Source organism: Nicotiana sylvestris, chromosome 8 (assembly GCF_000393655.2).
Source record: "Nicotiana sylvestris chromosome 8, ASM39365v2, whole genome shotgun sequence".
NCBI classification, from domain to species: Eukaryota; Viridiplantae; Streptophyta; class Magnoliopsida; order Solanales; family Solanaceae; genus Nicotiana; species Nicotiana sylvestris.
In genome coordinates this window covers 123369630-123441718 of record NC_091064.1, presented here as the reverse complement: position 1 = coordinate 123441718, position 72089 = coordinate 123369630, and positions in this window count along the sequence as shown.

The window sequence follows — 72089 nt, the reverse complement described above, 5'->3', positions numbered from 1 at the left end:
AATATTGACAATTTATCCAATTGGCTGTGATGACCTGATAGGTCTTTTTGAGTACTAGCCTTAATTTTCATGTTCCGAGAACTCCTACAACTTCATTTGATGCTTCTAGATTTGCGTGCATTATCCGTGTCACTTTTCGGAAAGCTTTTATGTGAAATTTTGAAGAAAACAAAATTTTTGATTAAAAACGAGGCTAGAGTTGACCACAGTCAATTTTTTGGGTAAACGATCCCGAGTCGATGTTTTGACGATTTCGATAGGTTTGTATGATATTTTTTGACTTTTACACATGTTTAGTTGGGGTCCGGGTTGACCCAAACACGTTTCGGCACATTACGTGTGAAATTGTAAAAATTGAGTTTAAGTTGAAAATCATGTGTTTTGATGATCGATTCTTGTTATTTGATGTTATTTTGATGATTTGAGGTAGCGAGCAAGTCTGTATAATTTAATTACACTTGTGTGCATGCTAAATTTGGAGCCCGAGGGGCTCAGGTGAGTTTCAAATGTTTTACGGAAGAGTTTGGTTGATTTTTGAACTGCTGGTGCATTCTAGTTCTGGTGTTCAATCGGGAGATCTAGCATTTGCGAGGTCTGACTCATTTCGCGAAAACGCTTGGTTATATTGAGACTATAAATAAAGGAATGATTTAATATCTTCTATTACTACAATTTGTAGTGGGATAATATATATGTGAAAAGCTACCCACTTTATTCTCCAATTTATACTACATAAATAAAAGAATGGCACATAAAGTAACAATTTATTGTTATTAAAACCCATATCATAATAAACTTGGAGATTATTGATAATTACACACCTCATAGTGTAAACCTGAAGTTTATCAATATTGACAATTTATCCAATTGGCTGTGATGACCTGATAGGTCGTTTTGATTACTAGCCTTAATTTTCATGTTCCGAGAACTCCTACAACTTCATCTGATGTTTCTTGATTTGTATGCGTAGTCTGTATCACTTTTCGGAAAATTTTTATGTGAAATTTTGAAAAAATAAAATTTTTGATTAAAAACGAGGCTAGGGTTGACCACGATCAATAATTTGGGTAAACGATCCCGGGTCGATGTTTTGACGATTTCAATAGGTTTGTATGATACTTTTTGACTTTTACGCACGTTTAGTTGGGGTCCGGGTTGACCCAAACATGTTTCAGAGCATTACGTGTGAAATTGTAAAAATTGAGTTTAAGTTGAAAATCTTGTGTTTTGATTATCGATTCTAGTTATTTGATCTTATTTCGATGAATTGAGGTAGCGAGCAAGTTTGTATAATGTTATTACACTTGTAGACATGTTCGATTTGGAGCCCGAGGGGCTCAGGTGAGTTTCGGATGTTTTACGGAAGAGTTTGGTTGATTTTTGAACTACTGGTGCATTCTAGTTCTGGTGTTCAATCGAAGATCTCACATTTGCGAGGTGTGGCTCATTTCGCGAAAACGCTTGGTTATATTAAGACTATAAATAAAGAAAAGATTTAATATCTTCTATTACTACAACTTGTAGCGGGATAATATATACTTGAAAAGCTACCCACTTTATTCTCCAATTTGTACTACATAAATAAAAGAATGGCACAATAAAATGGTAATAGTAATTAATTTTGATTATGAGACTCTAAAAATACGTGATCTATTTTTATGCTAGTTATTAAGCAGATGATGCTATGTGTAAGACTTAGAAACGAGATAAGAGTTAAGAATAAGGTGATAACCAAACCGATAGGTTAACAATCGGGGCCTCGAGCTTGTCGATTCGGGGCCTCGAGGTCGATTCCGAAGCTCGGCTTGGAGCTATCGAAGGTTGTCGGAGTATGGCTAACAGATATAGTAAAATCAACGAAGGCTCTTTATGGTCAATGATAAGCAATAAATGATGAACAATAATGAAGATAATAAATGGAAGCAATAATATCAAGAGAATATGTTAGACAACAGAGAGAATGTTCTTGTATATTTTGTATGGAGCAACTGAAGCAACTGGGCTTATAAAATGACAAGGATCTCCTTTATATAGGAGGGGAATCCCAACATAGTACAAAATACATTAATAACAAAGATATGGGGATGGGATAGCTAGATGACACCCTGATTCAGGGTTAGGGTAGTCCGCTAGGCTCTGTCAGTCCTAGCCGTGTACCTTGGGAACCCCCAATTTCTACCATAGCCGTGGTCAACATTGTCCCAAGGTCGGGTGTCGACGAACCTCAAGGGAGGAAACTCAACCATAGCCTTGTAGCCTCGAGGCTTCGAGATGATCTTTTGAGGTGCCTCGATGACGAGGAATTGGACCCTCCAATTTCACCGTACACAATTACTTTGTGGCTAAGTCACTTTTCCTTTATAAATAGTGAGGTTCTATTCTATTGTAATTCATCCTAAAGGAATAAGAATTCTCTTTCTACTTTTCTCTTTATAATACGTTATCAGCACGAGATTAAGCAATTGAGTAGAGGGCGGTCATTTTAATTTGTGGATATACTATTAATTAGTTGTCTAATGTGTTAGAAATTAAACCACTCGTGAAGAGAAGATATAAGAATTTGCGTAAGGCTCTTGCGTGAATGCATTGATATTCCTATTTAGGCATCTGCTTTGGTCACCAAGCTTTGAGATACGTGTATGATGCTCAATTTGTACATAATATTGAACATAATGATTGTCAATTGTTCCATAAACTTTCTTCAGGAATGGATTCTGAATTTAAGGGAAATATTTTACCTTATTTTTTTTTTAAATTCTTGAAATGTTATAATTTGATTTTAAATACAAGCAAAGACAATATATTTTGATTATAACTCTAATAGAGTCTGTAAGAAATTATAACCACCTGAAGTGGTAAAATTTCTATGTCTTGCCATGATCAAATTCATGTTTGATTGTGAGCACAAGAAGTGAAAACTCGTCCCGTTGAATTTACTTCATTCTCGTTCTCTTAAGAGAATGTGGTAGCAGTATGTGGACAATGAATTTACTTCATTCTCGTTCTCATAAGTCTGAAAGAAGACAATATTATTACCGTGAAGATATTAAAAGATGTGGACGTGGCAATAGACGAATTATAATCGTTATCATTGTGGTATTGAGAATAATAAGGATGCTCAAAATAATAATTCACTCTGTGAAAGTAATGTTTGTTATCGATTTGATATGAGATTTTTTGAAGCACATATAGATGATTATGATATATTCATGATGTGAATGTGACAATATCATGAATGGAAAATATGGTAGTGAATATACCACTCACCTCTAGAAGGAGGTTTGAGATGAAATAAAAAATAAACTTCATTATTATGGCATGAATGGTCATTGATCACGTATCTATTGTGATTATGTCAAAATTTTATGGCAATGTGATTATTACTGGGCAAAAGTAATATAAGCAACATATCTTGCCTATAATAATTTTGAGCATGACCATAATGATATAACTTTCTCCTTGAAAGAGATTTTCACCATATGGATATTGATGAATATGTGGTAATACAAAATTAATTGAGAGCCCTGGAAGAGCCAATTATACTATTTTGGAGAAATAAAACTGATTATCAATAAGGTATTGTGTCATAGTAAGTCTCAAAGAAGCTTATCGAGTTTCTAAAGTATTCGCGAAAACACTTGGTTATATTAAGACTATAAATAAAGAAAAGATTTAATATCTTCTATTACTACAACTTGTAGCGGGATAATATATACGTGAAAAGCTACCCACTTTATTCTCCAATTTGTACTACATAAATAAAAGAATGGCATAATAAAGTAAAAATTTGTTGATATAAAAACCCATATCATAATAAACTTGGAGTTTATTGATAATTACACACGTTATAGTGTAAACCTGACGTTTATCAATATTGACAATTTATCCAATTGGCTATGATGACCTGATAGGTCGTTTTGAGTACTAGCCTTAATTTTCATGTTCCGAGAACTCCTACAACTTCATTTGATGTTTTGTTGATTTGCGTGCGTGGTCCGTGTCACTTTTCGGAAAGCTTTTATGTGAAATTTTGAAGAAAATAAAATTTTTCATTAAAAACGATGCTAGAGTTGACCACAGTCAATATTTTGGGTAAACGATCCCGAGTCGATGTTTTGACGATTTCGATAGGTTTGTATGATATTTTTTGACTTTTACGCATGTTTAGTTGGGGTCCGGGTTGACCCAAACACGTTTTGGCACATTACGTGTGAAATTGTAAAAATTGAGATTAAGTTGAAAATTTTGTGTTTTGATGATCGATTCTAGGTATTTGATGTTATTTTGATAATTTGAGATAGCGAGCAAGTTTGTATAATGTTTTTACATTTGTGTGCATGTTCGCTTTAGAGCCTGAGGGGCTCAGGTGACTTTCAAATGTTTTACTGAAGAGTTTGGTAGATTTTTGAACTGCTGGTGCATTCTAGTTCTGGTGTTCAATCGGAGATCTCGCATTTGCGAGGTTTGACTCATTTACGAGCCTCTCTTTTGTGAGCATGGGCCTCAGATGGCTGACCTCGCATTTGAGAGAAAAATGTTTGCTTTTGGGGGGGGGGGGTGAGGCACTTTTGCCAACATCTTAGCCGCATTTGCGACCACTGGTAACAGTTGTCACTTCTGCATTTGCGATGGGGGGCCTTTCGCATTTGCGAACAAGATGTCTCATTTGCGACTTCACTGGGCCTGATGCACTGATCTCAATTGTGATCATTGTGTTGCATTTGCAGGCCTCGCATTTGCGATAATTGTTCGCAAATGCGACACCTGTAGCTAGGTAAAAGAGGGAAAAAATCGGACTTAGCTTATTTTACACTATTTTTCAACCCCAAACACTCTAGAGACAATTTTTGAAGAACTTTTTCTTCCCAAATTCATTGGTAAGCAACTCTAATTAATTTTCTGTCAATTCCCCCATTACATTTCATGAGTTTTTAACAACAAATCTTTGAATTTCATAATAGAAATTAGGATATTGGGTAGAATTTAGTGATTTTGTAAAATTGTGCTTTAGATGTCAAATTGGGATTGGATTTCGAAATAAATCACATAACGAGGCTCGAGGGTGAATGGGTAATCGGTTTTTGGTCCGAATCTCGAATTTCAATCAAGCGATCCCGGTGTTGATTTTTTTCAAAACATGATCAAAATGAACCTTTTTCATTCGTGGGTAGTTTCTAAAGCTTATTTTGAATTGTTTGATCGGTAATTGGTTAGATTCAGTTGGTTTGGAGGCTTGTTCAAAAGCCATGGTTGATTGATTGATTTGGTTGTGGAGTGAGGTATGTGTGATGTTTAACTGTGACCTGAGGGAATTAGGACTAGTTGGTCTTTTTTCTATTTAAATTACGTGTGGGGACGACACATATGCAAGGTAACGAGTATATATACGTTGTCATAGGTCAAAGCATGCGGGTGCAAATTGAGATATTGTGCCATGTTGCTTCTTTACCATGCCTTCTATGCTTTAGTTAGATTGTTATTCTTTGATGGTTCGCTTCGTGTGTATTGATCATTTTGAAGTTGTTATGATATCGGAAGTTGAATTTGCATATGATAACACCATCGATTGAAGTTGAATTTGGTTTCCCACTTTGCTTGATACTTTGGATTATTGTTGTTGCTTGGTGAGGAAGAGTGAAAAACACGAAGGGTGTTGCCGTGCCATATTTGCATATTGTTATCATTGAATGAGTGAATGTGAGGATTAAATAATGAAGGGTGATGCCATGAACTTGATTGCTTTATTATAATTTATTATATCATGTGAGGATGAGAGTAAAAGCAAAGGGTGGTACCGTGCCATTTCATTTATTATATCATTATCATATGGTGAGAATGAGAGTAAAAGCACGAAGGATGATGCCGTGACATTGCATTTATCATATTACATGGTGAGAATGAGAGTAGAAGCATGAAGGGTGATGCCGTGACATTTGATGATTTCATTGCTTTACTTGATTTCTGGATTTGTGAATTATTTGGATGCATTGTTGTTTATTTTGGAAAGATACTACTTGGTGATTGTACTTACCATTCTTCCCTTAATCCCTTTTTACATGTTCCATACCATTATTATTTTAAATGCTCTACTTGTTATTTCTGTTGCTTTATGTATATATCTGCTCAGGATTTTAGTAGGTGTCTTGTCATAGCCTCGTCGCTACCTCGTCGGGATTAGGCTCGACACTTACAGAGTATATTGGATCGGTTGTACTCATACTACACTTCTGCACTTCTTGTGCAGATTCTGGTGTTGGTCCTACCAGTGTATAGCAGAGTTTTTGCTTGGATCATATCTATATTTGGAGACTTGAGATAAACCTGCACGACAATCGTAGTGCCTGGAGTCCCTTTCCTCGTCTAGTCTTGCTGTTTACTTTGTTTCGAACATTTGTATTTTCATTCAGACATTGGTTGTAGCACTTTTAGTATGTTCATATACTTGTGACACCAGATTCCAGATTGTTGTCTAGTATGTGTTGGAGTTATTATATCTACTTTGAAATTCTACAACTTTAATTCTTTGTATTGCTTTCAAATTTGTCTAAAAATGATTAGTTGTGTACTAATATTTGCTTGCCTAACAAGTGAATGTTAGGCGCCATCACGGTCCCTCGATTGGGATTTTAGGTTGTGACAAGTTGGTATTAGAGCACTAGGTTGCTTAGGTCTCACGAGTTATGAGCAAGTTTAGTAGAGTCTTGAGGATCGGTACGGAGACGTCTGTACTTATCTTCTAGAGGCTATAAGGCTTTAGGAAATTTTTTGCTTCTTTTTTACTCTATCGTGCTACTTTATTCTATCGCTAAAATTTGAATCATTCTATTCTTGTTCTCTCACAGACGGTAAGGACACACACAACATCCACGATGCTGATGCCTAGGTTGCTGCCACTATCAGGGGTAGAGGCCGGGGTTGAGGTAGAAAGAGAGGTAGAGGCAGGGGTAGAGCTCAGCCTAGTGCACGTGCAGCAACACCTATTGAAGAGCCTCAAATCGAGCAGGAGGAGGAGGTCCTTATTCAGACCGTGCAAGTTGGACCAGCTCAGATCCCGGAGGGGTTTATTGTTACCCGGGTACTTCAGGACGCTCTAGTATACTTAGTAGGCTTTGTTGAGAGCGTGGCCCAGACCGGTGCTTTTTTTTGTGGCACCAACTATCTCTCAGGCTGGGGGAGGAGCCCAAACTCCCTCTACTCACACACTAGAGCATATGGCTCATGGATATCAAACTCCAGCAGTTTCACCAGTTGGAGTAGTTCAACCTATTATTGCTACACAGTACAGGGAGAGGCTCGCAATGCCTTCTGCGGGGCTAAAGAGGTTGGATAAGTTCACTAAGTTATTTCCTATTCGATTTGGTGGTACACCTTCTGAGGACTCATAGTATTTCACAGACCTTTTCCATGAGGTACTGCACAACATAGGTATATTGGAGTCCAATGGAGTTGACTTCACATTATTTCAGATGTACGATTCCGCCAAGAGGTGGTGGCAAGACTATGTTCAAGGCAGACTAGTAGGTTCACCTCCACTCACTTGTGATCAGTTCTCACAGGTGTTCTTGGAGAAGTTCACCCTTTTTACATTGAGAGAGGACTACCGCAGCCACTTTGAGCACCTCCAGCAAGGTAGCATTACTATTACCCAGTACGAGACCAGGTTCGTGGATTTAGCTTGCCATGCAATTATCTTGATCCCTACTGAGAGGGAGAGGGTGAGGAGATTCATAGATGACCTTACTTATAGTATCAAGTTACAGATGGCTAAAGAGACTGAGGATCATATTTCTTTTTTACTCGGGTTGTAGAGATTGCTAGGCGGATTAAGAGGATTCAAGGTCAGGGTAGAGAGGTGACATCTGAGAAGAGGCCTCGTCATTTTGGTGGTTTTGGTAGTGCCTCGCCTGGAGGCATGGGTTCATTCGATAGAGGCCATCCTCCCAGGCTGATTCAATTAGTGCTTCAGGTATCTCATGGTGCTTTGGGTAGTCATAATTATTATGGGTGTCATCCTGAGTAGTTAGCATACATCGCACCTTCAGCTCCAGTCAGTACACCTCCGATTCAGAGTTATCAGGGTGGTTACTCAGGTTGACATGGTCAGTTTTGGGGTTAGCAGTCACAACAGTTGAGGACTTGTTATGCTTGTGGAGATTCAAGGCGCGTCGTGGGGTTTTTCCCCAGATCACGGAGCAACATGCCACAATAGGGTACTCGTTCCATGGTTCCGGCACCTGTTGCTTCTCCTCCTGTTCAGCCAGCTAGAGGAGGGGGTCAGACAGCCCGAGGTGGTGGTTATGCCATTAGAGGTTGAGGCTATCCAGGGAGAGGCCATCCAAGAGATGGAGGTCAGAGTGTTGGGGCTCAACCCCATTTTTATGTATTTCCAACTAGACCCAAGGTAGAGTCATCGAATACGGTCATCACAATTTTCTATAGAGACTCATCAATTTTATTTGATCCGGCGCTACTTATTCCTATGTGTTATCCTGTTTTTGCTTCATATCTGGATGTGTCTCGTGATTCTTTGAGTGCTCTTGTTTATGTGTCTATGCCTATAAGAGATTATATTATGGTAGACTGTATTTATCATTCATGTGTAGTCTCTATCAGGAGTTATGAGACGAGGGTAGATCTTCTTTTACTAAGCATGGTGGACTTTGATGTTATCTTGGCATAGATTGGTTGTCACCATATCATGCTATCTTGGATTGTCATGCCAAGACTGTGACATTATCCATGCCAGGGTTGCCTCGATTGGCGTGGAGTGGGACTCTTGGCTATTCTACTAGCAGGGTCATTTCCTATATGAAGGCTCGACATATGGTCGAGAAAGGGTGTCTTGCATATTTGGCCTATATCCTTGATCCTAGCACGGAGGTTCCTTCCATGTATTCGGTACCATTTGTGCGTGAACTTCTAGAGGTGTTTCCTATAGACTTACCGGGATGCCACCCGACAGAGATATTGATTTCTGTATTGTTTTGGTTCTGGACACTCAGCCCATTTCTACCTCACCATACCGTATGGCCCCAGTTGAGTTGAAAGAATTGAATGAGTAGTTATAGGATTTTCTCGATAAGGGGTTCATTAGACCTAGTGTTTTGCTTTGGGGTGCACCGGTGTTGTTTGTGAAGAAGAATGACGGAACAACAAGGATGTGTATAGATTATCGGTAGTTGAACAAAGTCAGTATCAAGAACAAGTATCTGTTGTTAAGGATTGTTGACTTATTTAATTAGCTTCAGAGTGCCAAGGTGTTTTCCAAGATAGATTTGAGATCTGGCTACCATCAGTTGAAGATTAGGGCATCGGATGTCCCTAAGACAACTTCTCGGACGCGGTATGGTCACTATGATTTTTGGTGACGTCATTTGTCTTGACTAATGCCCCAAAAACCTTTATGGATTTGATGAACCGGGTGTTCAAGCCCTATCTGGATTCTTTTGTGATTTTCTTCATTGATGATATTTTGGTTTACTCCCACAGTAGAGAGGAATATGAGCAGCATCTTTGGATTGTACTTCAAACTTTGAGGGATTGTCAGTTATATGCCAAGTTTTCAAAATGTGAGTTCTGGTTGGACTCGGTTGCCTTTTTGGGCCCTATTGTATCTTTTGAGGGCATAAAGGTGGATCCTAAAAGGGTTGTGGTAGTTCAAAACTAGCCTAGACCTACTTTAGCTACAGAGAATCGAAGCTTCTTGGGTGTGGCGGTTATTATCGCTAGTTCGTGGAGGGGTTTTCATCTATCTCAATCCTATTGACTAAGTTGACCCAGAAGGGTGTTCCTTTCAGATGATCCGAATATGAGTTGAGCTTTCAGAAGCTCAAAAATACGTTGACTACAAACCTAGTGTTAGTATTGCCTACTGGCTCGAGATTTTACATTGTGTATTGTGATGTATCGCGCATTGGAATTGGTACGGTGTTGATGGAGGAAAGTAGGGTGATTGCCTATGCGTCTCAACAGTTGAAGGTTCATGAGAACAATAACCATGTGCATGATTTAGAGCTGGCAGCCATTGTTCACGTACTGAGGATTTGGAGGCACAATCTATACGACATTCCATATGAGGTCTATGCCGTCCATCGGAGTCTCTAGCACCTGTTCAAATAGAAAGACCTTAATTTGCGGCATCGGAGATAGTTAGAGTTATTGAAGGACTATGATATCACCATATTATATCATTCGACCAATATAGTGGCTGGTGCATTAAGTAGGAAGGTGGAGAGCATGGACAATTCAACATATTTATCGGTAGTGGAGAGACCACTAGCTATGGATGTTCAGGCTTTGGCCAATCGATTTGTGAGATTGTATGTTTTGGAGACTATCCGGGTTCTTACTTGTGTTGTGGCACAATCATCGTTGTTGGAGCGTATTAAGGCTCACCAGTTTGATGATCCTCACTTGTTAGTGCTGAAGGATACAATGTAGGAGGGTGGTGCTAAGGAGGTTGTGATTGGTGATGATGGTATTATGAGGCTTCAAGGCCAGATTTGTGTTCGAAATGTTGATGGGTTGAGAGATTTGATCCTCGAGGAGGCTCACAGTTCACCTTATTCCATTTACCTCGGTGTCACAAAGATGTACCAAACAACACTATTAGTGGAAAAGAATGAAGGACATTATTGTTGCTTGTGTGTCTCGGTGTTTGAATTGTCAACAGGTGAAGTATGACCATCAAAAACCGGATGGGTTTATTCAGAAATTGGAGATATCAGAGTGGAAGTGGCAGCGCATCACTATGGATTTTTTAGGTTTCCCACGGACCTTGAAAATTGTCACGACCCAAACCGATGGGCCGCGACGGGTGCCCAAATCCTACATATTGAACATCCTTAAGCGTGCGTTTAGGATATAAATGTGAATAACATACGTGAGGGAAATCTATCCAAAAGACATATGTACATATACATGCGGAATATAGTAGGCGAGCCGGTGAGGCTGCTATAGACAACTATATACCAAAATTGAAAGCCGACAAGACCACATACTATCCAACTATACATAACTTTCTACAGACCTCGAATAGAAATACAACTGTACAAAGACGGGACTAAGCCACGTCATACCCATATACATATATATATATATAAGCATATCGTACCAAAATCAAAAGCAGCTCTGGATATAGTGGAGCACACCAACTCTCGCAGATAAAGGATCCTAAGAAGGGGGACTGTCAGCTTGCCTACCTGCACCTACGGGCATAAAATACATGCCCCGAAAAATAGGGCATCAGTACGAATAATGTACTGAGTATGTAAGGCATGAAAATCAGTACATAAGAGACATAGATGAAACATAGAATAAGGAATTCCGCCTATAAGTCTAAATAACTTTGCAAATCTTGAAACAATTATAATATCATGCACGTGCATATAAATGTCATGTCATGCATAGGTATAGGTGTACATAACATCATCAAGCCTCTGAGGGCATCTTCTCTTTTGGTAAGGTTTGAGACACTTAGTCTCTTTTGGGTGAGTTTAAGTTGGAAAAGTCAACCGGATGTTGACTTGTGTGAAAAAGGGCTCAGATGTGATTCTGATGGTTCGGATATCTTCGGGAGATGATATAGGACTTAGGAGTGTGATCGGAACATGTTTTGGAGGTCTATAATAAATTTAGGCTTGAATTGGCGAAAATGGAATTTTGGCATTTTCCGGTTGATAGGTGAGATTTTGATATAGGGGTCAGAATGGAATTCCGGGAGTTGCAGTAGGTCTGTTGTATCCTTTGGGAAGTGTGTGCAAAATTTTAGGTCATTTGGACGTGGTTTGATAGACTTTTTGATCAAAAGCGTAATTCAGAAGATTTTGGAACCTTAGGCTTGAATCCGATATGATTTAGTTGATTCGATGTTGTTTGAGGTGTTTTGAAGGTTTGTATAAGTTTGAATATACCATATGACTAGTTCGTACTTTTGGTTGAGGTCCCGAGGGCCTCAGGGTGATTTTGGATGGTTGTTGGGAGGTTTTGGAGTTGAGTTTGGCAGCCAAAGTTTTATGATTGCTTTCATAACCGCATCTGTGGTTAGGAGGCCGCAGGTGCGACTCCCGCAGATGCGGAAGCAAGCCACAGAAGCAGCCAAGAGGCAAGTTAGGCGGATCCGCAGAAGCAGACTTATGGACGCATCTGCGATGGCGCAGGTGCGAGAGAATGACCGTAGGTGCGGTCCTGAGGTTTTTAGTCATTTCTGCAGGTGCAATGGGTAGGACCGCAGAAGCGGTAGCGCAAAAGCGGAGAAAGGGAACGCAAGTGTGAAATACCTGGGTCAGAAAGTATATAAGGTTTCCTTCGCGAATTTTTGCTAAGTTCTCCATTTTTAAAGACGGGAAGTGAGCTAGGGCAGTGAATTTCAAGGGGAAATCGAAGATTATTAGTTGGGTAAGCTACCTAAGCTTCATTACTTGAGTTTATGATCATTTTTCCATTGTTTAATCATGGTATTAGTTGAAATTAAGGGAGAAAATTCAGGGATTAGAGCTTGATATTGGAGAGCTTTGAATGGGGATGTGAGGGGCCATTTGAGGTTCGATTTCGATGCTTTTGGTATGAATAGACTCGTGGGAGGATAAAGATTCTATTGATGTGACTTTTATGGAATTTCGAGATGTGGGCCCGGGGTTGGGTTTGGCCAATTTTGGGATTTTTGGTATAATTTGATTATTTTTGCATGGGCTTCGTTCCCTTAACATATTCTAATGTTATGATTCTTATTTTGGGTAGATTCGGCGCAAGTTGAGGCCGAGGCGAGAGGCAAAGGCATCGCAGAGTAGTATTTCATCCGGTTTTAGGTAAGTAACCATTGTAAATTTGGAACTAAGGGTATAAAACCCTGGTATTTCGTATTGTTTTGACAAATAAGGTGGCGCACATGCTAGGTGACAAGTGTGTGGGCATGCACCGGTAGGGATTGGACTTGGTCCGTCCCGTAGCGACTATTAAGCCGCGTATTTGATTTAAAATCTTATGATATCACGTATTTTAGAGATTGATACTATATTGAGACCCTTAGGGGCATTTTACTGTTTTCCTCACTCTATTTGTTTGAAAGCATATCCTCAGTCATGTTTCACCTGTTTATTGTTAAAACCTAGTTTTTATCACTCTACTTTTTAAAATGTGAAAATTGTTTGGGCTGAGTTCCCTAATTTCCATTGTTATGACCGAGTGGCTGTGAGATTAATAACTGAGGGAGGTTGAGTACCTTATGGTGAGGATTATATATATATATATATCTATATTGGATCGGGCTGCGTGCCGCACCAGTTATTATGATTATTACTACTATGAGATATTATTGAGCCTGAGTGCTAAGTGTGAGTACTGTGTGACGAGAGCTGAGTCACGAGTGGCTGAGAGGCTTGACCGAGAGGCTATATTTATGAGATATACCTTTCCCGAGGGGCCCATTTATGATAGTTTTGCTGATTTCACTCTTCTTTTATGATGAGCCTTTGTTGAAAATTGCTAAGTAAATGATTTCAAAGTATCTCAATTGAAATGAAAGTTTTTATGAAGTAACTGGCTTTTAAACTGTTGAGTTTGACTTGATATTCTGTTGTATACTCTTATATATGATTTTTAACTGCTCGTCACGGCACTCAGACATTATTTACTTTAGTTACTTACTAAGTTGGTGTACTCATGTTACTCCATGCACCTTGTGTGCAGATCCAGGTGCCCGAGCGGCAGAGTGAGGGTCCCCAGCATTATCGAAGCTTACCGGAGACTGCAAGGTAGCTGCATGGCGTCTGCATCCCTGCTTTCCTCCTTCCTATCTTTGTTTTCTACATTTTAGGGCTTATTATGTATTAGTCAGTCGGACTGGTTGTATTTAGAGGCTCTAGACTTGTGACACCAGATTTGTTGGGTTGTGTTGGTTTGTTGTTGTACTGTCTTTCCGCACATTTCAGTGATTTAGATATTTCTTATGAAAAATTGAAACTTAATTAGTGTTAGAAAAATGGTTTATTAAAAAGGAATTGACTGTGGTTACTTGTTTGGGTTGGCTTGGCTAATATTGTGATAGGCGCCATCACGACTGGGGTATTTGGGGTCATGACAAGTTGGTATCAGAGCCTAGGTTACATAGGTCTCGCGAGTCATGAACCGGTTTAGTTGAGTCTCGTGGATTGGTACGGAAACGTCTATATTTATCCTCGGGAGGCTGCAGAACCTTTAGGAAAACTTCTCATTATTGAATTCTTGTCGTGCGAATCTGTTGAATCTAGTACTAAACTTATGTTATTCTATTCTCTCACAGATGGTGAGGACATGTGCTACCGGGCAGGATGGACGACCTCCAGCACCACCAGCTGGGGCCACTAGAGGCCGAGGACACGGTCGAGGCCATGGTAGGGGCAGGGGTGTAACCCGCACAACAGCTAGGGCATCATCTAGAGATCCACCAGCCGCCCCAGTTCAGGATTAAGTGCCAGTTGTGGACGCTCCAGCAGCACCAACTCAGGTACCGACTGTGCCTATTGTGATTCCAGGCCTTCAGGAGGCTCTAGCTCAGATTCTATCAGTGTGCACTGGTTTGGATCAGGCGGTCTCAGTTACTACGGCCGCAGATACTTCTCAGGCCGGGGGAGGCACTCAGACTCTCGTTGCTCGCACACCTGAGCAGGTTGTGCAGGGACTCTAGACACCGAGGGGGACCTCCAACCCAGCCGGTTGCACCAGCTCAGGAGTATGTGGTACCAGTTATGCTTGACAATGAGCAGCGTCGATTGGAGAGGTTTGGTAAACTTCAGCCTCCGACTTTCAGTGGTACTGAGGGCGAGGATTCCCAGGGTTTCTTGGACAAGTGTCAGAGGATTCTTCGTACAATGGATATTCTGGAGACCAGTGGTGTAACATTTACCACCTTTCAGTTTTCTGGAGCTGCCTTTACTTGGTGGGAGGCTTATGAGAGGCGTAGGCCTGTTGGTGCAGCGCCCCTGACCTGGCAGCAGTTCTACGTTCTCTTTCTAGAGAAGTATATACCACAGTCTCGTAGAGAGAAGTTGCACAGGCAGTTCGAGCAGTTATGTTAGGGTGATATAACTGTGACACAGTATGAGATGTGGTTCTCTAAGTTAGCTCGTCATGCGGTCTGGTTGGTTCCCACAGATGGAGAGAGGATCAGGAGGTTTGTTGATGACCTCACATATCAGCTTTAGATTCTCATGACTAGGGAGAGGGTGTCAGGTGCTACTTTTGAGGAGGTTGTTGACATCGCCCGCAAGATTGAGTCAGTTCGTCGCCAGGAGCAAGAGGAGAGGGAGGCCTCGGGGATCTGGTAGTTATGGTAGTGCTCCTTCGAGGGGTCAATTTCAGCACAACAGGGGCCGTTCATTCAAGCAAGCTCAATCAGCTCGCCCAGGTTATTGTGGGGCATCGTCGGGTCATGGTTCTCACAGTTTTCATTATGGCCATTCATCACATAGTGCCCTTCCAGCCTAGAGTTCGTCCCGTGCCCCATCAGTTCTGGGCTCTTCTATGCCAGGTGCATCTGCTAGTCATTCTAGTGCTAGGAGTTCCCTTCAGTCCCCGTCTCCAGCACTGAGGAGTTGTTATGAGTGTGGAGAGTTTGGGCATATGAGGAGGCAATGTCCTTTCCTTCTTGAGGGTCCGTCTCAACAGAGGTGTCAGCCATCGACTTCAGCTCTAGTTACTTCACCACCCGCTCAGGCAGTATTCAGATGACTCCATATGAGGTTTTGTATAGGAGGCGGTGTAGATCTCCAGTTGGTTGGTTTGAGTCGGGTGAGGCTAGGCTATTGGGTACAGACTTGGTGCAGGATTCTTTAGACAAGGTGAAGGTGATTCAGGAGAGTCTTCATACAGGGCAGTCGAGGCAAAAAGTTACGTTGACCGGAATGTTTGGTATGTGTCCTACATGGTTGGTGAGAAGGTTCTATTGAAGGTTTCGCCCATGAAGGGTGTTATGAGATTTGGGAAGAAGGGTAAATTGAGTCCTCGGTTCATTGGGCCTTTTGAGGTGCTTCGGAGGATTGGGGATGTGGCTTATGAGCTTGCTTTGCCACCCAGCCTGTCGAGTGTGCATCTAGTGTTTCATATTTCTATGCTTCAGAAGTATATTGGCGACCCGTCTCATGTTTTGGATTTCAGCACGGTTCAGTTAGATGATGATTTGACTTATGATGTGGAGCCAATAGCTATTTTGGAGCGTCAGGTTCGGAAGTTGAGGTCAAAGGATAGCTTCAGTGAAAGTGCAGTGGATAGGTCGGCCCGTGGAGGAGGCTACTTGGGAGACCGAGTGGGAGATGCGGAGTAGATATCCTCACCTATTTGAGGCTTCAGGTATGTTTCTTGACTCATTAGAGGACGAACGTTTGTTTAAAAAGGGGCGGATGTAACGACCTGACCGGTCGTTTCATGAGTTACCGCTCCGTCTCGCCCTATTTCTGCTTCCTATTGTCTTGTTCAGTTGTATTATGTGTTATCGGGTTTGTTGGCTCGGGTTCGGAGAGGTTTTAGTAAGGTTTGAGACACTTAGTCTCTTTTGAGTGAGCTTAAGTTAGAAAAGTCAACCTGATGTTGACTTGTGTGAAAAAGGGCTCGGATGTGAATTCCGATGGTTCGGATAGCTTCGGGAGATGTTTGGGACTTAGGAGTATGACTGGAATGTGTTTTGGAGGTCCGTAGTAGATTTAGGCTTGAATTGACGAAAATGGAATTTTGGCATATTCCGGTTGATAGGTGAGATTTTGATATAGGGATCAGAATGGAATTATGGGAGTTGCAGTAGGTCCGTTGTGTCCTTGGGGATGTGTGTGCAAAATTTCATGTCATTGGGACGTGGTTTGATAGACTTTTTGATCAAAAGCATAATTCGGAAGATTTTGGAACCTTAGGCTTGAATCCGATGTGATTTGGTTGATTCGATGTTGTTTAAGGTGTTTTGAAGATTTGTATAAGTTTGAATATTGGTATATGACTAGTTCGTACTTTTGGTTGAGGTCCCGGGGGCCTCGGGGTTATTTCGGATGGTTGACGGGAGGTTTTGGAGTTGAGTTTGGCAGCCGAAGTTTAATGATTGCTGTCATAACCACATCTATGGTTGGGAGGCCGAAGGTGCGACTCCCGCAGATACGGCAGCAAGCCGTAGAAGCGGCCAAGAGGAAAGTCAGGCGGAGCGACAAAAGCGGACTTATGGATGCATCTGTGATGGCGTAGGTGCGAGAGAATGACTGCAGGTACGGTCCTGAGGTTTTTAGTCATTTCCGCAAGTGCAGTGGGTAGGACCGCAGAAGTGGTAGCATAGAAGCGGAGAAAGGGACCGCAGGTGCGAAATACCTGGGTCAGAAAGTATAGAAGGTTTCCTTCGTGAATTTTTGCTAAGTTCTCCATTTTTGAAGACGGGAAGTGAGCTAGGGCAGTGAATTTCAAGGGGAAATCGAAGATTATCAGTTGGGTAAGCTACCTAAGCTTCATTAATTGAGTTTATGATCATTTTTCCATTGTTTAATCATGGTATTAGTAGAAATTAAGGGAAAGCATTGAGGGATTAGGGCTTGATATTGGAGAGCTTTGTGACAACCCGATCAGTCGTCTTAAGAATTAACGCTCCGATCCCCTATTAAATGCTTTCCCCAAGTTTATTTCTGCTATTCTGATTTGTCGGGATGTTCGGTTTTGAGTTTTGGAGAGTTTTGGGACACTTAGTCCCTAAATGAGAGCTTAAGTGTTGGAAAGTTGACTGTAGTCGGAACAGTGTGAAGACGGACTCAGAATAGAAATCCGATGGTTCCGTTAGCTCTGTTGGGTGATTTTGGGTTTAAAAGCGTGTTCAGATTGTGTTTTGGAGGTCCGTAGCTAATTTAGGCTTGAAATGCCGAAAGTTGAATTTTTGAAATTTCCGGTACGATAGTGAGATTTTGATCCGAGAGTCAGAATGGAATTCCGGAAGTTGGAGTAGCTCCGTAGTTTTGAATGTGACGTGTGTATAAAATTTCAAGTCATTCGGACGAGGTTTGATAGACTTTTTGATCGAAAGCATATTTTTAGAGTTTTTGGGGTTCTTAGGCTTGAATCCAATCAAAAATAGGTATTTTTATGTTGTTTTGAGCGTTCTGAAGGTTGGAACAAGTTTGAATGAAGTTATGGGATATGTTGGTAGGTTTGGTTGAGGTCCCGGGGGCCTTGGGTATGTTTCGGATGCTCAACGGGTCATTTTGGAACTTGTTGGAATTGCTGAACTGCTGGTATCTGGTTTACTTATATGCGATTGCAATAGTGGGGCTGCAATCGCATAGGGTTGTTGGTGATGCGGAAGAATTTGTTCTATGCGATCGCCAAGGTTGGCCCACGATAGCGAAGTGTGAGGAGCCAAAGCAATGCGGTCGCGTGAGGCTGCATGCGAATGCATAGTGTGGACGTACGTGGCAGGGGGTTGAGTGTTTACTCCATGCGAACGCGACTGGGGGTACGCGATTGCGTAGAGGGAAGTCAGCCAGTTCTATGCGAACGCGTGTGATGAACCGCGATCGCAGTGAAGGATTTTATTAAAACGCTGGGCAATGTTTTAAAAGCCCAATCCGCGACCCTTCTTCATTTTTCCACTATTTTTGAACGAGATTGAAGCTTTTGAGTAAAACAAAGGGGAATCACTTGGAGGTAACATTTTTGACTTCATAACTCGTTTATATGTGATTAAAGACCTAATTAATGGTAAAAAATTTGGGAAAAATGGGTAATTAGGGCTTGAGATTAAGAGACCTTAACATGGGTATTTGTGGGGTCAATTGAACTTCGATTTCAGTGTTCTTGTTATGTACAGACTCATGAGAATATGAGGTATCTGAAAATGGAAATTTCACATGATTTCAAGACGTGGGCCCGAGGGGCGTTTTGGTCATTTTACCTAATTTCGCGTATTAGCTTAGGATTGCTTTGTAGAATCAGTTACTTGAAGTGTTATTTACGTTATGACATTGAATTGAATAGATTTGGGCCAATTGGAGTAGAGTAATCGTGGCAAGAGCGTGGTTTCGGATTGATTATTGAGCCGGTTCAAGGTAAGTGACTTGTCTAACCTTGTGTGGGGGACCTTCCCCTTAGGATTCAGTATATTTGATATTTGAAATGCCCTGTACGTGAGGTGACGAGTGTGTACTTGAGCTAATTGTTGAAAATCCGGTTTTCTTTAAGTTATTTCAATTGTGTTCCTTTTCCTGTTTCATTTTACTTGCAATTTAAACCTGCTGTTAGCTTAAAAAAAGTCTGTCTGATTGACTTAACTGTTTATTTGCTTAAACTGCCTTAATTGAATTATGTGAAGCATGTTAGATTAGAATTACCTATTTACTCGGTATGAAATTTAGCTTAATTGAATATTCTTGTGTTGCTGTTGTGTGTTTTATTTTGGGACTACGGGACGACATCCCGGGAGATCCCCTGTACGTATTTATGATTTGAACTGAGGTGCGGGATACCGAGAGATCCCTGGCATGTATATTGAGGATACCAAGGGATCCTCGGGATACCAAGAGATCCCTAGCATATATTGAGGATACCGAGAGATCCTCGGGATACCAAGAGATCCCTGGCATATATTGAGGGTACTAAGAGATCCTCGGGATACTGAGAGATCCCCGGTTATTTCCTTGTGATTGTTTTTGCCTCGGTTTTAGTTATTAAATTCCTTGTCATCCTGTATTAGATTCTTACCGATAGTTTTCAACTGTACTGCTTATTTTATACTGTCATGTCTTATATTCCTTATTTTATATCAGTAGGGCCCTGACCTTCCTCATCACTACCCGACCGAGGTTAGGCTTGGCGCTTACTGAGTACCGCTGTGGTGTACTCATGCCACTTCTGTGCATGTGTTTTTATGTGCAGATCCAGGTACTGCGACTCAGTCGTATCACCCTTGAGGCGAGACGACTGCTCCAACGACTTTGAGGTATATCTGCCGCGCCCACAGACCGAGGAGTCTCTTTTTATTCTAGCTTTTTAAATATTTACCCTTCTGTATTTCTTTTCCTTGTTAGACATTCTAGAGTTAAAGTACTGTGTATTGATCCTTAGCTTGTGATTCATGGGTTTCTGGGTCTTGGAGATATGTATTGGTTTCTGAGAGTTAAATATTGTGTACGTCGAGCGGCACTTTTAAACACTGTTTAATCACTCTTCATTCTATTTTAATTTTTTTTTATTCCGCACTTTGGTTATCTTCCGCAATTTAGGCTTACCTAGTCGTAGAGGACTAGGTGCCGTCACGACGGTTTACGGAGGGAGAACCAGGGTCGTGATAAGTTGGTATCAGATCTCTAGGTTCATAGGAGTCATGGATCATAAGCCGGTTTATTAGAGTCTCACTGATCGGTACAGAGACGTCTGTACTTATCTACGAGAGGCTATGTATCTGATAGGAAAATTTCACTTCATTTGATTTCCTTGTCATGGGATATTTTGACATCACAATTCTAAACTTCTATCTTCTATTCTCTCACAGATGGTGAGGACACGTGCTATCCGAGATGATCAGGCACCCACTCCCCCTACTGCAACCGTCAGAGGATAGGGCCGGGGTAGAGGCCGAGGATGCACACATGGTGCAGCCAGAGCACCTACACGAGCTGCCACCGAGGTACCACCAGCAGTTCCAGCCGAAGTCCAGGCACCTGACACGCCTACTGCTACTACTACTCTAGCTTTTCAAGTGACTCTGGCACAGTTCATGAGCATGTACACCACTCTGGCTCAAGAAGGGTTGCTTCCCCTTGCTGCAGCTACGTCTTAGGCCGGGGGAGGAGCACAGATTCCTGCCGCCCATACTCCTGAGCAGCGAGTGCATGTTGAGCAGGTCCCTGAGATTATTCCTATACAATCTGGAGTCCGAGATCAGCCCGAGGACAGGGCAACAACTTCCGAGGAGGAGCAGCTGAGGCTTGAGAGGTTCAAGAGGTACAAGCCTCCTGTATTCAACGGTCTAGAATCGGAGGATGCTCTGGGATTTCTAGATGAGAGTTACCGCATTCTCTGTACCATGGGTATATCAGGATCGAGCGTGGTTTCCTTCCCTACTTTCCAGCTTCGAGGAGCCGCCTATGAGTGGTGGCGCACCTATGAGTTAGATAGTCCAGATGGGGCTGCTTCACTAACTTGGACTCAGTTTTCAGATCTGTTCCTGAGGGAGTATGTTCCTTAGAGCCTCAGGGACGCATGGCACGCAAAGTTTGAGCATTTGTGCCAGGGTACTATGACTGTCTCAGAGTATGCTTTCCGTTACACCAGTTTGGCTAGGCATGCACTAGCTTTGGTTTCTACTGTTTGCGAGAGGGTTCGCCAGTTTATTGAGGGCCTTATTCCCAGCATCAGGTGTAGCATGGCTCGTGAGTTGGAGATGGACATTTCTTATTAGCAGGTGGTGAGCATTGCTAGGAAGATTAAGGGTATGTATGCTAGGGAGAGAGAGGAAAGGGAGGCCAAGAGGTCTCGAGAGTCGGACCATTTCTCTGGTGCCTGTGCCCTAGCTGCAGGTTGTCATGGTAGGGGTTATATGAGTCGCCCTGTTCATTCAGCTCTTCCAGTAGCTAGTGGTATTCTAGCTCCTCCTAGACCTCAGGGGCCTTATTATGCACCACTGGTATCTAGCACGCCTTCTGCACGGGGTGCTTTCAGAGGTCAGTCCAGCAGACCTAGCCCGAGCCAGTCATAGCCACCACGTCCTCCCAGAGCTTGTTTTGATTGTGGTGACACACGCTATGTGGTGAGAGATTTCCCTAGACTTGGGAGGAGTGCACCTCCACAGATATCTCAGCCACATCGTGCCCCGCAAAGTTCTCAAGCTGTAGTTACAGCTCCAGTTGCTACCCCACCTTCTCAGCCAGCCAGAGGTGGAGGTCGGGGAGGTAGAGTCGCCCTAGAGGGGGAGGCCATGCCAGATACTATGACCTTCCTGCCCGTACTGAGGTTGTTACCTCTGATTCTGTCATCACAGGTATTATACTGGTTTGTCACAGAGATGCATCAGTTCTATTTGATCCAGGCTCCACTTACTCTTATGTGTCTTCTTATTTTGCTCGAATTTGGGTGTATCTTGAGATTCTTTGAGTTCCCCTATTTATGTTTCTACTCCTATGGGAGATTCTCTTGTTGTAGACCGTGTTTATCGATCGTGTTTGGTTGCTCTTGGTGGTTTTGAGACCAGAGCCAATTTATTGTTACTTAGCATGGTTAACTTTGATGTTATCTTGGGCATGGACTGGTTGTCGCCCCATTATGCTATTCTTGATTGTCACGCCAAAACCATGACGCTGGCTATGCCAGGTGTACCGCATGTTGAGTGGAGGGGTACTTTAGATCATACTCCTAGTAGAGTTATTTCTTTTCTTAAAGCTCAACGTATGGTTGAGAAGGGGTGTGACACGTATTTAGCTTATATGAGAGATGTCAGTATTGATACCCCTTCAGCTGATTCAGTCCCAGTAGTACGGGATTTTCTCGATGTGTTTCCAATTGATCTTCCAGGAATGTCGCCTGATAGAGATATTGATTTTGGCATTGATCTGTTGTCGGGCACTGAGCCCATTTCTATTCCTCCGTATCGTATGGCTCCTCCTAACTTGAAGGAGTTGAAGGATCAGTTACAGAAATTGCTTGATAAGGGTTTTATTCGGCCCAGTGTATCACCTTGGAGTGCTCCTATCTTGTTTGTAAAGAAAAAGGATGGTTCTATGCGTATGTGTATTGATTATCGCCAGTTGAACAAGGTTACAGTTAAGAACCATTATCCTTTGCCTCGTATTGATGATATGTTTGACCAGCTTTAGGGCGCACAGGTGTTTTCTAAGATTGATTTGCGCTCAGGTTACCATCAGTTGAAGATTTGGGAGCTAGGGTTCAATTATTCTATGCGAACATAGTTCATTCGAACATTTGGCCCGATACATCATTTTTCTATTGAGACCCTCTTTGGCTCGTCTTGATTTCTTCGGGGAAATGATCTCTCGGGGGGATGCCCCCCAGTATTCGAGGTTGAATACTTTTTAAGTCCTCTTTTAGGTAGCATATAGATGTTTCCTCGTTAAAAACCTTGCCAATAAAACCCTTCTTGGGATAAAATTTGATCTAAGGAAAAGAGTGCAATGCATGCTTTAAAACTTAAGGTCTTCAAGCTGGAGAGTGCTTTGATTGTTCTAACCGGACTTCTGCACATAGGTTAGTGTAAAACGAAATAAAAAAGGGAGACGGTTATACCTTAGTAGTGATGGCACTTCGAGCATCGATATTCTTCAAGGGCTTGCTCCGGTGATGTGGTACGGTCTTTTGCTAATTGACTCGGGTGCAACTGAGAATGTAGCTCATCATTGCTACTTCACTGTTTGCTTATCCTTTAGGTCCTTCGATGTTGAAGGTGTCGATGCCAGTGCCACGTCATGTACCGCGAACATATCTCTCGTTGCGTGCTGCTCCCCATATACAGTTTTTATTCCGTCCTTTGTCGGAAACTTCACCATTTGATAAAGGGTTGACGGTACTGCTCTCATGCAGTATATCCATGGTCTCTTGAGCAAGGCATTGTACCTCATGTATCCTTCGATGACATGAAACTTGACATTTTCGGTTGTGCCGGCCACATTGACCGGGAGGGTGAATTCCCATTTTGTCGTTTCACTTGCCATGTTGAATCTGTTGAGGACTCGAGAGGCGGGAACGATTTGGTCGAGCAGTCCGAGCTGCTCCACCACCCTTGACGTGATAATATTGGCCGAGCTACCTGGATCCACAAGCATACGCTTAATTTGAAATGTATTCACAAGAAAATAAATTACCAAAATGTCGTTATAAGGCTGAGACAGGGCCTCGATGTCCTTGTCGCTGAATGTGAGAGCGTCCTCGGGTATGTAACCTCGATTTTGCTTCTCCCTGGTGATGGATATTTTTGTTCTTTTGACAATGGGTTCTTGCGGGATGTCGATTCCTTCAACGATCATGTGGATGACATGTTGGGGTTCTTCTGCTTCATTTTTCACGTTCGCCTCTTTTTCCCAAAATTGATTTTTGGCTCGGTCATTGAGGAACTCTCGAAGTTGTCCTTTGTTAAGTAGCCGGGCTACTTCTTCTCGGAGTTGTATGCAATCGTCAGTTCTATGACCGTGTATGCTGTGAAATTCGCACGTCAGGTTAGGGTTCCTTTGCGACGGATCTAATAGTATGGGTTTTGGCCACCTGGTGTCTTTGATTTTACCTATGGCTGATAGGATGTCCGAAATATTGATGTTGAAGTTGTACTCAGATAACTGAGGTGCCTCTATCGGCCTTGTGTATCTGTCGAATCTGACTCTGCTCACGAGTCCCCGAGGGTTCTGACCTCGGTCTACCCTTCGGTCGTTTCAGGGGATGCTATGCCTTGGGGCATTTCTTTGATCTTTAGTGTATACCTTTCCTTGTTTTGTTTTGGCTCCTTCGCCAGGAGCCTGCTAGGATATACTGAGCCCGAGGGGTCTCCTAGTTTGTCATCATCGACCCTAGTCTTCGACTGATATCGATTGTGGACATCCGACCAAGTCACGGCGGGATATTCAACCAAGTTTTGCTTTAGTTGCTTTGAAGCTATCGAGCTTCGTTCGTTCAAACCTTGGGTGAAGGCCTGCACTACCCAATCATCGGAGACTGGTTGTAATTCCATTCGCTCCATTTGGAAGCAAGATACAAACTCCCGCAACATCTCGTTTTCTCTCTGTTTGATTTTAAAGACATTGGACTTCCCTGTAGTAACCTTGATGGCACCGGCATGTGCCTTTATAAAAGAATCTGCCTACATAGAGAATGAGTCTATCGAATTTGGGGATAGGTTGTGATACCACATCATGGCCCCTTTCGAAAGCATTTCCCCGAATTTCTTTAACAGGGTGGATTCAATTTCGTCGTCCTTCATATCATTTCCCTTTACGGCACAAATGTAAGCAGTGACGTGCTCATTGGGATCCGAGGTTCCGTTATACTTTGGGAGATAGAGCATTCTGAATTTCTTCGGGATGGGCTTTGGAGCCACACTTAATGGGAATGGCTTTTTTATGAATTTCTTTGAATCAACACCCTTTAGGATTGAGGGTGCGCTCGGAATCTGGTCGACCCTTGAATTGTAGGTCTCCACCTTTTATCATTAGCTTGTATCTTTTTTTTCGCCCAATTCAATCCTTTTTGTGAGGTCCTTGAGCATCTTCATGATAGTGGGGTCGGCTGCTGACCCGTTGTTGCTCGATCTTTCCGGTACCTGTTCGGCTCGAGGAGCCGCTTCCGGTGCTACTGTGCTTGGAGTTTTTTGGTGGCTTTGTAGTTGAGCAATCACAAGCTGTTGTGCCTGCAACATCTCAAAAATGACGTGAAGGCTAACTTGTTTTACCTCCCGAGCTGGGGTTTTCTAAGCTTCTTGTTGGTTTTCTTGGCGTATACTCGTGTTTGCATGGGAGCTTATATTGACGTGTTGGGCATTGCGTGAGATCACATCCACGGGGATTGGTACTGGTGCATCCTCAGGGTTTTGCGGTGGTACACTAACACCTGGAACGACTGCGCCATTCTCTCCATGGTCCTCAGGGTCGTTGTCTTCATGTGCATTCACTGAGCTAGACATTTAGACCTGAAATCAAAGATTCTTGGACAAGAAAAAGTGTAAAGAATAACTTGCGTTTTTCATTAAACCAACACAAAAACAATTACTATTATTTTTAGCCCCGTGGTGGGCGCCAAACTATTTAGCTTGAAAATGGTAATGACAATTATATTTGATTTTGTGATTCTAAAAATACGTGATTTACTTTTATGCTAGTTGTAAGGAAATAGATGCTAAGCGTAAGACTAGAAAATAAAATAAGAGCTTGAAGATAGAATGCTATGCAAACCGAGTAGCTGAGAATCAGGGGTCTCGAGCTAGCCTGTACCGAACCTCGAGGTCGAGCTAAAGCGTTAGGCTATGGGTAGCCGATGAAGGACTAATAGTTCTAAGAGCTTTGATCAGGGCTCTTTATGATCAATGATGAGTAATAAATGAATAACAATCAATGAAAAGCAATAAATGTAAGTAATAAATCAAAGGAAAGACAATAGAGAGTGTTTAAGTTAGAGAGCAAAGAATGTTCTTGTTCTTGTATTGAATGTCATGTGTGCGATAAATAACAAGGGTCCCTTTATATAGGAGGGAAAATTCCCAACATAGTACATGTGCATTTAATACAAAGATTTACAGCTGGTACAACTATTTAATGTCACGGTACAGACTTGCACTATTCTTGTAGACTTGGTCAGCTTTAACCACTTGCCTTGGGAATCTCCCACTCGTTCATCATAGCCACCGATTTGTACTGCCCCGAGGTCGAGCTGTGCCTCGAGCCTTCTGGCAACAAGCTATGGATTGCCATGATGATGACAAAAATCAGACTCTCCAATTTTAGTCTTATACAAAACTGAAAATATGACAAAAGATAAAGTAGGAAAGTCAAGTACCGCAAACTCCATCTAGCTATCTCGATAGTCTCCAAACTTTGGAACCTCAATCAGCAACTGGCGCTGCGACTGGTATCGCCTGGATCTGTACACGAGGTGTAGGGAGTAAAGTGAGTACACCAACTCAATAAGTAAGAAGTCCAAACATTGGACTGAAAGGTAGTGACGAACTCAACCGTCATAGACATAAAAGAAATAAATGTGCAGAAACGTAGGCATGCTTTCAAATTAAATAGACAGCTCAAGGCAATAAAGAAAATATAGATCTGAACAGTGTAAGGTATACAGTTCAGCTATCTCTACATGCCAATGCACAGACTGTATGAAATGCACCATGTGCTCCCACTCTCAAGTGCTCAATCACTCGGTACTGTATATGGACATCCATCCTAGGGAAATCCATCCCGGAACATATACAACACTGACTGTAAGTCACCAGTACCGAGGAAAAAAGGTAATCCAACACTGTGGAGAAATTTATCTCCAGGAATCAAGTACTTCGGACAAATCCATGTACAGGGAAATCTATCCCTCAATAATATCATCTGCGCTCACTAGAGGTGTGTTACAGACTCCGGAGGGTCTCCTACAGCCCAAGCGCTATTATAATCATCAATATAACCATTGCAGCATACAGCCGATCCCATAACTGTCACTCATGACCAGACTCTCGGCCTCATTCAGTCATCAATCTCTCTAGTCTCACCGATGGGCTCACAATGTCATAAAAACAAATCCGGAACAATGATATGATGAATATATAACTAATCGAGACTGAGATATGATATAAAAATGCATTAACATGATTGAGTATGGAATATTAATCAAAATAATGAGATGACAACAAGAAACGATCAATAAGGGTCCCAACAATAACAACATAAAGCCTAAACATGATAACTTGTGTGATTTATAGCTCAATTACTTTATCACATGATGAAAGCAAGGATTTCAACAGGATAGAGTCACTAAACAGTGCCATGGAATCACCCAGGTCACAATTCTCGCGGTGCACGCCCGTACGCCCATCACTTGGCATGTGCTTCACCTCAATACCAATCACATAACACATAATTTGGGGTTTTGAACCCTCATAACCAAGTTTGGAAGCGTTTCTTACCTCAAACCAAGCAAAATCCTACCCCACGATGCCTTTGCCTCTCAAATCGGTCTCCAAACGTCCCAAATCTAGCCATAAGCAATACAATACGATCAATCTAGGCTAAAGGAATCAATTCCACAAGAAAAATACCAAATTATAGCAAAAAATCCAAAATCGACTCAAACCCGCCCCTCGGTCCCCGGAACCACATCTCAAAATCCAACAAAAGTCTCAAAACCCGAAATCCCATTCCCTCACAAGTCTAATCATACAAAATTTACTCAAATCCGACAACAAAATCCCATTCAAGACCTCAAAATTCCATCTCAAGAACACTTTCACTTTTTCCCCACTTTTTCACCCCAAATCACAAATTGGATGATAAAGTTAAAGATATAATCATGGGATTTAACCAAAACCAAGTGAGAAAGACTTACCCCAATCAACTCTGTGAAAATCCTTTCAAGAATCGCCAAAATTTGTGATCTAGAGCTCAAAATATAAAAAATGAGCTCAGACCCTCAATTTTTAATTTACCACTGTTTGCCCAGATTTCCTTCTTCGCGAACGCGACCGTCCTCTCGCGTTCCGTAGGTCAATTCTGTTACATCCCGCATTTTCGAACGTTAAGGTTTCGTCGTAAGATAATCGACATAAGTTCAGGAATGAGATTATTTTGAGATTATAAGCATTATGCTATTTCAAACAAGTAAAAAGTAATTTGTGAAGGAGAGAGGGGAAGCAAGTCAAAGGAAATGAATTTTCGTCCAAGTTTGGCATTTGGGATAAAATAAGGGTCGAGTGATAATACCCGATAATTATGAACTAGTACCATGCAAAGTACCATATGACCACGGTAGTGTAATATATAAAGTATATATGAAGTATTTTGAAAATGAATAAAATATTAAGTAATTTGGGGTAATTTTTAAATTATGCGAGTAATTGGTTAATTACCGGGTAACGGAACATTACCCGATTAACTAATAAGTGGATAAAACCTCTTTAATTATAAGACATGTGGCAGCACTATCATAAAGTGACTAAGCCATTAAAATCCTAGGTGTCAAATGGATATCCAAGTCTTTCCAAAATCATTTTCATTTTGAAAACTTTGCATAGGCTTAAGATTAAGAACGTGGGTTTTGCTTTCTGAATTTCAAATTGTAACCCATTTCTTTTGAAAGGCTTTGCACAAAATTTTAAACTCCAAACGTTGGAACAAGTTTAGCTAAAGACCATCCTTTCTTGAATTTTTCGTTCATCACTTCAAATCAAGAAACCATAGACGTTACTATTCTCAAAATTCCTAGGAACAAAACATTATTTTATTCCAAAACCTTTAGGAACCAGAATCAATTTAGTCCGTGAGTTTTTAAGAAGAAGGGGTAAATTTCGCTCAATCAACGAAGGTTTTCCAACGGATATTATACGGAGTTTTTCCTACTCCAGGTATGTTAAGGTTAAGCTTTTCTTTCATTTGGCATGATCTCGTCATTACATTCGTATCCCGGAATTTACGTATATTTTGCTAGTCTCGCAAATTGTGTATATTTTTCTAGTGTTGTAACTTATAATATTCTCCTTATCGGGATTTCATATTCAGTTGAGTATTTCCTTCTTCCAGTCAAGAGAGCATAGAAGTTACATATATACAGTATTAAAAGTATTTTCATTACCATCGAGCTATAATCGATGGGCAGGCCCCTATTGGGAAACCTCTAATCAGATGGTAAGTTATATACCGAGCCTACTGTGGCCGAGCACTTATGAGTGAGCCTAGTTGGTCGAGACACAGAGCCTAGTATGGTTGAGCGCATATGAGCGAGCCTACTACGGCAGAGCAGTTATATATATACCAAGCCTGCTGTGGCCTAGCGCTTATGAGCGAGCCCAGTTAGTCGAGATACAGAGCCTAGTATGCCCGAGCGCTTATGAGCAAGCCTACTACGGCAGAGCAGATATATATGTATACCGAGCCTTATAGGGCTGGACAGCTATTTTACTTACTATATTGAGAGAGTTGAGTCAGTATCAGCAGGTAAGCATATCTTCATATTATCTTTGTCTTCCAGCTACTTGCAATTATTATATTATCAGTTCAGTTTTAGCTTTCAGTATATTGCCTTACATACTCAGTACATTATTTCATAATGATATACCTTTTCTAAGGGCGCTGTATTTCATGCGTGCAGGTCAGACAGACAGACGGGTTGGCCTCCTCAATAGGTATTGCCTGAGTTCAGCTTGATCGGTAAGCTCCAAGCCTTTCGGAGTTTCTGGGTCTAGAGCCTTATGTACATCTTGTATATATATATATATGTGTGTGTGTGTGTGTGTGTATGTATGTGTGTGTGTGTGTATGCGTGTGTTATATATGTTATGAGTAGGTTGGGTAGCTGTTCCGATCACAGTATATCCATCAGTAGAGGCTTGTAGACATATCCTGTAAATTAGTACAATATGTTGGGCTTGCAGGTCTTGTATGTATATTTGGTTGGTTTGTCAGATGTAATAGTTATGATGGCCTTGTCGGCCCAGTTATATATTGACATTTAGTCAGCATTCGTAGTTATCTTGCAATGTGGCCTATGGCCAAAGTATGACATCATATGTTTAGAGTCCCTTAGTTGCAAGTTAGTACACAAGGATAGGTGAGGCACTGGGTGCTAGCCTCGCCCCCCAGGTTCGGGGCGTGACAAATTCAGACAGCCTCTCCACTTTATTCTTTGCGAACACGACAACAACTTTGCGAACGTGATGCTTTACCATCTCAAACTTTTGCGAACGCGGCCCTCACCTCGCGAACGCATAGACCAAGGACCTGGGTCCTCAATTGCCTCACTCTTCTTCGCAAATGTGACACTGCTCACGCGTTCGCGATGCACACACCGGTCTACCTTTCGCGTTCGCGTCCTGTCCTTTGCAAAGATGTAGAACAAAACTTCACCATCTGAGAAACACTCTTCGTGAACGTGAGGCCCTCTCACGAACGCGTAAGAGGAAACCAGAAACAAAATACAACAGCAGATCAGCTATCTCACCAAGGCCAAAAATGAACTGTTAACCTCCCGAAACTCACCCGAGGCCCTCGGGACCTCAACCAATCATATAAACATGTCCCATAACAACATACGAACTTAGTCGAACCTTTGAATCACTCAAAACAACATCAAAATACCAAATTACACCCGGATTCAAGCCTAAAGAACTTCTAAACTTCTGAATTCCTCAAACATTGCCGAAACCTACCAAACCACATCTGAATGACCTCAAATTTGCACACAAGTTAGAAATGACACCACAAACCTACTACAACTTCTGGAAATCCAATCTGACACTGATATCAAAATTTCCACTGTTGGCCAAAATCGCCAAAATTCTAACTTTCGCCAATTCAAGCCTAATTCCACCTCGGACCTCCAAATCACATTCCAGACCTACTCATAAGTCCAAAATCACCTAACGGAGCTAACGGAACCATCAAAATTCAAATCCGAACTCGTTTACACATAAGTCAACATCTGGTCAACTTTTTCAACTTAAGCTTTCAAATAAGAGACTATGTATCTCAATTCATTCTGAAACCACTCTAAACCCGAACCAACTAATCTGGTATATTATAATATAGCTGAAGAACAATAAAGAAGTAGGAAATGGGGGAACATGGCTATAACTCTTGAAATGACCGCCCGGGTCATTACAACCTATGAGAAATCCTCTCAAAAACCTTCGAAGTTAAAAATACTAACCTTCGAAGTTGGGAAGAAAATCCTCTCAAAAACCACCTCCTTACGAAGTCTAGATCTCAAAAATGGAAAAGAACAAACTAATCTGGCAACCCTTCTTAACCCAGCTGTAGATGTCGCAAATGTGAACAAATCATCGTAAAATGCAAAGCTCGCAAATGCAACTCTACATTCGCGACTGCGACACTACATCCCCTCTGTAAATGCGAGGTTACATTCACAAATATGAACCTCACATTTCCTAACTGGTCATGGCAAATGCAATAACATCAACACCAACAATGGACAATTATTTCAAAATTGTTCAAAACCATCATGGCAAATGCAATAACATCAACACCAACAATGGACAATTATTTCAAAATTGTTCAAAACCATCTCGAAACTCACTGGAGCCCGCGGGCCCCTTCCAATTATCCAAATAAGTCTATATACCTCACTCGAACTTGCTCGATGGCTCAAAAAACCAAAAATAACATCAAAATAAGGAATCAAGCATCAAACCGAGAAATTGAAAAGTTCTAAAGTTTAAATTTCTAACTTTCGACTAGAAGCATTGAAATGACCTCAGATCATTCGAGACCCCAACCAAACATACATACAAATTCGAAATCATCATATGAAGCTAATAAAACCATCAAATTATCAATCCGGGGTTGTTTACTCAAAAGTCAAATATTAGTCAACTCCAACAACTTAAAGCTTTCATCTTCCAAAACTCTCCTGAACATTTCGGAAATCAAAACAAAGCACACACGCATGTCATAAAATATCAAATAATCATACTTGAAGTCTCGAATCACAAAACAAAGCGCTAGAACTCAAAGCGACTAATAGAAGTCGTTATAGTTCTAGTTAAAGGAAGATACATGAAGGAATACCCAAGGTTGCTCACAAACTGACCAAAGTCATACTATATGACTCATAACTCAAACTTTATGACTTTATAAGTAACTTTTTCTATGTGTTTGCTGATAAGTGCATTAATCTAAGGTTTGATAACTAGTCAACTCATCTTTTCCGCTGGCGGCTTATAATTTCAGCTTTGTATACGGTCAAAATCAGGTGTGCCCGATTTTATGGGCTCGAAGAGTCACTTCAAGCCCGAGTTTAGAATGGACCGAGCTCGAACCCGATGGACCGAACTGGACCCCATTACGTAGTATAAGATTCGAAGATCGAAGTGTCCATTGAATATCAAGGACAAGCATGACCAGCCTCGAGATAATGCCGTAGTGGTTTTGTCACAGAAAAAGCAAGATTCCCGCAATGGCCCAAAGATCAAGGCATAAATTTCGGAATAGATTTGTACGAGTTTGTACATATTTGTACTAGGCGGTGAGACAGCTGTCCCAATAAGATTCCCTACTAAAAATGAAAATGTTCCTTGTAAAGAACTCCCCTATTACATAAAGGGGAGCCCATTCATTTGTAACATCATCAATCATTAGCAAAAGAATATACATTCTTACTTTCTTGCTTATCACTCATCAGAATTGTCTTTTTACTTTATTGTTCTTACAGGCCTACGAGGCCACCTTATCTCGAGGTCGAGGCTTGCTTGCATGCTGGTTTGATTCTACTTACTTTCTTAATCTATATGCTTGATTTCTTGATTATCAATTAGGGGTAAACAGTTTGGTGCCCACCGTGGGGCTAAAGATAATAGTGATTATTTCAGTGCTGATTTTGATAACACACGTTATTTTCACAGTTCTTGCCAAAGATTCTTTGTTCTCAGGTTAAAACATGTCAAAATTGCAAAATGCACCCGCACCTGGTGATGACAGTCTTGGATTTCACGAGGAAAATGAAAACATAATTGCTCTAGGAGTCGGGTTACCACCAATTAACCGTGAGGAAGTGCCTGCAACCGACCCAGTTGACGTCAGTTCACACATTGCTTTGAACGCGGATTTGGGTGTGGACCCCGGAGGGAGCGTGCGCAGGGAAGGCCAAACTTGTGGCCAAGGAACTCAGGGCATAGGAGATGGGGGAGTTAGTCTCCAAGTAACATTCGAGATGTTGCAGGCTCAACAGGCCGCTATGGCTCAGCTTCAGAGTCAACATAGAACTCCGAGTGTGATCGAGCCAAAATTCACTGGCCATACCAAGCCAGTGCCAGAAAGAATGAATGGTAGTGGATCAGGGGCTGATCCTATGATTATGAAGATGCTCGAGGAGATCACCAAAAGAATTGAGTCAGGAGAAAAGAAAATCGAAGAGAATGATAAAAAAGTGGAAACATACAACTCCCGAGTTGATTAAATACCAGGGGCACCCCCGATCTTAAAGGGTTTGGATTCAAAAAAGTTTGTGCAGAAGACTTTTCCCTAGAGTGCAGCTCCGAAGCCCATCCCAAAGAAGTTCTGTATGCGGTATAAAGGGAAATAACTTAGAAGAGGATGAGATCGAGTCCGTTTTGTTGAAAAACTTTGGGGAAACTATCAAAGGTAGCAATGATTTGGTATCACAACTTGCCACTGAATTCCATCGATTCATTTGCAATGTTAGCAGATTCATTTTTGAAAGTGCACGCCGGGGCCATAAAGGTCGCAACAAGGAAATCAGACGTCTTCAAGATAAGACAAAGTGATAAAAATGCTAAGGGAGTTTGTGTCCCGATTTCAAATAGAACGTACGGAGTTACCACCGGTCTTCGATGATTGGTCCGTTCAAGCTTTTACTCAGGGGTTAAATGAGTGGAGCTCGATAGCATCACGACAATTGAACAAAAATCTAATTAAGTATCCAGCTGTAACTTAGGCAGATGTGCACAATCGATATCAATCGAAGATTAGGGCCGATGATGACCAGTTAGAAGCCCCTTCGGGTTCAGTTCATCCAAATAGATTGGCAGTTAAAGCCCCAAGGGATACTGATGAGGAATAGAGGTCAAACATAGAGCAGTATTAGCCATATGTCGCAGATCTAAGAAACGATGGCTCGGGATGCAACTTATCCCAAAAAGATCAAAGGAATGATTGAGGGCAAAATCCTCGGGGACTCATGAGTAAGAATGGTTTTAATAAGCATACTGATCCCGCAGAAGCACCTCGGTCATTGGAGTATAATTTCAGTGTCGATGCATCAGGGATTGTCTCAGCTATCAGAAGGATCAATGACACCAGGTGGCCCAGACCTATACAAATTGATCCTTCCCATAGAAACATAAACTTTATGTGTAAATATCATGGTACACATGGCCATAAGACTAAAGATTGCAGGCAGTTGAGGGAGGAGGTAGCTTGATTGTTCAACGAGGGCCATCTTCGAGAGTTCCTTAGTGATCGAGCTAAGAATCATTTCAGAGACAGAGACGCCAACAGGAAAAATCAATAGGAAGAACCACAGCATGTCATTCACATGATCGTTGGAGGGGCTGATATTCCACAAGGGACAGTGTTCAAGCGCACTAAGGTATCAATTAACAGGGAGAAACGGACCCAGGATTTTCTGCCCGAGGGTTCCTTATCATTCAACAACAAAAAAACGGAAGGCATTTTTCAACCACACAATGACTCTCTGGTAATTTCTATCTAGTTAAATAAAGTTCAAGTTAAGCGTGTTTTAGTAGATCTAGGTAGTTCGGCAAACATCATCCGATCGAGGTCGTGGAGCAGCTCGGCCTACAAGACCAAATTATGCACGCAGCACGGGTCTTAAACGACTTCAACATGGCTAGTGAAACAACTAAATGGGAGATTATTCTATCGGTGAATTTGGCTGGAACCATTCCAGATACTAAATTCCACGTGATCGAGGGAGACATACAATATGATGCCCTACTCGGAAGACCCTGGATTCACAACATGAGCGCAGTTCCTTCAACCCTTCACCAAATGATGAAATTCCCAACAATGGATGGTGTGAAAACATTTTACGGGGAACAACATGCAGCAAAGGAAATATTTGCAGTCGACGAGGTGACGCCGATACCAACACCTTTGACCTTAGAAAAATTAAACATCAAAGACAAGCAGATGGCCAAATAGCAATCACCATCCCCAACCTCGTTCGAGTCGGAGGAACAGGTAATCGAAGAAGAAGAAGAAGATTTCCTTACTCCTCAAACTTTCGTTGTTCCCGAGGATTCAGATGCAACCAAGTCAATGATCGAGCAGCTGGAACATGTGATACTGATCAAGCATCTGCCCAAGTGAAAGGTATACCTGGGAATGAGATTAATCCCCGAACTCAGGAAACAAACTCATTCAATTTCTTATCGATAACATAGATTGTTTTGCTTGGTCCCATTTAGACATGACATGGATCCCACCGGAGATAACAACACATCGACTAAGCCTCGACCCCAGGTTCAAACCAGTGAAACAAAAGATGAGGTAACTAAACTTCTCAAAATAGGGTCCATTAGGGAGGTAAAATACCCCGAATGGTTAGCCAATGTAGTCGTAGTCCCTAAAAAAGGGAACAAAGTTAGAATGTGTGTGGATTACAAAGATTTGAACAAGGCATGCCCTAAACACTCTTTTCCACTACTTAACATCGATCGTATGATCGATGCCATGGCCGGCCACGAGATCCTTTCTTTTCTCGATGCCTATTCTAGGTACAATCAAATTCAGATGAACCTTGAGGACCAGGAAAAAACCTCATTTATCACCAAGTATGGAACATATTGTTACAATGTTATGCCCTTCAGACTAAAAAATGCAGGAGTTACTTACCAACGCCTAGTAAATAAGATGTTCAAAGAAAAAATAGGTAAGTCAATGGAAGTTTACATTGATGACATGTTAGTTAAGTCCCTGCGCGCAGAGGACCATTTGGCTCATTTGCAGGAAACGTTCGAGATTTTGAGAAGATACAACATGAAACTCAACCCTGAGAAATATGCTTTCGGAGTCGGCTTGGGCAAGTTCCTAGGCTTCATGGTGTTGAATAGGTGGATCGAGATCAAACCCGACAAAATCAAGGCCATCGAAGACATCACCGTCGTGGAAAATGTAAAAGCCGTACAAAGGCTAACCGGACGGATAGCTGCCTTGGGCCAATTCATTTCGAGATCATCAGATCGGAGCCACTGGCTCTTTTCCTTACTCAAAAAGAAAAATGATTCTCATGGACCCCGGAATGTCAGAATGCATTGGAGGAATTGAAGCAATACCTATCGATCCCACCTATGCTCCACTTTGAAGGCATATGAGAAGTTGTATTTGTACTTGTCAGTGTCCAAAGTAGCGGTAAGTGGTGTACTAGTTTGAGAATAGCAAGGTACGCAATTCCCTGATTACTACTTAAGTCGGACCTTAGGAGATGCTGAAACTAGATATCCACACTTAGAGAAATTGGCACTTGCATTAATAAGTGTGTCTAGAAAATTAAAACCATATTTACAATGTCACCTATATGTGTGTTAACCACTTATCCACTCCGAAATGTTTTGCACAAGCCCGAGTTGTTGGGCGGATTAGCCAAATATGCCGTCGAACATGCTGGGTACGATATTGAATATCAACCCCGAACGACTATCAAGTCTCAAAGTTTAGCGGACTTCGTGGCTGATTTTACACCAACCCTCGTACCCGAAGTGGAAAAGGAACTTCTACTAAAATTGGGTACATCATCGGGGCGACCCTCTTCACATATGGCACCTCGAATGTGAAAAAGTCCGGTCTTGGCATCATTTTGAAGCAACCCACGGGTAGCAATATCAAACAATCTATCAAAACTTCTAGGTTGACTAACAATGAGGCCGAGCATGAGGCCATGATTGCAGGTCTCGAACTAGCTAAAGCAGCTCGATTCACATTAGATGAATATGGAACATTATACAAGAGGACTTTTGATGGACCGTTTGGCGATATGCTTAGGGCTAAGGGACACCGATTATGTTTTACGAGAGGTCCACGAAGGCACTTGTGGGAACCACTCCGGCACTGATTCTTTGATTCACAAAATCATTAGAGCAGGGTACTACTGGGATAGCATAGAAAAAGACTCTAAAGAGTTTGTTCAAAAATGTGATAAATGTCAAAGTTTTGCACCAATGATCCATCAACCCGGAGAACAACTTCACTCAGTCCTATCCCCGTGGTCGTTGATGAAATGGGGGATGGACATCGTCGGCCCTCTGCCAACGGCACCAGGTAAAGCTAAATTCATTTTGTTTATGATTGACTACTTTTCTAAATGGGTAGAAGCATAGGCCTTGGAGAAGGTTAGAGAAAAAGAAGTCATAGACTTCATATTGGATCACATCGTATGTCGATTCGGGATACCTGCTGAAATCATATGCGATAACATGAAGCAATTCATTGGCAGCAAGGTAACAAAGTTCCTTGACGAACACAAAATAAAAAGGATTTTATCGACGCCATATCAACTGAGCGCAAACGGACAGGCCAATTCCATGAAAAAGACTATTATCTAAAACTTTGAAAAAGGGTTGAGTGACGCTAAGGGGAAATGGAGAGAAGTTATACCCGAGAGCCTTTAGGCGTACTGAACGACATCAAAGTCCAGCACGGGCGCAACCCCATTTTCCTTGGTATATGGCTCCGAAGCCTTAATCCCAGTTGAAGTTGGCAAACCTAGCACAATATTTTGGCATGCAATAGAGGAATCAAATTACGAGGCTATGAATACTAGCCTCGAGCTATTAGATGAAAAATGGGAAGCTGCACTTGTCCGAAAGGCCGCACAAAAGCAGAGAATCAAAAGATATTAGAATATCTTCGCCACTTCGGAATCGGGGACTTAGTTCTAAGGAAAGTCACCCTCAATACTCGAGACCCAAATGAAGGGAAACTAGGCCCGAAATGGGAAGGGCCATATCGAGCCATTGGTATCATTGCAAAGGGATCTTACAAACTTGGCACGATGGAAGGCGAACAATTGCCAAACAATTGGAACATGTCACTACTCAAACGATATAATTGCTGAGGTATGAATTTTTCCCATTTCTATTTTTATTCGATACAAACTTATTGCAGGTGGTCAATCAAGGCACCGAGGAAACCTTTTAACACGAAGATCTTAGGTTTTAAAGTTCGCGTTACACTTTTTTTCCCTTAGTCCGATTTTTATCCCAAATGGGTTTTTTCGGCGAGGTTTTTATCGAGGCAACAACTATGTACTACCTAAGGGGAATTCAACAGCTTCCCAGCCCATCGCGAACGCGGCTCCTTTATCGCAAACGCGTAGTTCAAAGACCCCAGCCCTTCGCGAACGCGGGACCTCCCTCGCGAACGCGAAGGACAAACCTTTAACTCCACATCCTAACCCTTCGCGAATGCGAGGGTCCACTTGCGAACGCGAGGGTCCACTCGCGAACGCGAAGAACAACTGGTCTGCAACACACACAATAGTTTTCTGCAACTTCACACATCATGCAATGGTCCGATTGACCACCCGAAACTCACTCGAGGCCCCCGGGACCTCAACCGAACATACCAAAATTTCCTATAACCTCATTCAAACTTTTTCCAACCTTCGGAATGCACAAAACAACATCAAAACACCTATTTCGCATCGGATTCAAGCCTAAGAATTCTAAAATCTTCTAAATTACTCTTTTGATCAAAAAGTCTATCAAACCTCGTCCGAATGACCTGAAATTTTGCACACACGTTACATTAAACACTACGGAGTTACTCCAACTTCCGGAATTCCATTCCGACCCTCGGATCAAAATCTCACTATCGAACCGGAAACTTTAAAAATTCAACTTTCAACATTTCAAGCTTAAATTAGCTATGGACCTCCAAAACACAATCCGAACACACCCCTAAGCCCGAAATCACCCAACGGAGCTAACAGAACCATCGGATTTCCATTCCGAGGCTGTCTTTATACTATTCCGACTACGGTCAACTTTCCAACACTTAAGCTCTCATTTAGGGACTAAGTGTCCCAAAACTCTCCGATACTCAAAACCGAACATCCCGGCAAATCAAAATAGAAGAAATAAACTTGGGGAAAGCAGTTAATAAGGGATCGGGGCGTTAATTCTTAAGACGACCGGCCAGATCGTCACACATTCATTTGTAACATCATCAATCATTGGAAAAAGAATATATATTCTTACTTTCTTGCTCATCAATTATCAGAATTGTCTTTTTACTTTATTGTTCTTACTGGCCTACCTCGAGGCCACCTTAGCTAGAGGTCGAGACTTGCTTGTACACTGGTTTCATTCTACTTACTTCCTTAATCTATACGCTTGATTTCTTGACTATCAATTAGAATTTGACTAAATTACGTGTCTTTAAGACCTCCATATAAATTTAATTGTTATTCGGATTTTAGGGGTAAACAAGCTTCATGACCCTTTCCTTTTTAATTATTTTTATTTTTCCCCTTTGTGGGGTTTTTTGATCACATGTTTTTTTCTCTTCAAAATTATGAATGTGAAAGGATTTCTGTAAGTATGGTGGAAGTCAAAGTCAGAGTTGGACGATGTTTTGGTAAAAGGGATAAGGAAAATACGCGTCTGTTACTTTTGTTATTGTTTAGTTTTTAGGTCGTACTTATGAGCTCGTTCTAGTTTGTACGGTTACCATGAATTCCGTCTGACTTTATTCATGAGGATTTTACACCTCCTTGTCGTGAGAAAACAAATACTTCCTCCATTTCAATTTAGGGTACACAGATTAAGAGAAAATGTGGAGACTTTTAAAATATGTGGTTTTAAAAGTTTAAGGGGTAAAAGCTTTGCGGGCCATGATATTTGTGTGGTTATAAAAATTTCTCATTAATGGTAAAATGAAAAGTTTAAAGTTAAATTATTTTCAATCATAGAAACGTGTCATTCTTTTTGTAACGTATAATTAATATGGAAAGTATGTCATCTAAATTGAAACAGGGGAATAATATTTTCATTAATAATTTAAAAAAACTTCAAAAATTATTTATAAATGCCTAAGGTTTTCAATAAATCAAACAATTTAAATTTAACTTCTGCTAACTACTCTAATGGTACTTCTATGTGTGCATCTCATAACAATCTGTTTGGTTCATCTAATAGGAATATAGCAGGGCCACTAATGGCACTTTCTTTTGTATGAATGCATATATCACTACTACAAATTAGGTAATTTCCATCCAAGGCTTTTCGATCGAAATCGGTCGGAAATAAGAGTATTTGGTTGCAAGACTCAACAAAAATTGCCTGACAGCAAAAAAATAAAATTTTCGACCGATTTCGGTCGAAAATTGGTATTAAATATTTGGTCATACTTGTATATTATGCACAAAAATAATTATTTATTAAAAATTTACCAAATTTCTGACCGAATTTGGTCAGAAATTGGCCAAATATTTGGTCATACTTGTATATAATTTACAAAAATAACTATCTATTAAAAAAATTCCAAATTTCCGACCGAAATTTGGTCAAATATGTTACGCCCCGCAGTATTACGTCGATATTACGCCCTGCAGTATTATATTATGATGATATTATGCCCTGCAGTTGTCACGACCCAAAATCTCACTCCGGTTGTGATGGCGCCTCTCGTGAAGACAAGGCCAGTCAAACAACTCGGATTTGCCTTTTCAAAAATAGTAAAACATGAATAAACAGTCTAAATATGATTAAATATTAATAATTAGTGGAAATACAACCCAAGCACAGCCCAAATCGGGGTGTCACAAGTCACGAGCATTCTATAAGAATGAAATTTCCACTTTACAGTCTAGAAATACACTGAACAAGAATAATGAACAAATATAGGAAGACAGTGGTGCTGCGAACGCTGGCAGTCACCTCGCTATAACCTCTACAACTCTGCCTACACCAGCCAATACCCGCTACAGGGTGAATAAATACATGCGACTGCACGTGAGGTGCACGGAGTAAAGTGAGTACTCCAACTCAGTGAGTAGTAAAAGTAAATAACGACTGAGCGGTAAGAAATCACGTATAGCAGATAATCATGCCATATAGAAGCAGAGAAAAATCCTTTTTGAGAAAAACAGTGAAGATATGAAATCTTTAAAGAAACCTTGTAGCTCAGTTTAAAGACTCTTTTAAAAATGTCTTTTTTAACAGTTACGCAAATGAATGCAGTAGCAATAGTGCAGATAAGCACAGAAATCCGCCCCTCGGGCCCCACACTCAATGCTCAAATAATACTAGAACAACAGGTAAAGATTTTCAAGAAGTAGCACAACAACAGATAATGAATAAATGCATGAGTGCAATGCAATGCATATGTCGGTACACTCTAGTACCCGCTGCGGCGTGCAACCCGATCCATTTAACGTCGATGACCTCACTGGGGGTGTGCAGACTCCGGGAGGGGCCCCTTGTGGCCCAAGCGTAATATCAAGCCATCTCATGGCATCAGATCTAGGCCCTCAGCCTCATATCAATATCAGTATAACACTGCTGCGGCGCGCAGCCCGATCCCATAGTATCCTCACATCTAGCCCTTGGCCGTACTCAGTCCAGAAATCATATAACTCCTTGGGCAATAGTAAAATAGTAGTTCTCATCCAAAACATCATTTAATATATCTTTTGTCGTCACATCCTCCCCAACTTAAACAAATGCTCGTCCTCGAGCGTACCCAGAGTTTGTCCTAGAAGCCAACCAATAGCTGGATAACCTTACCAAGCATATACCCAGGGTGATACCACGTCACCCTATCTCTCATAGGTCCGATAACACCACATAGCTGAAATTTCACAATCCATCTAGTCCGTAAACCATAGAACCACATTGCACTTTCCAAAACCATACACACGATCAGGACCTCACATCTATACTCAGAATAAGCCCGAACCAGCTGTAATAACCAATACCTGCAACCTTAGTGCCATTACATGATAAACCACCTAGCTCTAATGCTCGCAACCATAACCTCTATTCGCAGTAGCTGCACACAACACCTAAATACCGATAGAGAAACTCTTATCGACTGAAATCTCATTCCACCACTTTCATATACTGCTAACGATACTGAAATACGCAATAAACCGAAACCATTTCTTAGGTTAACCATTCATGAGGCCACTTCCCCTCTGGCAATTACCATAGCAAATTTGAACCGAACCTCGATATTAACCCCTTAAACATGCTGAATTCGAATCTATTTGTATTCATTGATGATCCTAACGATCCCTTCTGACCAAACACACCATCCAGGTGACATGACACATCAATACGAGCCTAAACCACAAGTTTCATAATACGCGCACCAATAAGAAACGGTCTGAACATACTCAAATCATGAAAAATGACTCAAATGAAAGAGTTGTACCTCAAGCTCATCTGTACCATCACAACACAAAGCTGAGACCCCGTCTCACATCATAGAAATAGAACACCTGAATCTACCCCGAATGGTCATATATCCACGTGGCCTCGCCACAATGCACGATCTTATCCAAACACTGTTACACATGAAACCCACTCAAGTCACTATGCTCAAAACCGACAGCTACGCACACTTTGATGTCTGGAACCAAATCAATTCATTACACCCACGGTGAAACAAATAACATACGCCACGCAACCCGATAGGTCATAACCAATACTCCATTTACCGAACAACACCCAATTACTCTTCTCGCTCAACTTTCATTATAATCCCCCAATAGAACCGCACTACATGTGCCCATAACCAACAAATCATGACGTCTCACTACACCGAAAAGCAACTCATAGCTCTCCTCATATCACTAACAAGCTCAATAACGATCGAATCAACCTATCCCTCAACAATACAATTCGGGTCCAACTAAGCCAACTCAAGCTAAACGCGTATCCAGATCGGCCTACCAGCGAACTCATTACCAAGAAAGCCTAAAGCTTCTCCTTCCACTACTATAACTCCTGCCGGAGCTGTACGATACGGTTCCCGGCACCAAATAAATATCAAAATCCACAACCTCGCCCGGCGATATGCCCGACCACAAGAAACGCATCCGAAAAGTCCCTTAACACCGGTACGGAACCACTGGTAGAAACCTCTGCACTGACAATCATCAAGAAGGCCCCAATTAAGAAAAACAATCCTTCCCAGTCGCCCGCTGGGTCTTTGAAATATAAGCCACTCTGCTAGAACATAATCCAATGCACCTCGCCACTCAACCTGTGCCATTTCCGGCATAGCCCATAGCACAATAGTTCAGAAACACCTAATACTCAGACAACCAGTCTGAATTTCAACATCACATCCAAAATCTAACATACCAGCAAATAAAGATCCACCCAAGCCTCCAAATCCCGATTGTCGCTAAACGGTGCCGAATACACATGGTCCACAACCACGACATAGCTTGTACATGAGAACTCTCAGTCTCCAGCTCCATATAGCACACGAATCATCGCACCTAATCCCAATTTCGCCGTCCGAAAGCATACCACACCTTAATACCCAACAATTCCATGATAGATACTCTAAAATTTCCCTGTGTCACCAAGCCAACCCGAATATCACCAGTCGATCCAACAAGAAAGTGCCGCAATACCACCGAAGTGCCATCCATTTAATCACATTGCCCCTTTTTTTTGGAAATATATACTCTGGTCAAATCACTTTCCAATAGCAGTACCATTTCCTTGATTATCTGAGGCTACCTACTACCTAAGTGTTTTATGAACTTCCTTTCTGAACTAAACTGTAACCCAACACACGCAAGTCTCGGTCCTCCACAACATACCGCATATAACATACCATCCGAGGATACATGAAAACTTTACCTCCCTTCTGAGCTACATACATCTATGCACTCAACTAGTCAAGAGCTTTCCATTGGTCCCATCTAGAACAAAAACCACTATACATCCCATGCTCCGCATGCCCATAGAAAATATACGTCTCCAAACCACGATAAAACCTAACAAGAACTCTTCCAGTTCCATTTGCACCAACTAAACTACCAGGATTGAATCCTTCTAACTAGACCAAGCTAAGCAAGTCGTCGAAACCCAAGAGCATTGCTGCAGAGCACTTGCACGAACTCATTACCTCGAACACATACGAAGGACTAATTATATCCTTACCATACCGATTCGGTCTACTATCAAGCAATTCCATCTATCTAATTTCCCTTATGATTCATCATCAATTTGATATTCCCCCTTGCTATAGCACCACAGTTCCTCAACCCAGGCTCACTACACGAGACCCACGTGCAAAACCATACTGTCTCACGACCCATAAGTCGCTGAATACTCTCTCAATTATTCCCAGAAATACCACATTCCCGAATACTTTACTCTGAAGAACTTTCTGCAATCTAAATCTGTTACCCTTACATTTCCTGACACTGATATATAGAATCCCACAGTTAACATAGAAATACCACAAATCTGGACCTCTTCCAATGAAAACACCGTTTCTAACCACACATGCAACTCTAGAATACTCAATTATTCCCTGTAGAGTCTTTATCACATTAGACCCATCTTCGCAAGTCATTTTCTCTTATTCACTGCAATTTACCTAACCCAACGAACAGAACCACTCGTGCTTCATTGGTATTCCGATACCGCAGAATGAAATCCTTATCCCATTACGACCAAGCAACTTCCTGCTCTAAGCACCGAGCATTCTTTGCCAATAACAACTCTAGATATTCCGCAATTCTCATACCCTATGAAGCATAATATAACCCTGGTCAAAATTTTCCTTTACTCTAACCATAGCTAATTCGCTCGCAAGCCTCGAGCTGGAACCAACATAACACATAACCGGACAATTAGCTAATCAATGGCAAACTCCCCAACTTGGCTCGAAGCCATAAATCAAGATACACTCAATAACTCATAATACTTTTACTCTATGATGCCACAATACCATAGTGAGATTAAACTCGAATCATTTATAAGTTTGTGAAACTCATATTGTCTAGTAATGTAAACCTTATGCAAATCTCGCATTCATTCCTGCAACAGTTAAACCCACTCTCTTAAGCGACCCGAAATTCCAAATTCAGTACGTACTCTTCAATTACACATGAGATCTTCTAATATACACATGAGGATCACGCCACTTTAGAACACTCCGCAGGAGATAACCCACATGCTTCGCCTCATTACAACATTTCTGCACACCTTCCACCGACATACACATTACACAGTCACTTAGTCTTCCTGAGTCTGAACTCATATCGCAACGTGCAATCTACCTCACTCCCAACGAGGAGACTTGAAAAGATTCTTCACACGCCCATAACTCGGAGCTACACCTCCAATCGCAATGGAAATCATACACTTAATAGTCTACCTCTCGCCCAACAGATCTTTCTTGACACTTCCAAGTCATATAGAAACATCACGCAGTACTAGCATACTCATCACAAGTTATCCAGCCGTCATTCCCACTATTAGGGACAATACTGAACACATAAGTTCAAAACACTTGCTCACACAGTCAGCACCTCGGTGCTCAAGCCATAGGCAAGGATCCGGCCTCAAATCCTCCAGACTGGCCCAACATAAACTCACGAAGATCGCATCTCGCCCCTTGATCGGGAAATCACAAGCCATCAAGGCACATCTGATACTGAGCGTTGATGCATACATGCGAACGCGTGGGAAGAATTTCAAGAGTTGCTTTTTCAAGCTGAATCAAGGACGCACGATAAGATTTCAAGAATGTGAAGTTTTCCTAAGGGTTCTGCAGCCTCTCGAGGATAAATACAGACGTCTCCGTACTGATCCGCGAGACTCTACTAAACCTGCTCATGACTCGTGAGACCTAGTAACCTAGGGTCTGATACCAACTTGTCACGACCCAAAATCCCACTCCGGTCGCGATGGCGCCTCTCGTGAAGACAAGGCCAGCCAAAAAACTCGGATTTGCCTTTTCAAAAATAGTAAAACATGAATAAGCAGTCTAAATATGATTAAATATTAATAATTAGTGGAAATACAACCCAAGCACAGCCCAAATCGGGGTGTCACAAGTCACGAGCATTCTATAAGAATGAAATTTCCACTTTACAGTCTAGAAATACACTGAACAAGAATAATGAACAAATATAGGAAGACAGTGGTGCTGCGAACGCTGGCAGTCACCTCGCTATAACCTCTACAACTCTGCCTACACCAGCCAATACCCGCTACAGGGTGAATAAATACATGCGACTGCACGCGAGGTGCACGGAGTAAAGTGAGTACTCCAACTCAGTGAGTAGTAAAAGTAAATAACGACTGAGCGGTAAGAAATCACGTATAGCAGATATCATGCCATATAGAAGCAGAGAAAAATCCTTTTTGAGAAAAACAGTGAAGATATGAAATCTTTAAAGAAACCTTGTAGCTCAGTTTAAAGACTCTTTTAAAAATGTCTTTTTTAACAGTTATGCAAATGAATGCAGTAGCAATAGTGCAGATAAGCACAGAAATCCGCCCCTCGGGCCCCACACTCAATGCTCAAATAATACTAGAACAACAGGTAAAGATTTTCAAGAAGTAGCATAACAACAGATAATGAATAAATGCATGAGTGCAATGCAATGCATATGTCGGTACACTCTAGTACCCGCTGCGGCGTGCAACCCGATCCATTTAACGTCGACGACCTCACTGGGGGTGTGCAGACTCCGGGAGGGGCCCCTTGTGGCCCAAGCGCAATATCAAGCCATCTCGTGACATCAGATCTAGGCCCTCAGCCTCATATCAATATCAGTATAACACTGCTGCGGCGCGCAGCCCGATCCCATAGTATGCTCACATCTGGCCCTCGGCCGTACTCAGTCCAGAAATCATATAAGCTCCTCGGGAAATAGTAAAATAGTAGTTCTCAGCCCAAAAGATCATTTAATATATCTTTTAGTTTCAAAAATCGAGTAAAAGTGGTTGAGTTGTAAGACAGTAGAAAACGGTACGACTGAGTTCAAGTAGTAAGTCAAATAGTGAGGAAATAGTAAATAAACCCCCGGTGGGTTCAAAGAATTGGCAAGAAGCCCAAATATGACAATCAGTCCAAATAATGATGATAACAAATAAGCTTTAATCAAATACGCAGTAGAAGCATCACTCGGGATGGACCAAGTCACAATACCCAATAGTAAACAACCCGCGCTCATAATCAAGCACGTGTCTCACCTCAATATAGCACTACGATGTGCAAATCCGGGGTTTCAAACCCTCATGATATCATTTACAAGCATTACTCACCTCGAACCGGTGAAATCTCTAGCTTGCAATGCCTTTGCCCCTCAAATCGGCCTCCACGCATGTCGAATCTAACCAAAATCATAGCGAATACATCACAATATGCTAAGGGAACAATACCCAATCGAAAACAATCGAAAAATATCAAGAATCTCGAAATTAGTAAAATCCGAGCCCCGGGCCCACTTCTCGGAAATCAGAAAATTTAACATCAATGGATTCCTCATCTTCTCACGAGTTCATACATACCAAGAACTCTCAAATCCGAGCTCAAATGACCCATCAAATCCCAATTGGAATATCAAAAACTCAAGCCCTAGCTCATCAATTTTTGGCTTAATTTCCATGAATTTCTAGGCCAGTTGCACAATATAATCGAGTATTGAGACCAAGATTCTTACCTCAAATTAATTCCTCTTGAATCCCTCTTTCATTTCCTCCAAGTATCTCCAAACACGGGCAGTCATGGGTGAAAATAGACCCAAAAACGCGAACAAGATGACTTAAAAGATTCTGCCCAGCTACAGTAAAACCTTCTATGCATTCGCGGCCCCAGGCTCGCGATCGCGATGAGTAAAATTTCCAAAGCCTCAAAAAGCACTATGCGAACGCGGTCAATCTCATGCAAACGCAATGACCACATTCCCAGATCTATGCGATCGCGACTACACTGATGCGATCGCGAAGAACTAAACCACAGGGCCTCAAAATCCTTATACGCGAACGCGGAAGACACCATGCGAACGTGATGCCTTAACCGATAACCTTCTGCGATCCCGTTCGACTCAATGCGAACACATTGAACAAAACTCCTGCCTCACAAACTACTTCTATGCGATCGCGACATCACCCCCACGATCGCAATGACCAAAATCTCTGCAACAAAATGACTGGAAAATCTGCAACTTCCAAATGCCGAAATTGGTCCGATTGACCATCCGAAATCACCCCGACGCCCCCGGGACCTCAACCAAAAGCACCAACATAACCCAAGACATCATACAAACTTGTTCAAATCATCAAAACACCTCGACTAACACCAAAATCATCAAATTATATTGAATTCAAACCTAAGTTCTTCAAAAACTTCCGAAACATGCATTCGATCAAAAACCCGACCAAACGACGTCCGAATGACCTGAAATTTTGTACACATATCCAAAATCACCTAACGAAGCCACTGAAACTCTCAGAATTCTATTCCGACCCTCGAATCAAAATTCACCCATCGACCGGAATTCGCCAAAATACTAACTTCGCCAATTCAAGCCTAATTCTACACCGGACCTCCAAAATCAATTCTGATCACGCTCCTAAGTCACAAATCATCCCCCAAAGCTAACCGAAACACCGGAAATCACATCCGAGCCCTATAACTCATAAGTCAACCTCTGGTTGACTTCTCCAAACCAAGCCTTCCTTAAAGAGACTAAGTGTCTCATTATCTACCAAAACCAATCCAAATCAACTCTAACACGCCAAATACTAATAGTGAAACATGAAGAAGCATAAAATGGGGGAAACGGGGCGGTAACTCATGAGACGAAGGGTCGGGTCGTCACATCAGTATTATATTACGATGATGTTATGCCCTGCAGTATTACATTATGATGATGTTACGCTCCTCAGTACTATATTACGACGATGTTACACCTTGTAATATTATACGTGAAATTGTCGTAAGATAATTGACCTCAGTTCAAGGACAAGATTATTTGGAGATTATAAGCATTATGCTATTTCAAACAATTGATGAGTAAATTTGTGAAGGTGAGAGGGTAAGCAAATCGAAGAAAATGAATTTTTGTCGAAGTTTGGCAATTTGGGGAGAAAATATGGTCCAAGCTAAAATACCTAGTATTTATGGACTAGTACCATATAGTATATTAAAAGTGAGTAGTATTTTAAGTAAATTGAGATAATTCTTAATTATATGGGTAATTGGTTAATTATTGGATTTGTGGATAAATATTTAAGTGAGATTTGTTGGATAATTATAAGGGGATAACTATACATGTGGAGGTATGTAAGTGTGACAATAAATTGCCAACTAATCAATGCCTAAGGAGTTGGTGGCACTACTACATCCATATTGCATTTCTAGATGTAAAGATCTAATTAAGAAGGCCTTTATTAGTTCAAAAAGTGACAAGGCATAACTCCAAAAATTTCAAGGTTACGGATGAAAGCTTTCACAACAAGATTTTGATCAAATTCATTATTTTGGCAAGGAATATAGAGAAAGGAAAAATAAGGAATATTGGTAAGGGAATTTTTGAAATTCATATGAAACCTCATGCTACTATAGTGATTGCACTCTTGGATTTGCAAAGCAATTCATATGAAATTGCACTGCGTAATAACATCGGGAATTTACAACTCTAGGGGAGTATGGTGCAATCCTTCTCAAGAATACCATACGGATTTTTCCCTACTCTAGGTATGTTAAGGCTGCTTCTTCTTTCATTTTGACATGATCCATACGATACAAACAAAACGAGCAAATGCACAACTTCCATAAATAAATCTATTCATAGAAATACTAGAGATGCTTATGTTTGTGATTCCCCATGTGTCATATTATTTATCATCTGTTCATGGGTCTCAAAAATAAGTAAGTTGGTAAAGTTTATTTCATGATATTAATTAGAGGCATAATGGTCTTATGATGTACCGAGAGATTTTATTAACGTATTTCATATACATTTCATGCATTTATACATGCAATTAACCCATGACCAGATGACGTTATATATATATATATATATATATATATATATATATATATATATGTGTGTGTGTGTGTGTGTGTGTGTGTGTGTGTGTGTATGTATATGGGATATGGGAAAGGTTATGGCGTTATATACGCACCACCACCTGATCAATTGCTATACGTTGATGATTTTGCCCACAGTGCCCGAGATGATATGATGGGATGCCCTCAGAGGCCTGATGATGTTATGAAACATGTACCTATGCACAACGTGACATTCATACGCATATGCATGACACTATAATTATTTCATGATTTACAGAGTTATCCAGACTTACAGGTTGAGTCATTTACTCTATATTTCTTCCATATCTATTATGTACTTATTTATGTGCCTTATATACTCGGTACATTATTCATACTGATGTCCTTTTTTTCCTGCGGACGTTGCGTTTCATGCCCGCAGGTCCCGATAGGCAGGTAAGATGTTGGTGTGCTCCATTTGCTCCAGACTTGCTTGTTTGGTATGGTGGGGCCCTGTCCCGATCTTTATGTTATGTGTGTACTCTTAGAGGCTTGTAAACTGATGTCATGTATGTAAAAGATTGTATGGCCTTTTCAGCCTATGTGTAGTGTACAAGTAATTACTTTGGTCTTAGAGGCCTATATGTCTTATGTATAAGTTGGTATTACATGTTGTATTCTACCTATTTCACGGCAACCTCTCCGGCTTAGTTATCTATCATAGTATGATACGAAAATATACGTTATGTTGGTACTCGGTTGAGTAAGGTACCGGGTGCCCATCGCGGCCCATCGGTTTGGGTCGTAACAAAAGTGGTATCAGAGCAGTTCTGTTCTAGGAGCCTGCAAGCTGTGTCTAGTAGAGTCTTGTTTATGGGTGTGTTGTGCACCACACTTAAAAGTAGGAGGCTATAAATCATCTAGGACTATCACTCTTTCTTCTTACTCTAGATCGTGTGGTAGAGCTCAGTTGTAAGAACTCAATTTCCTAAACTTTATCTTACGACGATCCTACATCCAGAAAGACGATACTAAGTGTCACCCCCACAAGTAAGGAAAGTTGTTATCCTTGGTACAGAAGGATTACCACAAGGCGAGTAAGGATCATTGATGATGTGAGAAGATGACAAGGATGAAGAGGTAAAACATTTATAGGTAGATCGTCGTAGCGCTAAATTTTAGTACTCCCCTAAAGGGGGGAATATGGAGTGATATGGCATGAAGTCAGAATTAAGTGGTTATAGTAATCATGGAATGGTAAAGAAAGAATGTGGTAAAAACAAAAAAAGAATGAGATTACACTTATTCAAATCCTACAGATATGATATGATTCCAGAGTTTTATGCAAACACGACGTCAAGGAGAGGAAGAAAGGGTTCCTGCCCGAGATGTTGTTGATGGATAAGGAGCTAGTACGAGACATAAGTTAAGAAAAAGGAAATAACCCAACAAAAGTTTTGCGGGATATTGATATGAGAATGGGCTAACAAATAGTTAATAGTTGACTTAGGAAGAGCCTAGTTATGGCTAGACAAGAGGTTACAGACAAATCATCAGACCATGCAAGATAAATATAGTAAACCCCAACATGGAGAATTCAGTCTCGCAGATATGACATTGGGACCCTTGAGAAATATTCAGATAGGAGTTGGGATAGTTAAAGGTACTGTATGAGTATTATGGTAATAAAATATAGTGCCACTAGGAAGACAGTCAAAACTTCTATTCACAAGCAATCATACGAGCACATGAATGTGGAGGTAAGTAAATAAGGATAATTATAGGTGAGTACGAATATCAAAAATTTTTTCGGGTAAACAATATAGCAAGCTTGTAACTTTACAAGAGACAGAATGTCCCCCTAGGTACTACAACGAAAGACTAGCCGAGGAAGTAAGGAAGAAGCCTTCAACCTAAGCTTAATCACCTAAGGAGAAAATGGTCTTATAACAACAGTCTCACAACAACATTGTATACACTCCATAAGAAAGTGGTAGCTACCGTGGCTAATGAACTGGAGGTAAAATCATAAGTGATATTCAATATCACATGAGTTGTATGGAATTCAATATGTGTTGGCACTAAGGTAAGCTAAGTATGCACGCAACAAAAGGGCAAGAAAACTAGGAAAAGTAATTTCTTACATTGGAAGAAAGAGGAGAAGGAATGGAAAGAATCATTCGATATAATCCAGAGTTAGTTATGTTATGAATGCACTTAATAGTTCAGAGTTTTATACATGCAGCATATATATCCTGGATATTCCATAGCATCCATTAAAGACTAAAGTTCGTCCATGAGCCGCAAATCGGAAGATAGCTTAAGCCTACATAAAGGTTGATCAGATGGAAGAGGAAACTAAAGAGTTACATCAACTATGTAATCAGGAGTCTAATTATTGGACCCAGAAAATTAGAAACCTCGTGATCGAGAACATTGTAGGATCTCCCTTAAAATCAGAGGTGCAAGAGAGATAGTACAAAAACTAGTCTATAATGCTCTACGATAAAGCCAGTTAGAAAAGTAACAACCTCATAAGAAGTCAGTATGAAGTTCCCACCGGATTATAGTATTATAATAGAGCTTCATGTTGTGGTGTGAATCATACCTATATGGAAGGGAGGTTATGAAAGAGATAGAAGATATGATGCGAGATTTTAAGTAAGTAAGGTAAAGGTGAACAACGTAAGAGATACTCAAAAGAAGAAGGTTGTGAATAGTTCATACTTCAGATAGAAGGCTAGAAACGCTGGGATTTAGTATTCAGGAGTTATAGCGATGTCGTCAGTTGCATATTTTCAAGCCCATGGTTTCTAGGTACTGAGAGGTCTAGTTATGAAAGTAAAGAAGAGTTAAAGACGATGTGATGTCTCGCTTGATGTTCCAGAATAACACAAGGAAGTCTATGATACAAGCAAGTTGAAGGAAGATTTGCGAATAGTATAAATGGATATGTGGAGGTCGCAAGCTAAATTATGGTAGAGCGACAAGGTTTTTGTGATGACCCAAAGGGTCATCTTGTGTTTTAGAATGTGAATTCGGGTTTCGAGGCTTTGAATACCTTATTTTCTTCCTCCTCGATTTGCATGTGCAGTCCGGGAGCATTTCCGGAAAGCTTTTATGTGAAATTTAAGAAAAATATGTAAATTTGCCGTTAAAATTGATTAAAGTTGATTTGTTCAACATTTTGGTTAAACGGACCCAGACCCGTGATTTGACGGTCCCGGAGGGTCTGTAGTAAAATATGGGACTTGGGCGTATGCCCGGAATCAAATTCGGAGGGTCCATAGAAAATTGTTTGCTAGAAAATATAAGAATTCTTAAAAATTGAATAATGGATAAACTCGTTGGTATCGGGTCCGTATTTTGGTTTCAGAGCTTGGTACGGGTTTGATATAGTATTTAAGTCATATTTGTGAAATTTGGTGAAAAACGGAAGAGATTTGGTATAAATCAGACCCTTAGTTGAGAAAATGGAAATTTCAATGTTGTTAAGAGTTTCATGAATTTTGGTGTTAAATTCGTTGTTTAAGATGTTATTTTGGCTATTTGATCACACGAGCAAGTATGTATGATGTTTTTAGACTTGTGTGCATGTTTGGGTTGGAACCCCGAAGGCTCGGGTGAGTGTTGGATAGGCCACAGAATGAGTTTGGACTTAGAAAATTTCTGCTGCAGCTTGTATTTTTGTTGCAGGCTATGATCTCGCAATTGCGAGATCAGACTTTGCAATTGCGAGCCTAACAGGCTAGGCAATGGGCTTTATCACAATTGCGAAGAAGCCTAGGCCAGCATTTGTTCGCATTTGCGAACATACCTTCGCAATTGCGAAGTCAACAGGGAGGGTCAAGGATCGCAATTGCGACAAATTACGAGAAGAGCAGACATGCAGCAGATTCGCAATTGCGAAGCCTGTCTCTCATTTGCGAGCTTTGCAATTGCGAAGCTCCTGTCGCAATTGCGACATCTGCACCTAAACAAAACATCATTTAGATGGGATTTTCACTTCATTCTTCCAAATTTTAAAACCTAAACTCCAAAGGGCGATTTTCCTAGAGCAAGTTCTTCCCCAAATCATAGGTAAATGAATCTTAACACTTTTTCTTCAATCTATTTCATCTTTTTACATGATTTCACTTCAAAATTTAGGGGTTTTCATGGGAAATTGGGCATTCTTAAGTAGAAATTAGGATTTTTGAATTTTGGGAATTTGAACATCAATTTGAGTTCGGATTTCAAAACCAATTGCATATTTGAGTTCGTAGGTGAATGGGTAATCGGTTTTTTGTTCAAACTTCGAGTTTTGACTAAGGGGGTCCGGGGTCAGTTTTTGACTTTTTGGAGAAAACATTAGGAAATCTATATTCATGCATTAGAATTGGTTTATTTAGCATTTATTGATGTTATTAAGTAATGACTAGATACAAGCGGATTGGAAGTGGAACCGAGAGGTAAAGCAATAATTGATTCTTGATTTTGTCCGTGAAATTAAGGTAAATGTTTGGTCTAACCTTAGCTTGAGGGAATAGGTGTTGTGGTCTTATTTGCTACATGTTAGTGTCGAGTACGACGTATAGGTGTGGTGACGAGTATCTATACATTGGTGTCAAGCATGCCCGTGAGTCTTATACGATGATTGTTGTGACTCTTATTATGTACTGTCCATGCTTAAATTGATGATTATCACCAATGAACAAGACTTATGATAATTTCTTGGTAATTGACCATTGTTGCATATTGGCTCAAGTTGAGATTTATTTTGTGAAGTAATTGTTGGAACGAGATTGGTTATAGCTGATTCCTTTGCCCGGATGTATTTGTTTCTATTGTTGATTCCCTTGCCGGGATGTATTGATTCTATTGTTTCGGTGTAAAGCACGAAGGGTGATGTCATGCATGATATTGTGAGTGAGTGTTAATGCACGAAGGGTGATGTCGTGCCGTTTCTGTTGTTTCTTATGGTGAGAACAAGAGTAAAAGCACGAAGCATGATGTCGTGCACGTGTTAGTGTTTCCTTACTCCTATTGATACAAATATGGTGTTCATTATGCTTCTCTATTGAATTACTATTAGAATTTGATATTTCCCGCAGCATGTTCCCCGTCCCATCTTTATCTGTTATTTCCTGTTATTATTGTTCTGTTTGTTTATGATTTAACTGCACAAGTTTATATGGTTGTTGTGTCCTAGCCTCGTCACTACTTCGCCGAGGTTAGGCTCAACACTTACCAGTATGTGGGGTCGGTTGTACTAATACTACACTTTGCACTTTTGTGCAGATCTCAGTGCCGGATCCTGTGAGTAGATTCGAGGTTGATGCCTTTAGTCCAGGGAGACCAAGGTAGATCTACTGGCGTTTGCAGAGCCTGAAGTCCCCTTTCCCCATTTTAGTTTCTTTTGTCTATTCTATTTCGAGAATAGTTGTACTTCTTTCAGACTTATATTTGTAGTAAATCTTAGTCGTTCGTGGATTGTGACACTAGATCTTTGGGGTAGTTATGTATTAGAACTATTTGTTTGCTATATCACTTTCGTATTTCATAAATTATTTTATTTTAGTTATTATATGTTCTTGTTAAATTAATAATAATGGTGGTAAAACTGTAACTGTCAGCTTGCCTAGCTTTCACGAGTAGGCGCCATCACGACTCTTGAAGATGGAGAAATCCGGGTCGTGACAAGTTGGTATCAGAGAGCACTAGGTTTCCTAGGTCTCACAATTCACAAACAAGCTAGGTAGAGTCTGAGAGATCGGTACGGGGACGTCTGTGCTTATCCTCCATAGGCTACAGAGTTTAGGAATAACTTCACATTTGTTCATCTCTATCGTGCGATTTGACTTCTCAATGCTAATTGAACTTTTACTCTGTTCTTTCGCAGATGGAGAGAACATGTGCCTCTTCATCCGCTTATCAGCAGCCCGAGCACCTAGTGGTAGCTCCTACGAGGGGCAGAGGACGAGGACGAGGCCGTGCTAGAGGCCGAGGCAGGGGCAAGGCTCAACCCAGAGCAGCAACACCAGCGGCAGAGCCTCATGTAGAGTTTGATGATAAGGCTCCAGCCCAGACCGTTCCAGCAGGGCCAACTCAGGTTCCATAGGGGTTCATCGCTACCCCGGTACTCCAAGATGCTCTGGTCCGTCTAGTGGGCCTTATGGAGAGTGTCACTCAGGCAGGCATACTTCCTGTAGCACCAGCCGTCTCTCAGGCTGGGGGAGGAGCACAGACTCCCGCTACTCGCACTCCGGAGCAGATGGATCCTCAGTTTCAGACTCCAGCAGCTCAACCAGTTAGGGTAGTTCTGCCGAGTGTTGTAGCTTAGACCAGTGATGGAGCAACTATGTCTTCTGATTCTTTGTGGAGGTTGGACAGGTTTACCAAGCTTTTCACTACTACCTATGGCGGTACTTCGTCAGATGATCCCCAATACTATTTGGAAAACTGTCATGAGGTTCTACGGAACATGGGGATAGTGGAGACGAATGGGGTCGACTTTGCTGCTTTTCATCTGTCAGGTTCCGCGAAGACTTGGTGGAGGGATTATTGTTTGGCCAGACCAGCTGGGTCGCCTTCTTTGACTTGGGACCAATTCTCTCAGCTATTTTTGGAGAAGTTTCTTCCTATCACTTAGAGGGAGGACTACCAGAGGCAGTTTGAGCGTCTCCAACAGGAGGCCGTCCCAAGGATGTAGTTTAGAGTGGTGGGGCCTAGCCCCGATGTTATGCGTTTCCATCTAGACCTGAGGCTGAGGCATATGATGATGTTATCACAGGTACTGTTTTAGTTTGCAGTAGAGATGTTTCAGTTCTATTTGATCCAGGGTCTACATACTCCTATGTGTCATCTTATTTTTCTACATATTTGGTTGTGCCTCGTGAATCTTTTGGTGCTCCTGTATATGTATCCACATCGGTGGGTGATTCTATTATTATAGATCTCTTACTTCTTAATATGGTCGATTTTGATATCATTTTGGGGATGGATTGGTTGTCACCTTATCACGCTATATTGGACTGTCACACCAAGACCGTGACCTTGGCCTTACCGGGGTTGCCTCGATTGGAGTGGAGAGTGACTCCTGGTCATTCTACCAGCAGAGTTATTTCTTATATAAATTCTCGGCATTTGGTCGAGAAGGGGTTGGTGGCTTATTTGGCTTATGTTCGTAATTCTAGTGTTGAGGTTCCTTCTATGGATTTTATACCAGTTGTTCGGGAGTTTTCAGAGGTGTTTCCTGCAGAACTGTCGGGGATGCCACCCGATAGGGATATTGACTTTTGCATTGATTTGGCTCCAGGCACTCAGCCCATTTCTATTCTGCCATATTGCATGGCCCTGCCAGAGTTGAAGGAATTGAAGGAGCAGTTGCAGGATTTTCTTGATAAGGGCTTTATTAGACCTAGTGTCTCGCCCTGGGGTGCGCTGGTGTTGTTTATTAAGAATAAGGATGGATGATGAGGATGTGTATAGATTATCAGCAGTTGAACAAACCCATCATCAAGAACAAGCATCCATTGCCGAGGATTGATGATTTTATTTGACCAGCTTAAAGGTGCCAAAGTGTTTTCGAATATTGATTTGAGATCTGGCTACCATCAGTTGAGGATTAGGGCATCCGATGTCCCTAAGATAGCTTTTCGAACTCGATATGGGCATTATGAGTTCCTAGTGATGTCATTTGGGTTGACAAATGCCCTAGCAACATTTATGGATTTGATAAACCAAGTATTCAAGCCCTATCTGGATTCCTTCGTGATTGTTTTCATTGATGATATCTTGATCTACTCCCGTGGCCAAGAGGAGCATAAGCAACATCTTCGAATCGTTCTCCAGACTCTGAGAGACAGCGAGTTATATGCTAAATTTTTGAAATGTGAGTTTTGGTTAAGTTCAGTTGCATTCTTGGGTCACGTTGTATCAGTAGGGGGTATTCAGGTGGATCCTAAGAAGATTGAGGCAGTCAAGGACTGGCCTAGGCCCATATCAGCTACAGAGATTCGAAGTTTCTTAGGTTTGGCGGGTTATTACCATCAGTTTGTGGAGGGCTTTTCATCTATAACAACCCCGATGACCAAGTTGACCTAGAAGGGTGCCCAGTTCAGGTGGTCGGACGAGTTTGAGGTGAGCTTTTAGAAGCTCAAGTCAGCTTTGACTACGATGCTGGTCTTGGTATTGCCCACGGGTTCTGGACCATATACAGTATATTGTGATACATCTCGTATTGGACTTGGTGCGGTGTTGATGTAGAATGACAAGGTTATTACATATGCTTCGCGAAAGTTGAAGGTTCACGAGAAGAATTATCCAGTTCATGATTTGGAGCTAGCAGCCATTGTTCACGTGCTGAAGATTTGGAGGCATTATTTATATGGCGTGTCATGTGAGGTGTTCACGGATCACAAGAGTTTACTATACTTGTTCAAGCAAAAGGAGCTAAATTTGAGGTCGAAGAGGTGGTTGGAGATATTGAAAGACTATGATATAACCATCTTGTATCATCCTGGGAAGGCCAATGTAGTGGCCGATGCTTTGAGTCGAAAGTCAGCCAGTATTGCCAGCCTTGCGTATATTCCAATCGTAGAGAGACCGCTTGCTTTGGATGTTCAGGCTTTAGCAAATCAGTTTGTGAGGTTGGATGTTTCTAGCCCAGTCGTGTTCTAGCTTGCACAGTCACTTGTTCTTCATTATTTGAGGATATCAGAGATCGGCAGTATAATGATCCTCATTTGCTTGTCCTTAGAGACACAGTACGGCACGGAGGTGCCAAGCAGGTTATAGTTGGAGATGATGGAGTTTTGAGGTTGCAGGGCCGTATTTGTGCTCCTAATATGGATGGGCTTCGTGAGTTGATTCTAGAGGAGGCCCATAGTTCCCGATACTCTATTCACCCGGGTGCCGCTAAGATGTATCAGGACTTGCGACAACATTATTGGTGGAGGAGGATGAAGAAGGATATTGTTACATATGTAGCTTGGTGTTTGAATTGTCAGCAGGTAAAGTACGAGCATCAGAAACCTAGTGGTTTGCTTCAGAAGATTCAGATTCCTAAGTGGAAGTGGGAGTGTATCACTATGGATTTCGTTGTTGGACTCCCACGGACTCAGAGGAAGTTCAATGCAGTATGGGTTATTGTGGATAGGCTGACCAAGTCAGCTCATTTCATTCTTATGGCAGTTTCCTATTCTTCAGAGCAGTTAGCTGAGATCTACATCCAGGAGATTGTTCGTCTTCATGTTGTGCCCGTGTCTATCATTTCTTATCGGGGTATGCAATTTACCTCGCATTTCTGGAGGGCAGTACAACGTGAGTTGGGTAGGCAGGTCAAGTTGAGCACAACATTTCATCCTCAGACGGATGGACAGTCCGAGCGTACTATTCAAATTTTGGAGGATATGCTTCGAGCATGTGTTATTGACATTGGAGGTTCTTGGGATCAGTTCTTGCCATTAGAAGAGTTTGTATACAACAACAATTATCAGTCAATCATCCAGATGGCTCCCTATGAGGCATTATATGATAAACGGTGTTGGTCGCCGGTTGGATGGTTTGAGCCGGGAGAGGCTCGGTTGTTGGGTACAGATTTAGTATAGGATGCCTTGGATAAGGTTAAGATCATTCAGGATAGACTTCGTACAGCTCTGTCCAGGCAAAAGAGTTCTGCCGACCGTAAGGTTCGTGATGTGACATTCATGGTCGGACAGCGAGTATTGCTTTGGGTGTCGCCCATGAAGGGCGTGATGAGATTTCGAAAGAAGGGCAAGTTAAGCCCTAGGTTCATTGGGCCTTTTGAGATTCTTCGGAGAGTGGGAGAGGTGGCTTACGAGCTTGCATTGCCACCAGGTTTATCAGCAGTGCATCCAGTATTTCAAGTGTCCATGGTTCAGAAGTATCACGGCGATCTATCTCATGTGTTAGCCTTCAGCACTGTCCAGTTGGACAAGGATTTGACCTACGAGTAGGAGCCGATAGCTATTCTAGACCGTCATGTTCGATAGTTGAGATCGAAGAGTTATCCTTCAGTTCGTGTGCAGTGGAGAGGTCAGCCTATTAAGGCAGCTACCTGGGAGTCTGAGTCCGATATGTAGAGCCGATATCCCCATCTATGGGAGTCTGAGTCCGATATGTGGAGCCGATATCCCCATCTATTCACCGACTGAAGTACTTTTCTATGTCCGTTCGAGGATGAACGGTTGTTTTAGAGGTAGAGAATGTGATGACCCAAAGGGTCATCTTGTGTTTTAGAATCCGAATCCGGGTTTCGAGGCCTTCAAAACCTAATTTTCTTCCTCCTCAATTTGCGTGTGCAGTTCGGGCGCGTTTCCAGAAAGTCTTTATGTGAAATTTAAGAAAAATATAGAAATCTGCCTTTAAAATTGATTAAAGTTGACTTTGGTCAACGTTTGGGGTAAACGGATCCGGACCTGTGATTTTACGTTCCCGAAGGGTCCGTACTAAAATATGGGACTTGGGCGTATGCCCGGAATCGAATTCCGAGGTCCCTAGCCCGAGAAATATTTTTTAAAGAAAATTGTTTGCTGGAAAATATAAGGATTCTTAGAAATTAAATAATGGTTAAACTCGTTGGTATCGGGCCTGTATTTTGGTTCCGGAGCCCTGTACAGGTTTGATATAGTATTTAAGTCGTATTTGTGAAATTTGGTGAAAAACGGAAGAGATTTGGTATAAATCGGACCCTTAGTTGAGAAAATGGAAATTTCAATGTTATTAAGATTTTCATGAATTTTGTGTTAAATTCGTTGTTTAAGATGCTATTTTGGCGATTTGATCGCACAGGCAAGTCCGTATAATATTTTAAGACTTGTGTGCATGTTTGGGTTGGAGCCCCCAAGGCTCGGGTGAGTGTTGGATAGGCCATAGAGTGAGTTTGGACTTAGAAAATTTTTGTTGCAGCTGGTATTTTTGTTGCAGGCTCTGATCTCGCAATTGCAAGGTCAGACTTCGCAATTGCAAGCCTAAGAGGCTTGGCAATTGCGAGGGCTTTATCGTAATTGCGAAGAAGCCTAGGCCAGCATTTGTTCTCATTTGCAAACATCCCTTCACAATTGCGAAGTCACCAGAGAGGGTCAAGGATTGCATTTACGACAAATTGCTCGCAATTGTGAGAGGAGCAGACATGCAGCAGGTTCGTAATTGCAAAGCCTGTCTCGCATTTGCAAGCTTCGCAATTGCGACATCTACACCTGAACAAAACATCATTTAGATGGGATTTTCACTTCATTCTTCCAAATTTCAAAACCTAAACTCCAAAGTGCGATTTTCCTAGAGCAAGTTCTTCCCCAAATCATAGGTAAATGAATCTTAACTCTTTTTCTTCAATCTATTTCATCTTTTTACATGATTTCACTTCAAAATCTTGGGGTTTTCATGGGAAATTGGGTGTTCTTGGGTAGAAATTAGGATTTTCGAATTTTGGGAATTTGGACCTCAATTTGAGGTCGGATTTCAAAACCAATTGCATATTTGAGTTCGTGGGTGAACGGGTAATCGGGTTTTGGTTCGAACTTCGAGTTTTGACTAAGCGGGCCCGGGGTCTATTTTTGACTTTTTGGGGAAAACATTAAGAAATCTATATTCATTCGTTAGAATTGGTTTATTTAGCATTTATTGATGTTGTTAAGTAAATTATGACTAGATACAAGTGGATTGCATGTGGAACCGAGAGGTAAAGCGGTAATTGAGGCTTGATTTTGTCCGTGGAATTGAGGTAAGTGTTTGGTCTAACCTTAGCTTGAGGGAATATGTGTTGTGGTCTTATTTGCTACGACGTGTTAGTGTTGAGTATGATGTATAGGTATGTTGAAGAGTATCTATACGTTGTTGTCAAGCATGCCCGTGAGCCTTATACCATGATTGTTGTGACTCTTATTATGTATTGTCCATGCTTAAATTGATGATTATCACCGTTGAACATGACTTATGATAATTTCTTGGTAGTTGACCATTGTTGCGTATTGGCGCAAGTTGAGATTTATTTTGTGAAGTAATTGTTGGAACGAGATTGGTTATAGCTGATTCCCTTGCCGGGATGTATTGTTTCTATTGTTTGGGTGAGGAATACTGTAAAGCACGAAGGGTGATGTCGTGCATGATATTGTGAGTGACTGTTAATGCACGAAGGGTGATGTCGTGCACAATAGTGTGAGTGTTAATGCACGAAGGGTGATGTCGTGCCATTATTTGAGAGCTAATGCACGAAGGGTGATCCTGTGCCATGATATGAGAGTTAATGCACGAAGGGTGATGTCGTGTCATTTCTATTGTTTCTTATAGTAAGAATGAGAGTAAAAGCACAAAGGGTGATGCCATGCACGTGTTACTATTTCCTTACTCCTGTTGATACAAATATGGTGTTCATTATGCTTCTCTATTGATTTACTATTAGAATTTGATATTCCCCGCAGCATGTTCCCCTTCCCATCTTGATCTGTTATTTCCTGTTATTATTGTTCTGTTTGTTTATGATTTAACTGCACAAGTTTATATGGTTGTTGTGTCCTAGCCTCGTCACTACTTTGCCGAGGTTAGGCTCAACGCTTACCAGTAGATTCGAGGTTAAATCACGAGTAGTGAAGTAGTGACGAGGGTCAGACAAGACTACCAAATAAACCTGTGCAGTTATATCATGTATAGCAAGTAATAATGATAGAAACTAGCAGTTAAAGATGGGAAGGGAAACATGTTGCGGGGAATATCATGTACAAACAAAATCTCAGTAAATAAGTGAAAGTCACATGAAAATTCAACTGTAAGCAAGAATAAGGAAATCAAAGACAAGTGCACGGCATCACCCTTCGTGCTTTTACTCTCGTCCTCACCATAAGAATCAATATAATCAGCACGGAATACCCTTCGTGCTTTTACCTCACATAATCATGACACGGAATTATCCTTCGTGCATTATCACTTATATTATGGCACAACATTTTACATCGTGCGGCACGACATCAACTTTCATGCTTTTACCTCACAATATCGGCACGACATCACCCTTCGTGCATTAACACTCTCAAAATCATACATGGCATCACCCTTCATGCTTTACACTCTTCCTCGCTCAAGAAACAATCACAAAGCAATTTGGGCAAGGGAATCAATAATATCACAATAAAATCACGGCAAGGGAACAATAGCATAACAACAATATCCCGACAAGGGTAACAATATCATGAGTAATAACATCCCGGCAAGGGAGATAATATCATAAACCTCTTCTCTTTTCCACAATTACTTCACAACTCAATTCTCAACTTGAGCCAACGCTCTACAATATTCAATTACCAACAATACTTCCACAAGCCTTGTTCAACAATAGAAATCATCATATAAAACATGAACAATACAAAACAGAGTCACATTAATCATAGTATAAGACTCACGGGCATGCTTGACACCGACATATAAATACTTGTCACCATGCCTATACGTCGTACTCAACATTTAGCACATAACAAATAAGACACAACTCCTAATTCATCAAGCTAAGGTTAGACCAAACACTTACTTAAATGTCATGAACACAATTCAAGCCTCAACTACCGCTTTACCTCTTGTTTCCAATACCAATTCGTTGTATCTAGCCATAATTTACTTAACTATATCAATAAATTCTAAATGAATCAATTCTAATGCATGAAAATAGGTTTTCTAGTGTTTTCCCCAAAAAGTCAAAAATCGACCCCGAGCCCACATGGTCAAAACCCGAGGTTCAAACCAAAACCCGATTACCCATTCACCCACAAACTCAAATATATAATGTGTTTTGAAATCGAACCCCAAATCAAGGTCCAAATCCCCAAAATTTGAAAATCCTAAGTTCTACCCAAAACACCCAATTTACCCCATAAAAACCCTTGATTTTGAGTTGAAATCATGTAAAAAGATGTTGTAGATTAAAGAAAACGAGTTAGAAATGACTTACAATCGATTTGGAGAGGAATATTTCTTTAGAAAATCGCCCAAGAGAGCTTAGGGTTTGAGGGAGTTTGAAAAATGAAGAATTTTCGGCTAAGTTATGATTTACACAGGTGCAGATATTGCATTTGCGATGATATGTTCGCAAATGCGAACTCGCAATTGCGGCCAAGGCTTCACAATTGCGAAGGAAGACCTGCCCTGTTAACCTCACAAATGCGAACGACCGTTCGAAAAATGCAAATGACCGTTCGCAAATGTGAACACTGTTGGAGTCGCTTTTGCGACTGGAGCTTCGCAAATGCGAACACTGTTGGAGTTGCTTTTGCGACTGGAGCTTCGCAAATGCAAAGGTCACCCCCCTGCCCAGTCATCGCAAATGCGATGGTTAGTCGCAAATGCTAGCTCGCAATTGCTAGTCAGGCTTCGCGAAGCCTGCAGACCTGCAACACACCAGCAGTTTTTTTAAGTCCAATTTCACTCCGTGGCCTATTTAAAACTCACCCGAGCCCTCGGGTCTCCAAACAAAACATGCATGCAAGTCTAAAAACATCATACGGACTTGCTCGTACGGTCAAATCATCAAAATAACATCAATAACTATGAATTAATGTGACGACCCAGCCGGTGGTCTTAAGAATTAATGCCCTGATCCCCTATTAATTGCTTTCCTCGTATTTATTTCTGCTATTTTGATTTGCCGAGATGTTCGGTTTTGAGTTTCAGAGAGTTTTGGGGCATTTAATCCCTAAATGAGAGCTTAAGTGTTGGAAATTTAACCGTAGTCGGAACAGTGTGAAAACGACCTCAGAATGAAATTCCGATGGTTCTGTTAGCTCCGTTTGGTGATTTCGAGTTTAGGGGCGTGTTCGAATGGTGTTTTGGAGGTTTGTGGCTAATTTAGGCTTGAAATGCCGAAAGTTGAATTTTTGAAGTTTCTGGTTCGATAGTGAGATTTTGATCCAAGGGTCGGAATGGAATTTCGGAAGTTGGAGTAGCTCCGTAGTGTTGAATGTGATATGTGTGCAAAATTTCAGGTCATTCAGACAAGGACAGACTTTTTGATCGAAAGCGTAAATTTAGAGTTTTGGAGTTCTTAGGCTTGAATCCGTGGTTGATTCGTGGTTTCGATGTTGTTCTAGGTGTCTAAGGAATGGTATAAGTTGGGATAGTGATATATGACTTGTTCATGCCTTTGGTTGAGGTCTCGGTGGCCTCGGGATGATTTCGAATGTTTGACGGAAAGGTTTCGTGTTGAAAGTTGCAGCTGAAGCCTTAAGTCTGCTGTCATAACCGCACTTGTGGCTTGGGGACCGCAGGTGCGAGACCGCAGAAATGGATTAAAGCAAAAAGGGAGTTGACCGCAGATGCGGTCAGGTCACCGCAGAAGCGGCATCGCATTTGCAGTAAGGTGGTCGCAGGTGCGGAACTCCTCCTTTAAGTGAAATGTCGCAGATACGACCATGTCCTCGCAGAAGCGGGACCGCATCAGAAGCGGATTAGCTGGGCAGAAACATATAAATTCTTGGCTTCGCTAATTTGAGCTATTTTTACCTCTTTTCAAACGGGAAGAAGACTTGGGGAGCATTTTTCAAGAGAGATTTTCAGAGGAACTCATTGGGGTAAGGTATTTGGTCCCTAAACTCGTTATTTGGGTGATTTTTATCATTATAAACACGAAAATTTAAGGAAAATTAGTGGTAATTTGGGGGTTAGAGCTTGGCTAATTAGAGACCTTTGAGTGATGATTTGAGGGACCATTTGAGGTCCGATTTTAGTACTTTTGGTATGACTGAACTCGTGAGAGTGTGAGAATTCTAGAAATGTGAATTTCACCCAATCGAGACGTGGGCCCGAGGGGCATTTTTGTCATTTTATCTAATCTCGCGTTTTAGCTTAGAATTTCTTTGTAGAATCAGTTACTTGAATTGTTATTTACAATATGAAATTCAGTTGAATAGATTTTGGCCATTTGGAGTCGAGTACTCGTGGCAAGAGCGTGGTTTCAGATTGATTTGAGCTGGTTCGAGCTTGCCTAACCTTGTGTGGGGGACCTTCCCCTTAGGATTTGGTATATTTGATAATTGAAATGCCTTATACGTGAGGTGACAAGTGCGTACTTGGGCTAATTGTTGAAAAACTGATTTTCTTTAAGTAATTTCAATTGTGTTCCTTTTCCCTGTTTTTATACTACTTGCAATTTAAGCTTGTTGTTAGTTTAGAAAAAGCATTTTTAATTGACTTAATTATTTATTTGCTTAACTTGCCTTAATTGTATTATGTGAAGCATTTTAAGATAGAATTACCTACTTTACTTGGTACGAAATTGAGCTTAATTGTGTATTCTTGTGTTGTTGCTGTGTTTTTTACTTTGGGACTACGAGACGGCATCCCGGGTGATCCCATGTACGTATTTACAATTTGAGCTGAGGTGCGGGATACCAAGAGATCCCTGGCAAGTATATTGAGGATACCAAGAGATCACTAGTATATATTGAGGATACCAAGAGATCCTCGGGATACCAAGAGATCTCTGGCATATATTGAGGATACTGAGAGACCCTCGGTTATTATCCTTGTATTCAGTGGTATTTCCTTGTGATTGTCTTTATCTCAGTTCCAGTTATTGTATTCCTTATTATCCTGTATTAAATTCTTAATGTCAGCTTTCAACTGTACAGCTTATCTTATCCTGTCATCCCTTATATTTATTTATTTAATCTCAGTAAGGCCCTGACCTTCCTCGTCACTACCCTACCGAGGTTAGGCTTGTCACTTACTGAGTACCGCTGTGGTGTACTCATGCCCTTTCTGTGCATGTTTTCATGTGTAGATCTAGGTACCTCTATGCAGAATTTCCATGCTTGAGTCGAGGCGTTCGTAGAGACTCCGAGGTATATCTGTCGCGTCCGCAGACTGAATAGTCCCTTTTCTACTCTCCCTTTTGTATTAGCCCTTCCGTACTTTGTGTCTTTTGTTAGATATTCTGGAGTTCGACGTTGTACGCTTTCAAAGGCTTGTGATCATGAGATTTCGGGTTTTGGGAAAATGTGTTTAGCGTTCGAGAGTTATTATTGTGTATGCCAAGCGGCACTTTAAATTTACTGTTTTACTTTACTATTTCGGTTTTAAATTATTTCTTTCGCAAATTAGTTTATTTTTCCGCATTGTTAGGCTTACCTAGTCATAGAGACTAGGTGCCGTCACAATGGTTCACGGAGGGCGAACCGGGGCATGACAATTAAACCTCAAATTCATGAAATCATTCAAGAACATCAAAATTTCCAAATTCTCAAATAAAGGTCTGATTTATACTAAACAAACTCCGATTCCTACCAAACTTCACAGATTCAACTTAATAACTTTATAAGACCTGTACCGGGCTTCAAAATCAAAATACGGGCCCGATACCATCAATTTTAAACATCTTTTCACTTCTAAAACTTCTTATAATTTCAGTTAAACAATTTCTTTCAAAAATTTACTTCTTGGGCTTAGGACCTCGGAATTCGATTCTGGGCATATGCCCAGTCCTAAATTGTACTACGGACCCTATGAGACCGTCGGATCACGGGTCCGGGTTAGTTTACCAAGAATGTTGACCACAATCAACTTTATTCAATATTAAAAGCCAATTCCTTATTTTACTTAGTTTTCACATAAAAGCTTTTCGGAAATGCGCCCGGACTGTGCACGCCATTCGATGTGAGACAAAAAGAGGTTTTTAAGGCCTCGAAATACTGAATTTACTTTCAAAACGAGTGATGACCTTTTGGGTCATCATAGTATCGCCTCGGTGGATCAGGAAAATCACTTCAAATGTTCCACGATGCAACGTGAGCCCTAGTGATTATATAAGAGGTTTTAAGTTATCAGTAATAGATTGTAGATCAATATTGAGGTGAATCGACAATAAATGGATAAAGTGCCAATGTATGAGAGAAGATAAGGATTCTATCCTTTAGATGAACAGTAATAAGGAAGCATTGAAGGACTTGAATTTATGCATCTATGATAAGAAGCAATGAGAGTAACCTGGAGTTTGGTAGCAAATCTTAATAACGATAAATTGAAGTAAGAATTATGGTATAGTATGGCCTACTTAGATGTAGTAAAGCTAATGACGCCCAGGGGGATAGCTTGATATAAATTTGTATATGTTCACAAAGTGAGGCCTGGAGATTGGCTAAGAGTTGGTGGAAAGAGGAGAGAAGTGTTGCATAGGCTCGCATAAAGAGCTAGTGGAAAGAGTCGTACAGGCTGCATGATAGAAGGTAGCAACAGTTATGAAATTAGAAGGATTCCGACTACAAGTCATGGTGTGAGAAAGAGGCTTAAAGGGGGAAATGCCCTGGCCTTTGGATTTATTCAAAGAACAGTTGCCCAAATGGAAAGGAGAATATTAAAGTACTCGCAAGAGCTATGAGTTATGAGAATGATAAGTGTCGAGGACGAATGTTCCAAATGGGGGAATGATGTTATGCCCTACAGTATTACGTCGATATTACGCCTTGCAGTATTATATTACGATGATATTATTCCCTGCAGTATTATATTACAATGATGTTATGCCATGCAGTATTACATTATGATGATGTTACACTCCTCAGTATTATATTACAACGATGTTACACCCTGTAGTATTATACATGAAATTGTCGTAAGATAATTGACCTTAGTTCAAGGACAAGATTATTTGGTTATTATAAGTATTATGCTATTTCAAACAAGTGATGAGTAAATTTGTGAAGGTGAGAAGGTAAGCAAATCGAAGAAAATGAATTTTCGTCGAAGTTTGACAATTTGGGGCGAAAATACGGTCCAAACTAAAATACCCGGTATTTATGGACTAGTACCATACAAGGTACCACATGGCCATGATAGTAAGGTGTGTAAAGTATATTAAAAGTGAGTAGTGTTTTAAGTAAATTGAGATAATTCTTAATTATATGGGTAATTGATTAATTATTGGATTTGTGGATAAATATATAAGTGAGATTTGTTGGATAATTATAAGGGGACAACTATATATGTGGTATGTAAGTGTGACAACAAATTTCCAGCTAATCAATGCCTAAGGAGGTGGTGGAACTACTACATCCATATCTCATTTCTTGGTGTAAAGATCTAATTAAGAAGGTCTTTATTAGTTCAAAAGGTGGCAAGGCATAACTCCAAAAATTTTAAGGTTACGGATGAATGCTTTCACAACAAGATTATGATCAAATTCATTATTTTGGCAAGGAATATACAGAAAGGAAAACAAGGAATATTGGTAAGGGAATTTTTGAAATTCATATGAAACCTCATGCTACTATAGTGATGGCAGTCTTGGATTTGCAAATCAATTCATCTGAAATTGCACTGCATAATAACTACGGAATTTTACAACTCTAGGGGAGTATGGTGCAATTGTTCTCATGAATACCATACAGATTTTTTCCTACTCTAGCTATGTTAAGGCTATCCCTTATTTCCTTTTGGAATGGTCCATATGATACAAGCAAAACGAGCAAATGCACAACTTTCATACATGATTCTATTCATAGAAATACTAGAGATGCTTATGTTCGTGATTCCCCAATTGTCTATTATTCTATCATCTGTTCATGAGTCTCAAAAATACGTAAGTTGGTAAAGTTTATTTCATGATATTAATCAGAGCCATAATGGTCTTATGACGTACCGAGAGATTTTATTAACGTATTTCATATGCATTTTATGCATTTATACATGCGCATTGACCCATGACCAGATGGAGTTATATATGCGTATATATATATATATATATATATATATATATATATATATATATATGTATGTATGTATGTATGTATGTATGTGAAATATGGGAAAGGTTATGGCCTTATGTACGTAACACCACCTAGTCAGCTAGTATACGTTGATGATTTTGCCCACAGTGGCCGAGATGATTTGAAGGGATGCCCTCAGAGGCCTGATGATGTTATGAAACATGTACCTATGCGCGACGTGACATTCATACGCATATGCATGACACTATAATTATTTCATGATTTACAGAGGGCGTAATGGCTTCCTGACCACTTAAACTTGTACCGGTTTGTAAAGACGATACATGAACTTGTATTTTTCCTATTTGAACACTGCAACTTGACGGAATAAATATTAATAAACACTTTCTGTTGAACATGTTCGTCAGTCGCTCTGACATGAATACCGTGTCACATGTTTTATCTTTATTATATGACATGTGGATTTGTGGGTCCTATATTATTAAAAAAATTAATCTTTAAAATTTTTAAATGGAATTTTAAAAATTAATCTCCCTTCTTCTCCGTTCACCCACCTCCATTCCTTTACTTATTTATATTCTTCTTCTTTTTCTTTTTCTTTAGTGTTCTTTCTCTCTCTTATTTCTAAATCAAATTCACAATACCAGTATGCTCATGGCTAGATTAAAAAAATAAATTTAATTTTGAAATTTTAGAAAAAAACAATAAGAATCCATGGTTTTGAAACAATGGAGGCCGCCAAATACTATGGTGAGCCGGCTAGGCTATGTCAAAGAAGGACATAAAAGGTGAAATCAGAAAGAGGGAAAAAGTCGGCCTCTATAAATGGAGATTTCTACCCAAAACTCAATAATTTCCCCCTGATATTTATGTTTTCTCTATTTGTCTTCCGGTCTGAGACTGGATACAAAAAGGGAAGAGGGAGTTAATGTTAGAGAAAGGATTGACATAAAATTTTAAAGAAAATCCATTATTTTTCTTTGTTTTTCACTGTCTCTGCCTGTGTTTGGAATAAAAAGAGGAGGAGGGGGTAGATTAGAGAGGGGGATAAAGAAAAATGTCACGACCCTAAATCCAGACCCAGTTGTGATGGCGCCTCTCGTGAAGACAAGGCTAGCCGACTCTTTCCCATTTCAGTTTTAAATAAATAACAATAATAATTAAGCCATTAAAAATAATAAAACCCCAAAAATACGGTGAATAATACAATTTGCAGAATACAAAACCAACACAGCCCGATACCGGGGTGTCACTAGTTATGGGCATCTAAAAATCTGGAATAAGACAAGAAAGTCTACAGAGTTCAATACAAATCTAAAACAAAGAGAAGTAAGATAAGGGAAGAAGCTCTGGGCTGCGAACGCCGGTAGCTACCTAGAGAATCTTCGGATCCGCCTGAGCTGGAAAGATCAACACTCGGTAGCAAGTCCAGATGTGCCTGAATCTGCACACAGGGTGCATGGAGTAAAGTGAGTACTCCAACTCAGTGAGTAATAATCATAAATAAAGACTGAAAGCAAGAAATCATGTAAGGCACATTATAGGCTATACGGAAGCAGTAAAAGCCAGTAAAAGCAGTGAAACAGTGATAATGTGTAAAGTCATTTCAATTCAGTTCAAACTTCATGAAACACCTTTTTAACAATTAAGCAGGTAAATGATAGACAATTAAGATAGATAAGAACATAAGGGATTGCCCCTCGGGCACAATGTCAACAATACCAGCCCCTCGGGCTATATCTCACATCACAATGGGTACCCGCGCTCACTGGGGGTGTGCAGACTTCTGAAGGGGTGCCTTTCGTCCCAAGCACAATATCAAGCCATCTCGTGGCTTATAAATCTCAGGACCTCGTCCTCATAATCATAATCAGTGTTTCCTCACAACATAGGCCCTCGACCTTACTCAGTCAGAATCTTCACAAGCCACTCGGGCAATAGTATAACATGATTCTCATCCCAAAATAACATTTAAAGATCATTTAAGTGTTAAAACAAAGTAAACATGGCTGAGTTATGAAAACAATGAAATATAACATGACAGAGTTCAAGTATAAAGTCAAAACAGTGAGGAAATATCAATAAAAATCCCCTAAGGGTTCAAATAGTTGGCACTAGGCCCAAACATGGTGTTCAGCCCAAAACATGATGTTCACAGATAGATTTCAGTCAAATACGCGATAAAATAGTCATTCGGGACGGACTAAGTCATAATCCCCAA